The following is a 63,834-nucleotide window of genomic DNA, read 5'->3' on the forward strand; positions in this document are numbered from 1 at the left end:
CGACATTTGAGATTCAGAAACAAGTAGTGTGTTGTGAGGACTAATAATAAACAGAAGCTCCCCTATGACTCTGTAATATCCTCATTGGTCAAACTATTATGTATTAGCGATAAGACCTACCATTAATGTATGATGACTTACTGTAAATATATATAGCTCTTGAAGTAGCACTTTCTCTGTAACTAGCTGACATTGTAAGGTGTGAAGGATAGATGAAATTGTTTATGTAATAATCTAAGATGAGGTCTGATAAAGACCTCTTGTGCCCTCTGTAATGCTTTTGCGCTACCGCTCACAGGATGAGTATGGGGTGCACAATAAGCTAGCTGCCTTCGGCGGCAACAATCAAAAACCCCAGCTAGTGCTAAATATAAAAATGCTTCACAGTCTCCCGTGCGCTCCACATCTTTAAAGCTTTAAGCTGTAATTCCACTCCGACCCTTAAATACTTTCTGGAGCGCTGCACTGTCACCCGGCCTCTCAACTCATACGTCTAACTTTGTACGTTACGGTCCTCAAAGAAAGAAGTATTATGAAAAGTAGCTGCTTACAAATATCCACATTTACTATTCAGCGGTAAGTTAGGTTAGGTGGGTTGCCTGGGTTAGTACGTTGGGCACCATAACTCGCGGGCACCATAACTCCCGGGCACCATAACTCGCGGGCATCATAACTCGCGGGCACCATAACTCGCGGGCACCATAACTCCCGGGCACCATAACTCGCGGGCATCATAACTCGCGGGCACCACAACTCGCGGGCATCATAACTCCCGGGCATCATAACTCGCGGGCACCATAACTCGCGGGCACCATAACTCCCGGGCATCATAACTCGCGGGCATCATAACTCGCGGGCACCATAACTGGCGGGCACCATAACTCGCGGGCACCACAACTCGCGGGCACCATAACTCCCGGGCATCATAACTCGCGGGCACCATAACTCGCGGGCACCACAACTCGTGGGCACCACAACTCGCGGGCCCTTGGGAAATTAGATTTTAAAAAAGCCTACACTGCCCTTTTCCTGCGATAATGGGAAGCAGACCACATCCCTCTCACTCTACCCAGCACATCTCACACTAGAGCTTCATGCTTTAGTAAGTATCAGCCAAAGATTTATTTTGTAAATCCACAGTAGAGCTGCAATCACTTTCCTGTCAAATAAACATTTGTTGTTTATATACATATTTCTTTTTAACATCAAGAATTGTGTAATCCATGTCTTTGTATATTTGCAATGAACAATCAAATTTATGTGTACCACTCTATAATATGAGCCAGTGTATACTTGTAAATAAATATGCATGTGCTTAGGCTAATGTCAAATACTGAGCAGGTGTTTTATTCATTAAAGAGGACGTGCCACTTGTGCATGGTATGTTTGCATGGACTCTGCCGGACTCTGGCAACTGAAGATACTAGTTTCTATTGCCATGATGCTCATTTGTTAGTCAATCTAGGAAGTGTTCATAAAAGGTATTGTATCGACCCGTCTTGTCCTCTCAACTAATAGGAGGCGTTTTTTTCTCTTACGTTATTGTAACCAACGATACAAATGGACCCAATTAAGAAAAGTAACGGCTCACACTCACACTCACAATCACATTTTCTGTGTATCAGGCTCGATGGGTTGCTTGAGTTCGTTCGTTTCTAGTTATGCTAAAAGGTTGAATTTTTTGCCACGGTGTGGATAAGAAACGGGCAGGTTGAATACTAGAGAGCATACGAGGTTGTATAGAAAGTGTATATGTTTATCAATATAGATTTTAACATTGGTAGTGTATGCTGTCTGATGGCAACCATTATGGGTCTGATGGCATTTTTCTCTCTGATGACGATGACTTTGAGATGATTAGTTGTGGCTGAACTTAGCAGTGTTACCAAAAATGAGATAGAGAGTGACAAATTAAGATTATCAATTTACATAAGAATTAAGGTAACTGCAGAAGGCCTATTGGGCGATACGACGCAGCAGCTATTTATAACCACCCAATCTCTTTCATATATGTCTAACCTACGCTTGAAACAATCAAGGACTCATACTTCTATTATGTTACGCGATAATTGGTTCCACAAATCGTCAACCCTGTTACCGAACCAGTATTTACCCAAGCCTATCCTAAATTTCCATACAAATTGAATAAATCGAATAATAATGACACAAAATGGATAAAAAAGGATCTGAAGAACCTTATAGGTAGAAAGAGAGCTTGGTACAAAAGATTAAGAATGGGGAAGTCAGTTTAGAACAAGAATTCGTACAACTGGTTAGAAATGTTAAAAAAATAGATAAGGAGGGCCAAAAAGAAACTATGAAGTTCACATAGCAGGGCAAGCAAAGACAAATCCTTAAGTATTTTTTCAGTTATATTGAAGAAAGATTAGGGAAAGGATAGGACCATTAAAAACTGGGACAGGTCAGATAACTGATAATGACGAAAAGATAAGTAGTGTTTTTAATAAATATTTTATCTCTGTATTTGCTAAAGAGGAACTAACATTATTTAGTAAATAATGTTATTCACTTCATTTCGTCATTTATGGAAGAAATGACATGTATGTTCTGGATGGGTTGCATCTTTACAGGGCTGGGGTTGTTGCTTACTCGTGGAACCTGTGGTGGGAGGGTGTTTGGGGGTTTAAACTCTTAGTAGATAGTGGTATGGTAGTTGATATGGAGAAACGAGGTAATAAAAGTATGTGTTTGTGGGATTAACAAAGTGGTAAAATGATCAGGGCCTCAGATGAGAAGTGCCTCAAAATAACAATACACTTAGAGTATATTACACGAACAGTAGGAGTCTAAGAAACAAAATTAACGATTTAAATGCTCTTGTCTGCACAGAAAAAAATAGATATTATTGAACTTATCGAAACTTGGACGAATGTAGAAAATAGGGAACTATTAGCTGAATATTAATTAAATGGATTTAAACTATTTCACACAGCTAAACTAATATAAATATATTAGACGAGGAGGGGAAGTAGCCATATATATATGTTAGGGAAAATCTGAAATGTAGTCTCAAAGAGGGCATCAAAACTGAGTCGCACAAAGAAACTATTTGGCTAGAATTAAACGAAAAAGCAAATAATCTTATAATAGGAGTTATGTACAGGCCACCAAAATTAGACAGAATGGGATGAAATATCTAGAGCATCTAGGTCTAACAGTACTTGTGTCATGGGTGACTTTAATTTTAGTGGAATAAACTGGTTTAACAGAACAGGGAATAATGAAGCAGATGATTTTCTAGAATTAATTGACGATTGCTTTCTTACGCAACACATTAAGGAACCAACGCAGGAAAATAATATTTTAGACTTAGTTTTAACTAACAGGGGAAACACGAATTAATGACATCGAAATAGGGAGTGAGCTAGGGAACAGTGATCACAAAGAAATCAGATTTAGTATAGAATGGAATAGATTTGTAGGGGAAAATTCTGTTAAAGTGCCAGATTTTCGAAAACTGATTTTAATAGCCTAAGAAATTTTTTGGCTGAAACAGATTAGAAAGTCTTGGGCATGGGGGGGGGGCCGGTGTTGGAGCGAGATGTGAACCCAGCGATGGGTGATGTAAAAAGGGATTTCGATGTGGATTCAAAATATAACTTTTTTAAAATATTCTAAGCAAAGCACAGGAACGTAGTATACCATACAAATTGAAAAGCTCGAATACTAATGACCCGAAATGGATAACAAAGGATCTGAAGAACCTTATATATCTGTTATTCATAATATATATAAATGACTTAGATTCAGGTTTGAGTAGCAACATTTGCAAATTTGCTGATGATACAAAAATTGGGAGGGAACAAGGAAAAACAAGGAAAAAGACTCTCTATCACTTCAAGACAATCTAAATAGGGGGTTTAAAATGGTAAAAAAAAATGACAGATGCAGTTTAATGCTGACAAATGTAAGGTTTTGAGGCTAGGTAATGATGATGGAGTTACAAGATACGAGCTAGATGGTGTTGAGATTGCCAAGTCGGATTTCGAAAGGGATCTGAGAGTCATGATTAGTAAGAATTTAAAACCAAAAAATCATTGCATAAGTGTTCGTAATAAGGCAAATAGGACACTGGGATTTATTAATCGAAGCGTTACTAATAAGACACCTGGTGTTGTTCTTCAGCTATATCTTGCTCTGGTTAGCCCCCATTTTGATTATGCAATTCAGTTTTGGTCACCGTACTTTAAAATGGATATTAATTCACTAGAATGCGTCCAGCATAGGATGACAAAGTTAATCCCTCAAATTACAAACCTGTCATATGAAGAAAGATTCACAAAGCTTAAATTACATGATCTAGAAAGAATTATGGGTGACATGTTACAGGTTTACAAGTGGATGAATGGGCAAGAATTAGTTGATACTTTTAATACCCCTATTATTAATATATCCCCTTTGTTATGACCATTCTTCCACTTATACACCTCTATCATGTCACCCACAATTCTTTGCCTTTCTAGAGAATGTAATTTAAACTTTGTCAATCTTTCTTCATATGACAGGTCCCTAATTTGCGGGATTGACTTTGTCATCCTACGCTGGACACGTTCTAGTGAATTTACATCTATTCTATATCGGTATGGCGACCAAAACTGAACTGCATAATCTAAAGCATTTATAAATAATCTAAATTTACAAATCATAGTCTTTAATATATATTGTCTCCAGTGAAGTTTCACATGAATCGATGTCACCACTTCAATGGTTCGTAGCACTGTGAAGTGGTATTCCACCATGAGTCAAGGGTGGCGTGGGCGTGGCTGCTGTGTGGGCGTGGCTGGTGCAGGCGGGCACAGAGACTGCACCAGGGAACTGGCCATCTCACTCGCCAATATCTACGCCACTGCAGGTGTCGCAAATACACTGTGGGGTGGTTGGCCAGGTAGACCAGGTGAGCGGCCAGTGCTACGGCGCTCGGGAAAGCCATCACGTCTATGTAGGAACCAAATGGGAGAATATCGGGGTAGGAGGGTTTCCCATACACCACCGGAACCATTCCGTGTTCCAGTGGGAGCCAGAGCTTCTCGGTGTGGTAGTCATCACACAGAGCGTTCTCAAATGAAAAGTAGAAGAGATGTGAGCCGGCCAGCCAGCGGTAGCAGTGAGTGTCCAAGTGGGTCCTGCCACACTTGAGCTGCCCACATTTGCCCACTGTGGTAACATTGATGTGCTTCTGGAGCTGTGCCACCAGTGTCTCTCGACGGGACTCCGTGAAACAGTGACTGGCCATCCACACCGCCAGCTGACGCCTTGAAACCCACGCTATCTCTTCTTGGGTTAATCCCCAGTGTTTGTGGCTGCCATCATCATAGTCGCTGTTTTGTCTCGTATTCTCTCTTATTGCGTCGCCGTTAAAATCCAATTTGTTTCCTCCATCGCTCGTATCATTCTTACTGGGTGCTGCCGTAGTTCCTGTAATGTTCGGAGCTTCTTCCTCGCCTCTGCCTGGAAATGTTCGTCCAGGGCTGTGATGGCGCAGAATTGCCTCAGCTCTGAGCCATTTGTCCAGTCGACGGCCCTTTTCCTTCACCAGGGAGTCGTATTTTCTCATGTGTTCACTGTAGCTTATGAAAGTTTCTGATGATTTGTCTAGCGTGACAGCTGGCTGTAGGGGACAGTGGTGAGGGATACCCAGGGGCAGCAGGTATCCACTAGGGACGACGATGTTGCTGAGGTGATGGTAAGACATTGTTAAGTTGAAGAAGATGCCATCACTCTCCACTTTATCCCAAATCACTGTAGAGAACTGGCTCAATGGCGGTGCCTGCGAGTGTGGAGGAGAGACTGTTAAGGCGTTGTCACATAAACACAGGCATACACACGTCCATCTGGCCAAGTGTGTGGAGCCATGAAGAAAACAACAGCTACTTTAATCACACACGTCATAAGTTCATAATTATTACAATGTTAAAAAATACCAATAGCAAGAAGACTCAGTGAAATCATAAGAAACTGCTGCATCTGTGAGGAAACAGACCATACGGGTGCCTGGGGGAGTCCAGGGACCCGGGTTTGATCCCATTATTTGGCCTTTTTCTCATAAGAGCTTGCCTGGACAACACTAATACTTAGAACCAGCTGTAAATTTTTCACAAGTGTCGGTGCTTATCTGTGGTTAGTTATCTTAGTTCTGCAGGTAAACTTGAGAGAAAAGCTGCGTGTTAAGCTTGTGTGGGGGAGGCCAGAGTGAGGGGCTGAGCGTTAGGTGGAGTGGAACCGTGGGTAAATGAAGGGGGGTAGTTATTGAAGATGACTATTAGCCAGGTAATGGATTAGCGGTGGATTATTAATAATCGGTAGAGTGGACTACGCAGTGTAACACAATTTTTATCTCTGGGTAACGTTATTTTCTATTTGTGTGTGCCGTCAGAGTTTAGAAAATGGATGTTATTCCCCCTCGAGCTTTGCTTTGACCTTTGCCTTAGGTAGTTTAGGGAAGACGTCTTAAAGGCTGTCGACTTTCTTATCTAGAGCTGTGAGACACATTGTCACAGCTCTAGATAAAGAGTTAGCACCCCTTCAAGTAGCCTTCAAGACATCTTAACTAAGCTGTCAAAGGCAAAGGTCAGAGCAGAGCTTGACTGGTGTACAGATTCCTGAGCCTACTGGGCTCTATCATATCAACATTTGAAACTGTGTATGGAGTCAGCCTCCACCACATCACTACTTAATGCATTCCATTTGTTAATTACTCTGACACTGAAAAAATTATTTCTAATGACTCTGTGGCTCATCTGGGTACTAAGTTTCCAAACTGTGTGTGTGTGTGTGTGTGTGTGTGTGTGTGTGTGTGTGTGTGTGTGTGTGTGTGTGTGTGTGTGTGTGTGTGTGTGTGTGTATGTATTCACCTAGTTGTGCTTGCGGGGGTTGAGCTCTGCTCTTTCGGCCCGCCTCTCAACTGTTTTTACTACTACTACTACTACTCCTTTTTTTCCACACCACACCCCCACACACACACCCCAAGAAGCAGCCCGTGACAGCTGACTAACTCCCAGGTACCTATTTACTGCTAGGTAACAGGGGCATAGGGTGAAAAAAAAACTCTGCCCATCGTTTCTCTCCGGCGCTCGGGATCGAACCCTGGACCACAGGATCACGTGTACAGCGTGCTGTCCGCTAGGCCGCCGGCTCCCTTAAGTATGTGTGTATGTGTGTGTGTGTGTGTGTGTGTGTGTGTGTGTGTGTGTGTGTGTGTGTGTGTGTGTGTGTGTGTGTGTAACTAATGTCAGAGCAGCCAACCCTTCTTCCTGAGTATCTAGGTTTAGAAATGATTTAAATTCTATATCATATGTTTCCATAAACAGAACACCTGTATATGTTCCAGTATATTTATTATTATATAAATTTATGTTTGCATTTATTATTATAAAAATTTATTGAGAGTAACATGAAAGAGGGATTAATTTCCTCCGGTACCACAAGGGCGGAAGTAGTTAACCTCTTGGTGTCAAGACAGTCAATCGTCAGTCAAGACAGTCAATCGTCAGTCAAGACAGTCAATCGTCAGTCAAGACAGTCAATCGTCAGTCAAGACAGTCAATCGTCAGTCAAGACAGTCAATCGTCAGTCAAGACAGTCAATCATCAGTCAAGATAGAGGAAGGGTCTTCCCAGCTCTGCTCAGCCACGAGTTTTTTGTATATAATTTGTGTGTACGATGTAGTAGTATGGTAAGAATATTATCATTTGTGGAGAGTAAGGTGTATCTTATTTGTTATATACTTCGTGTTAAGCGACGCTGAAGTTGGCAGTCCAGAGAAACTTAGATTTTGTCAAGTCATTTTGTGACTGATTTTACCAGTCCATTCGGACTTAGTTTTTCTTTTTACTGAATCATAGAGACTTTAAGTCGGTCAAGTTCTAGCTGCTCTAAGTTTGCCCAGTTGTAGAGACCTGAAGTTTGTAGAGTTCAGAGCGATTTTGACATTGTTAGTCCATAGTGACTTGAAAGTTTTTGGTCAAGTACACAGTGATTAAAGTTTATTACTAGTTTAACTTAGAAGCATCTAACTGAAGTTTAGTGTACCAATGTTGACTAAGTTTCATGTACCTTGCAAATAATGTAAATATTCTTCTTGTGAAGTCACCCAGTAAACTGGTAGAATTTTGCTCAATATTTTCCCTATCCCGAGACTCATTGACTTAAGGCCAAGCGTGTTTACTGCCGGGCGTGGGGCAGCTAGAGCACTACGAGCATCGTTGAGGTCACAACACTAATACTTGTATTGTTAGTGATACTGGTGTGTGGTGGTCGGCGCTATTGTTAGTGATACTGGTGTGTGGTGGTCGACGGTATTGTTAGTGATACTGGTGTGTGGTGGTCGACGCTATTGTTAGTGATACTGGTGTGTGGTGGTCGACGCTATTGTTAGCGATACTGGTGTGTGGTGGTCGACGCTATTGTTAGTGATACTGGTGTGTGGTGGTCGACGGTATTGTTAGTGATACTGGTGTGTGGTGGTCGACGGTATTGTTAGCGATACTGGTGTGTGGTGGTCGACGGTATTGTTAGTGATACTGGTGTGTGGTGGTCGACGCTATTGTTAGCGATACTGGTGTGTGGTGGTCGACGCTATTGTTAGTGATACTGGTGTGTGGTGGTCGACGCTATTGTTAGCGATACTGGTGTGTGGTGGTCGACGGTATTGTTAGTGATACTGGTGTGTGGTGGTCGACGCTATTGTTAGTGATACTGGTGTGTGGTGGTCGACGCTATTGTTAGTGATACTGGTGTGTGGTGGTCGACGCTATTGTTAGTGATACTGGTGTGTGGTGGTCGGCGCTATTGTTAGCGATACTGGTGTGTGGTGGTCGACGGTATTGTTAGTGATACTGGTGTGTGGTGGTCGACGGTATTGTTAGTGATACTGGTGTGTGGTGGTCGACGGTATTGTTAGTGATACTGGTGTGTGGTGGTCGACGCTATTGTTAGCGATACTGGTGTGTGGTGGTCGACGCTATTGTTAGCGATACTGGTGTGTGGTGGTTGACGCTATTGTTAGTGATACTGGTGTGTGGTGGTTGACGCTATTGTTAGTGATACTGGTGTGTGGTGGTCGACGCTATTGTTAGTGATACTGGTGTGTGGTGGTCGACGCTATTGTTAGTGATACTGGTGTGTGGTGGTTGACGCTATTGTTAGCGATACTGGTGTGTGGTGGTTGACGCTATTGTTAGTGATACTGGTGTGTGGTGGTTGACGCTATTGTTAGTGATACTGGTGTGTGGTGGTCGACGCTATTGTTAGTGATACTGGTGTGTGGTGGTCGACGCTATTGCTAGTGATACTGGTGTGTGGTGGTCGACGCTATTGTTAGTGATACTGGTGTGTGGTGGTCGACGCTATTGTTAGTGATACTGGTGTGTGGTGGTCGACGCTATTGTTAGTGATACTGGTGTGTGGTGGTCGACGGTATTGTTAGCGATACTGGTGTGTGGTGGTCGACGCTATTGTTAGTGATACTGGTGTGTGGTGGTCGACGCTATTGTTAGTGATACTGGTGTGTGGTGGTCGACGCTATTGTTAGCGATACTGGTGTGTGGTGGTCGACGCTATTGTTAGTGATACTGGTGTGTGGTGGTCGACGGTATTGTTAGCGATACTGGTGTGTGGTGGTCGACGCTATTGTTAGTGATACTGGTGTGTGGTGGTCGACGCTATTGTTAGCGATACTGGTGTGTGGTGGTCGACGCTATTGTTAGTGATACTGGTGTGTGGTGGTCGACGCTATTGTTAGTGATACTGGTGTGTGGTGGTCGACGGTATTGTTAGTGATACTGGTGTGTGGTGGTCGGCGCTATTGTTAGCGATACTGGTGTGTGGTGGTTGACGCTATTGTTAGCGATACTGGTGTGTGGTGGTCGACGCTATTGTTAGTGATACTGGTGTGTGGTGGTCGGCGCTATTGTTAGCGATACTGGTGTGTGGTGGTCGGCGCTATTGTTAGCGATACTGGTGTGTGGTGGTCGGCGCTATTGTTAGCGATACTGGTGTGTGGTGGTTGACGCTATTGTTAGCGTTACTGGTGTGTGGTGGTCGACGCTGTTGTTAGCGATACTGGTGTGTGGTGGTCGACGCCTAGTGTAATACCTCCAGTTCCAGCCATATCCACAGCTGGCGGGGGGAGCGGGGGGGCAGGGGCCGTTTTAGGACATCGTAGCTGAAGAAGACAACGGCGTCGGCCTCCGTCACCCTCGCTGACGACGCCGCCTCCGTCCACACGAACTCGCACCTAGAACACCACCACAAGTTCACATATTCCTACACAGGATTACCTCTAATATTGCAAATAATTAGATGTTGCAATGCAAAATGTTTATAATAATTATAAGGTGCGCAGATTAAATGTAATTGTTAATCAGACCTCGCATGACTTTTTACCTGTGCTCCTGTGGTTTTTCCTGTGCTACTGTGGTTTGTATTGTGGTGTATATAGTGTGGAATTGGGGCATATAACTCGCTCTGTGAGAAGTCTCGTCAGTAAATACTTAAATGTAAACACGGTTCAATCCACAGTTTGGTGGACTCATTCGCTTGAATCATTGGGAGAGTCGAATTCTACGTTGAAAATACGAGGCTCTCGTTCATGATCCTGGCCTGGTGAATGTTAAGTCATTTATAGCCCGACATGCATAACAAACCAATTATCAGATTATGTTTATTATCGGATTACGAGTGAAGTTTTACGTTTCCGTTCTGCGTCGGAATAGCAACAGCCTCGCTTCTTGCAAGTCGGTGTTTGATCCCCAATAGTGCAAGTGTTTGGTCACCCTCCCTTCACTCCGTCACTCTGTCCCAGCTCCTTTCCTCGTATGCCTGTTGTTGTTGTTTTAGATTCAGCTACTCCGAACAGAAAGTTCCAAGCAGCACGGGCTATGGTGAGCCCGTAGTGGCTCACCATACCTGGCATAGAAGCGGGGCTCTTAACTGCTCGTATGCCTTCAGTGTGCGATAATATAGTCATACTGGCTTACCGCTTACTCATAATTCCCACTTTCACAGGAGAATAAAATAATACATGCGTGAGAGGTTACGTTATGCCCAGTAACTGAGGAGATCCCACACACCTCCAGGTTGGACAGCGTCCCTGTCGCAGACGGGCGTGGAGGTCGACCATGACGTCCCAGTACGCCCAGTTATTCCAGAAGGGAGTATATAGTACCACCAGGCGCGAGGCTTCTGTCTCCTGCTGGTATTGGTCTTGGCAGGACTCCATGGGCAGCGGCTCCTGCAGGTGCTGGCAGGCTTCCATAGGTTGCTCCTCGTCCTGGTGCTGGCAGGTCTCGACGGCTGGCGGCTGCTGTTCGTCCCTGGATGATTCTCTCTCTGCCAACAATAAAGTTCTACACAACACTAGACAATGGACACCGCGAGGCATGCAGCTTTGAAATAGTAATCTGATGGGTTTAAGGTACTTTTTCCGTGTGTGTGTGTGCGTGTATATATAAATTTTATAGAATTTGAGAATCCATTGTGTGTTATTCAGGTTAGTTATTAATTCAAATAATAATTTAATAATTATTTTTGTCGGGGACACGCAACCTGTATGCGTGTCCCCGAATACAGGTTGCGCATATATATATATATATATATATATATATATATATATATATATATATATATATATATATATATATATATATATATATATATATATATATATTTAAGATGAATAGGAAAACCAGGGATATACTGAACATCTTATTTCAGATTCTTTACTTTAAAATGCATAACATTTCGAATACTTCTCGTATTCATCATCAGATCTAAAAGAAAAAAAAACAGAAATCACAATCAAATAACTGGTAAACAAAGAACTCATACTGAATACAATTGCCTATCAAAGAAAGGAAAATGATTAAAATACAAAACACTTAAGCTTACTTAAAGTGATCAATACAAATAAAACTTATTAACTGTCACATACATTAAAGCTAATTCAAAAACCCATTAAATTACACGAAGAGTTTTATAACTACTAAAACAAACCATACTATTGAACTTACGCAAAGTGATTAACAGGAGTGAAACTTGTTAGCTAACACATAGATACTAAACACTATTACAAATATTCATATAATAACTACAAATCTACAAAAAATGTATATAAAATGCAAGCAGAATAAGCGACAATTATAGAGTACTAACCAAAATCTTATAAAAACTCAAATATTAAACAAATCTAAATACCAAAAAATGTATTATATAATTGTTCCAGCTGTAATGCTGGATATATCGGGATTTCCATTCGGAACTTTAAGATTAGGATACTTGAGCACCGGGGAGTATCTTTTAGGACTGGATTACCTTTGTCTAAACCAGCATTTTCGGAGATTAGAAACCATTGTTATGAGTTTAATCATTCTCTGCTGGAATCTGATTTTAAAATTCTGGACACTTGTATGAATGGCCAGTCAGATTTGAGAATAATGGAATCCATATATATAAAGGAGCTGCGGCGTCTGTTTAATAGTAACCTTTCGGCTGTTCAATTGTACACTGTATAGTGCACAGTAGGCCCTGTAATTTGATTTATAGTTCATTCTGGCAGTTTAATTTTATTATAATTTTGTTTAGTTTACCATGTCTTTGACTTTTCTTACTTATTTTAATTCTTGACATTGTACATTAGTATAATCTTTTTATTTAGGATATATAATACATTTTTTGGTATTTAGATTTGTTTAATATTTGAGTTTTTATAAGATTTTGATTAGTACTCTATAATTGTCGCTTATTCTGCTTGCATTTTATATACATTTTTTGTAGATTTGTAGTCATTATATGAATATTTGTAATAGTGTTTAGTATCTATGTGTTAGCTAACAAGTTTCACTCCTGTTAATCACTTTGCGTAAGTTCAATAGTATGGTTTGTTTTAGTAGTTATAAAACTTCGTGTAATTTAATGGGTTTTTGAATTAGATTTAATGTATGTGACAGTTAATAAGTTTTATTTGTATTGATCACTTTAAGTAAGCTTAAGTGTTTTGTTTTTTAATCATTTTCCTTTCTTTGATAGGCAATTGTATTCAGTATGAGTTCTTTGTTTACCAGTTATTTGATTGTGATTTCTGTTTTTTTTCTTTTAGATCTGATGATGAATACGAGAAGTATTCGAAACGTTATGCATTTTAAAGTAAAGAATCTGAAACAAGATGTTCAGTATATACCTGGTTTTCCTATTCATCTTAAAATTAAGATTCCCGAAGGGAACATCGATCATATGTATATATATATATATATATATATATATATATATATATATATATATATATATATATATATATATATATATATATATATATATGTCGTACCTAGTAGCCAGAACTCACTTCTCAGCCTACTATGCAAGGCCCGATTTGCCTAATAAGCCTAGTTTTCATGAATTAATGTTTTTTCGACTACCTAACCTACCTAATCTAACCTAACCTAACGTTTTCGGCTACCTAACCTATAAAGATAGGTTAGGTAGGGTTGGTTAGGTTCGGTCATAAATCTACATTAATTTTAACTGCAATAAAAAAAAATTGACCTCATGCATAATGAAATGGGTAGCTTTATCATTTCATAAGAAAAAATTTAGAGAAAATATATTAATTCAGGAAAACTTGGCTTATTAGGCAAATCGGGCCTTGCATAGTAGTCCAAAAAGTGCGTTCTGGCTACTAGGTACGACATATATATATATATATATATATATATATATATATATATATATATATATATATATATATCCCTCTGACTAGTGCTCTTGCATCTTGGTTTAATTGGAAATCTCCAAATGTGATCTTTGTTTCATATTCAATGAAACATGTATAAATGAAAACCCTGCTGCCAGTATCCTGATGTCCCGACCTTCGGTTCGACCCCCCGAAGGTCGTACCTTGGGTTTAAACCCTTCTCAGGATGCAACCACCATTTCTGTCCCGACGAGGATTGGAACCCGGGATTCCCGAGCGTGAGTCGAGAACGAACCCAACTATGCAACCGAGACGACATTAAAGACTATAAAGTTTTTGTAAATTGATAAAGCAAGTTTGGTGGTGCCAATAACCCCCCTAGACTCTAGACGATGATTGGCTTTAGACTCAGAACCAAAATACTGTTGTGTCCTCTTGTCGTGGTGGAAGCACTTAATTTCCAGGTCACTGGCTGTTGCCAAGCCGTAAATCTCTCTTCCGAACCTGCTCAAAAACAGTGTCGCTGTTACGAATCTTTGTGGGAGAACTTCCCTCGTTCAGCCCAGGCACACCTTAAGCTGCAATTTACCAGCAAGTTAATATGCAAAACAGCAACAAAAAATGCCCCCTCCCATTCCAAAGTGGAAATGTCCTTTAATATGACCTTCCACACTTCCCCCTCATCCCACTCATCCCCCCCTCGTCCTTCCTTCTTGTGATGGTCCCCACTTCTCCTCAGCCCCTTTGTCTACGTCACCTCCAGGTGGACCCAAGTCTCCTGCTTCACCGCCCTCAGCCTCCACCAGTAAGAGTGCCATTTCGTCCAGCCAAAATTTTACTTTCATATCCAGATTATGCTGTTGGGCTCTCTTAAGGCGTTCTGCCTGGCGGCTGGAGAGTTCTTCATAACTTAAGTTGGCGGTCGACTTGACGCACAAATGATACTCACGTGTTCCCAGCGTGAAGGGTCATGAAGTTCCTGGCTGTCTGGATTCGAATCCTTCACGGGGAAATAGTTTTCTGATGCTAAAATAAATAAATAAATAAATAAATAAATAAATATATATATATATATATATATATATATATATATATATATATATATATATATATATATATATATATATATATATATATATATATATAATATATATAGTGTAAATGTTCGTTTGTTCAAAATCGTTAATCTCCGAAAGTTCTTTTCCGTTTGCTTTGAAATTTTGACACAACGTTCCATTCGAATACGCGCGTGTTTAGGTAAACACTAGGATAGGTAAATAGGTAAATTTAGGATAGGTAAAAGCATACTTTTTTAAGAAACAGCGCCATCTGTTGCACGTAAGAGCAACACACGCAATACTATGTTACAATTTCAGTTCAATGCTTCTGATTGCATTGACAAATTGAATTTTCATAGAATTCGATTTATTTGCAGTTTGATTTAACTATTTTGTGTGACATTGTGTTGGAATTGAGCTGAGCTGTTTACCATTTCGTTCATTTCGTGAGTATAGTTTATTTTGTTATTTTTTTATTGTCTTTCATTTCATTTTTTAACTGTTTTACTTATATTTCAGTGATAGGAACATCAGATCATTTGATGTTCCAATTTTCTGATGGGAACATCAGATCATTTGGGAATGCATCGGACGAGGGAGTGGGGAATGGTGGGGAGGACGAGGGGACGGGGGAGGGGGGAATGGTCCGGAGAACAGGGGGGGGGGGGGGGGACAGGGGAGGGTTGCTGTGTCTCAGCAACGGCTTTTTTATACTATTCTTTTTTAATGTTCTGTCCTAATTTCTACTTTCATTAACCTATTTTAATTAAAGATAGTTTGTGGGGTGATCTCCTTATTCAGGTAATAATAGTCTAGATCCCTTTACCTGATCCTCTTCCTTTCTCTGGTCCTCTTGAGTTCTCCTCACAGGTCATGGACCACCTCACCTTGAGTCCCACTTAAGGACTTGCATACGTCCATATGCTTCAGTAGTTTAATATTTCCCTTCATGTAGTGGTACTGTACCGGCTCACTATACTATGATGACTCCACGACGCCCTTCAGCAGTCACCATTTTTCTTTCACTGTTTCATTGTCATACATACTATATCAAGTATTTCCGCAACCACTTACGAAACCCGTACATCTTTCCTCAATCATGGGGGGGCTTTGTTTGTGAGGGCTTTGTTTGTGAGGGCTTTGTTTGTGGGGGCTTTGTTTGTGGGGGCTTTGTTTGTGGGGGCTTTGTTTTTGAGGGCTTTGTTTGTGGGGACTTTGTTTGTGAGGGCTTTGTTTGTGGGGGCTTTGTTTGTGAGGGCTTTGTTTGTGGGGGCTTTGTTTGTGAGGGCTTTGTTTGTGGGGACTTTGTTTGTGGGAACTTTGTTTGTGGGGACTTTGTTTGTGAGGGACTTTGTTTGTGAGGGCTTTGTTTGTGGGGGCTTTGTTTGTGGGGACTTTGTTTGTGGGGACTTTGTTTGTGGGGGCTTTGTGGGGGCTTTGTTTGTGGGGGCTTTGTTTGTGAGGGCTTTGTTTGTGAGGGCTTTGTTTGTGGGGACTTTGTTTGTGAGGGCTTTGTTTGTGAGGGCTTTGTTTGTGAGGGCTTTGTTTGTGAGGGCTTTGTTTGTGAGGGCTTTGTTTGTGGGGGCTTTGTTTGTGAGGGCTTTGTTTGTGAGGGCTTTGTTTGTGGAGGCTTTGTTTGTGGGGGCTTTGTTTGTGAGGGCTTTGTTTGTGAGGGCTTTGTTTGTGAGGGCTTTGTTTGTGGGGGCTTTGTTTGTGGGGGCTTTGTATTTGAGGGCTTTGTTTGTGGGGACTTTGTTTGTGAGGGCTTTGTTTGTGGGGGCTTTGTTTGTGAGGGCTTTGTTTGTGAGGGCTTTGTTTGTGGGGACTTTGTTTGTGGGGACTTTGTTTGTGGGAACTTTGTTTGTGAGGGCTTTGTTTGTGAGGGCTTTGTTTGTGAGGGCTTTGTTTGTGAGGGCTTTGTTTGTGGGGGCTTTGTTTGTGAGGGCTTTGTTTGTGAGGGCTTTGTTTGTGGGGGCTTTGTTTGTGGGGGCTTTGTTTGTGAGGGCTTTGTTTGTGAGGGCTTTGTTTGTGAGGGCTTTGTTTGTGAGGGCTTTGTTTGTGGGGGCTTTGTTTGTGAGGGTGTAACACTGTAAAAGTGTTTGGTTTAGTTTAATACATACATAGAGTACATGAGTCACAGACAAAGATCTGAGAGGCGCCAGTTTGTCGGCCTGAAACTCACACCTCAAAGCGTTAATGACCCCAAGTGACCTGAGGTCAGATCATGCGAATTTCACCTTGCTTCTGATAATCTCTTAGTTGGAGCCTGGTAGCCTTCAAACTTGCCGACGTTTAAGGAGTGGCTTGGTAGTGCCGGAGGCTATCTACTTGTGGGCGGAGTTAGTACTAGGGTCCCCAATATATACTGAGGGAGCATAGAGCATTGAGGCATTAAGACAACAGAGCAGACGAGCCAGCAGAGCAGAGAAGACGTCCCTAGCAGGGAGGCTGTCGGCCGGCAGGGGCGAGACAGTCTCTGTCAAGCTACAGACCCCCCCCCCCCCTCTCTATTCAACTTAGACTCAGTCCTCGGTGAGTGAACATTAAGGTGACTTGGTCGTGTTTACATATGTTGTGTGATGATCAGGGGCAGTCAAGTTGTAGGGTTCTCGAATTCTTGGATGATGACTCTCTTTAACATTTTAATTGGATTGCTTATATTATGGTACTTAGTATGTGAAATACATGAACTTATTATTTAAATCGTCTTTGTTCCCTAGAGCTTTGAGTTGAGGTGAGAAAGCCTCGGTGGTTACTAGATTCAAGATATTAATGAGTACTTGTTTGGAGTTGATACATGGTACAGAGGGAACATACTAATAATGAACTCATGATAACATCCTTTGAGAATTTTGTGATACAGGCAAGTTCCATTCCTTGTCTTGTATGTAATGATCATGAATGGATGGTGGCAGCATTTCGTCTTCTACTATCTACTTTCGACTTCTACTATCTACTCTTCTACTTCTACCTATCTACACCTCTCCCTCCACCCCTCTCTGAACTCTCACTTTCAACTAATGACCCTCCTCGCTCCTCCCACCTCTCTCCCTCTCACCCCAAACCCTCACTAATTACTTCACTATTCATTTCTTTCCTTTCGTTTTCTCTTATACGTTTGTGGCAATGATTCAGTATTCTAGAGTTCTCTCTAGAGTTTCGGGTAGCTGATCCAGTTACGGCGCCTTGTAGTCTTAGCACCTAGGTAGTCAAATACCTAGGTTACAAGGTGTTGAACGAGAGAGGTTGCCTTAGGAACTCTGGAGGTGCTCTAGAATAGTTAGCTAACTGGGGACGGGATAACGGACTAGAGAGAGCTGTTTCCCCCGGCCTCGTTAGTTAACTGGGGGGTGGAATAATGGACAAGATAGAGCTATTTCCCCCACCCCCCCGTTACAAGGGCTTTGTTTGTGGGGGCTTTGGTTGTGAGGGCTTTGTTTGTGAGGGCTTTGTTTGTGGGGACTTTGTTTGTGGGGGCTTTGTTTGTGGGGGCTTTCATTCCTTAAACCGTTTATTAGCTAAGCACTACAAGGTCGTTTAAAGGAATAATAATTCTGGGTTGTGAAGTTCCGAATCTCATAGACCTGTTTAATAAATGTAAACAAAGCTACCACGATTGAGGGGGAAAGATGTACAGGTTTCGCAAGGTGTTACGTATATACCCGATGTCTCGTGACCGAGAGTTGAAGGTCCAATGGCAGGGCCGCAATATTTTCTCATAAAGTAGATGTGAACAGTTTACATGCCTTGCTTCGAGTCCCCATTATAACTAACACATAATTAAGAGGTCAGTCATTAGTCTTCCTCACAGGTGCTTTATGACAGGTGAACCTTGGTGAGGTAACAGTTGCAGGTGTAACAGGTGTGACAACACAGGTCACCGCCCTCCCCTCCCACAGGAGGTGGGAGGGTGTTGTACACCCAGGAGCCTCTCTGTCACTTGCATATTATAATCTGCTGTTGCAGAACTCTCTTCCTGTTATTACCTCATAAATCACTAGTTCTCTCTCTCTCTCTCTCTCTCTCTCTCTCTCTCTCTCTCTCTCTCTCTCTCTCTCTCTCTCTCTCTCTCTCTCTCTCTCTCTCTCTCTCTCTCTCTCTCTCTCTCTCTCTCTTCGTTACAGTGACAGATTAATTAATAGTTAATCTCTTGAGTATAGGTAGAATAACTTACCGTTAACATGTACATCACTCTCCGTGTGGTCGATGACGGCGAGGTTCCTGGTGGTATGGTTGGCAGCGTTGTTGCTGGAGGTGGTGTGGTTGGAAGTGTGGTTGTTGACAGTGAGGTGGATGGAATTATAGTTGTAGGTAGTAGTGTTGTGGTGGTGCTGCTGCTCTTGTTTTGGGGTCGCTTGGCCTTGAGCGCCAGAGTGGGCGGTGTCGTGGCTGTGGGCGGTGTCGTGGCTGTGGGCGGTGTCGTGGCTGTGGGCGGTGTCGTGGCTGTGGGCGGTGTCGTGGCTGTGGGCGGTGTGGTTGTCGTGGGCGGGGAGCAGGGAGGAGAAGGGCGTGAGGGACAGGTACTGGGTGGACGACCAATACATCAATGATGGCAGTAACAGCAGCACCACCACTACCAGTACCGCCCTGCTGCCCCGCACTCTCCCTGGCGCCCTCACCCTCTCTCCCTCCACCTTGTTGATATACAGTTTACCCATCACCGTAGTCAGCTTACCCATCACCGTAGCCAGCTTACCCATCACCGTAGCCAGCTTACCCATCACCAGGTATTGCCAGCATCCTCCGCTCCTGCAACATGAAAATATTGTCATTGAGACAGTTGACTGACAGGTGGGCAGAGTGTCTTATTATGAACACGCGAGGCGCGCCACGAAGCACTTTCCTCGTAGTGTTTACATGCACAACCACTTGGGCAGGACGGTAGAGCGACGGCCTGGCTTCATGCAGGTCGGCGTTCAATCCTCGACCGTCCAAGTGGTTTGGCACCATTCCTTTCCCCCCCGTCCTATCCCAAATCCTTTTCCTGACCCCTTCCCACTGCTATATAGTCGTAATGGTTTAGCGCTTTCTCCTGGTAGCTCCCTTCCCTTGCCCCCGTATTCACTGTTAGGTAAGTGGAGTGACCCGCTCCTCCACAACCGCCCCCCCCCTCCCCACCAATACAACAACCATTACAATGTATCTCAGACCAATTTGAGATTTGACGGCGTCATTGATAAGTCATTATCTTGCCAAAGACAAAACAAAGCTAGAGAAACTTAGATCAATGCCACCAGACTAGTCACAGAACTGAGAGATACGAGTTACAACCATTGCTAGTGGATACATGATTACCACATGTAAAATCCTCAGAAGTTGACAGGGCGAAACAAGTATAGATTACGCGGGGTGATTGGTACACGGACAATGAAACACAAGTGGAGATGAAGAACTGAAATGAACCACAGAGACATTGTGAATAGTTAGTTCATGGTACAAATAGTGAGTAAGTGAAGTGTAGGAGAGAGCGGGGTGCTGGAGGCAGACTCCGTACACAACAACATATGTTAATATAACACAAGCCAATAGTTCTGGGACCTGTACAGTGTACACCAGTTGGGTGAGGACTAACAGGCAGGACCAAGCTGAAACTGACTCCCATCCCCCCAGGACAGTATGGTGAGCACAATCATTGTCACCACCACACAACTCCCCACCACCCACCACAGTTCCCCCACCACAGTTCCACCCACCACAGATCCCCCCCCACCCACCACTGCCCCCCCCCCCCCCCACGGAAGGCAGTGCATCATGCACAAAATAACATCTTAATTCCACCGTCACTTGTTGCTGTTCTTCCCTGGATGACGCCTTCCGTTACCGCCTTCACCCTCTGCTTGTTGCTCCAGTGGTCATGTTTGTTGTTTGTTGTTTGTTGGTGTGTCGGTCTAGTCCTGTGGTCGCCAGGTGGCGTCTGGTCGCTTCTAGTCCAGTGGTCGCCAGGTGGCGTCTGGTCGCTTCTAGTCCAGTGGTCGCCAGGTGGCGTCTGGTCGCTTCTAGTCCAGTGGTCGCCAGGTGGCGTCTGGTCGCTTCTAGTCCAGTGGTCGCCAGGTGGTGTTTGGTCGCTTCTAGTCCAGTGGTCGCCAGGTGGCGTCTGGTCGCTTCTAGTCCAGTGGTCGCCAGGTGGCGTCTGGTCGCTTCTAGTCCAGTGGTCGCCAGGTGGCGTCTGGTCGCTTCTAGTCCTGTGGTCGCCAGGTGGCGTCTGGTCGCTTCTAGTCCAGTGGTCGCCAGGTGGCGTCTGGTCGCTTCTAGTCCAGTGGTCGCCAGGTGGCGTCTGATCGCTTCTAGTCCAGTGGTCGCCAGGTGGCGTCTGGTCGCTTCTAGTCCAGTGGTCGCCAGGTGGCGTCTGATCGCTTCTAGTCCTGTGGTCGCCAGGTGGCGTCTGGTCGCTTCTAGTCCAGTGGTCGCCAGGTGGCGTCTGGTCGCTTCTAGTCCAGTGGTCGCCAGGTGGCGTCTGGTCGCTTCTAGTCCTGTGGTCGCCAGGTGGCGTCTGGTCGCTTCTAGTCCAGTGGTCGCCAGGTGGCGTCTGGTCGCTTCTAGTCCAGTGGTCGCCAGGTGGTGTTTGGTCGCTTCTAGTCCAGTGGTCGCCAGGTGGCGTCTGGTCGCTTCTAGTCCAGTGGTCGCCAGGTGGCGTCTGGTCGCTTCTAGTCCTGTGGTCGCCAGGTGGCGTCTGGTCGCTTCTAGTCCAGTGGTCGCCAGGTGGCGTCTGGTCGCTTCTAGTCCTGTGGTCGCCAGGTGGCGTCTGGTCGCTTCTAGTCCTGTGGTCGCCAGGTGGCGTTTGGTCGCTGGTCTCCGTGACTCCTTACTGCCATGGGTTTATGATATTAGTGTTATTAGGGGGGAGTTATGGAAGGGGAGGAAGTAGAGAAAAAAGAAGGAAAGGAGAAAAGGGAACGGGAGGAGATATAAAAGTGGAAGTGGAATAGAATTGCAGCGAAGAGAGAAAGGAAAGGCAGTATAGAGTGCTGGGGGGGGGGGTGGAAGGATAGGCATGACGAAGAAATTTAGAAAATATAAGGAAGAAAGTGGGAAATAAAGATTGAAGTAAAAGGAGGGTAGAGGAGGATAGGAAGGAAGGAGGGGATGGATAGGCACTAATAGCCCCAGATTGCGTCATCCTCCAGGGGGCGCGAGAGAGCTCGGCGTGTGTACTTGTTGCCTGTGTTCCTGCCCACACTGTGCTGTGAACACCAGGTGTGTAGCCCCTGCTGTGAACACCAGGTGTGTAGCCCCTGCTGTGAACACCAGGTGTGTAGCCCCTGCTGTGAACACCAGGTGTGTAGCCCCTGCTGTGAACACCAGGTGTGTAGCCCCTGCTGTGAACACCAGGTGTGTAGCCCCTGCTGTGAACACCAGGTGTGTAGCCCCTGCTGTGAACACCAGGTGTGTAGCCCCTGCTGTGAACACCAGGTGTGTAGCCCCTGGTGTGAACACCAGGTGTGTAGCCCCTGGTGTCCCGCGTGTGTATAAATGAGTGTTCTAATTCTTCTGAGCTTTTTTATACTTATAATGTTAAACTTCAGCAGTCGAGTAATGATCTGAGTGTAAGATTGACCTGATTGGGCTTAGGTCCTGAGTGTAAGATTATCACCATAGTCCCTAATCCCTGAGTGTGAGATTATCATTATAGTCCCTAATCCCTGAGTGTGAGATTATCATTATATTCCTTCATTCTTGTTAAGTTTCCATGTGACATCGTCGTTGTTCCCTCCCTCTTTCCTTCCCTTCCTTCCTTCCCTTCCTCCCTCCCTTACACACCCTTCCTCAATTCCACCCTCACTCTTTCCTTCCCATTCTCTCTCCCCTTTCTATCCCTCCCTCCCACCCATCCAAGAACAACCAGTATTTACTAGTTGGTTCCCCATGAACACTGTCTCATTCTTCCTCATGAACACTGCCTCATACTTCCTCATGAACACTGTCTCATACTTCATCTTGAATTATGATTTATAGTTTAGTTAATTTATATTGTACCCCATACCCATCCTGTGAGTCACTTATACCCATCCTGTGAGGGACCCCATACCCATCCTGTGAGGGACCCTATACCCATCCTGTGAGGGACCCCATACCCATCCTGTGAGGGACCCCATACCCATCCTGTGAGGGACCCCATATCCATCCTGTGAGGGACCCTATACCCATCCTGTGAGGGATCCCATACCCATCCTGTGAGGGACCCCATACCCATCCTGTGAGGGACCCCATATCCATCCTGTGAGGCACCCCATACCCATCCTGTGAGGTACCCCATACCCATCCTGTGAGGCACCCCATACCCATCCTGTGAGGCACCCCATACCCATCCTGTGAGGTACCCCATACCCATCCTGTGAGGAACCCCATACCCATCCTGTGAGGGACCCCATACCCATCCTGTGAGGTACCCCATACGCATCCTGTGAGGCACCCCATACCCATCCTGTCAGGTAGCCCTTACCCATCCTGTCAGGTACCCCATACCCATCCTGTGAGGCACCCCATACCCATCCTATGAGGCACCCCATACCCATCCTGTGAGGGACCCCATACCCATCCTGTGAGGGACCCCATACCCATCCTGTGAGGGACCCCATACCCATCCTGTGAGGGACCCCATACCCATCCTGTGAGGGACCCCATACCCATGCTGTGAGACACCCCATACCCATCCTGTGAGGGACCCCATACCCATCCTGTGAGGGACCCCATACCCATCCTGTGAGGCACCCCATACCCATCCTGTGAGGGACCCCATACCCATCCTGTGAGGCACCCCATACCCATCCTGTGAGGGACCCCATACCCATCCTGTGAGGCACCCCATACCCATCCTGTGAGACACCCCCATACCCATCCTGTGAGGGACCCCATACCCATCCTGTGAGGCACCCCATACCCATCCTGTGAGGGACCCCATACCCATCCTGTGAGGGACCCCATACCCATCCTGTGAGGGACCCCATACCCATCCTGTGAGGGACCCCATACCCATCCTGTGAGGCACCCCATACCCATCCTGTGAGGTACCCCATACCCATCCTGTGAGGAACCCCATACCCATCCTGTGAGGGACCCCATACCCATCCTGTGAGGTACCCCATACGCATCCTGTGAGGCACCCCATACCCATCCTGTCAGGTAGCCCTTACCCATCCTGTCAGGTACCCCATACCCATCCTGTGAGGCACCCCATACCCATCCTATGAGGCACCCCATACCCATCCTGTGAGGGACCCCATACCCATCCTGTGAGGGACCCCATACCCATCCTGTGAGGAACCCCATACCCATCCTGTGAGGGACCCCATACCCATCCTGTGAGGGACCCCATACCCATGCTGTGAGACACCCCATACCCATCCTGTGAGGGACCCCATACCCATCCTGTGAGGGACCCCATACCCATCCTGTGAGGCACCCCATACCCATCCTGTGAGGGACCCCATACCCATCCTGTGAGGCACCCCATACCCATCCTGTGAGGGACCCCATACCCATCCTGTGAGGCACCCCATACCCATCCTGTGAGACACCCCCATACCCATCCTGTGAGGGACCCCATACCCATCCTGTGAGGCACCCCATACCCATCCTGTGAGGGACCCCATACCCATCCTGTGAGGGACCCCATACCCATCCTGTGAGGGACCCCATACCCATCCTGTGAGGGACCCCATACCCATCCTGTGAGGCACCCCATACCCATCCTGTGAGAGACCCCATACCCACAGAGGTGACCTGTGCCGCAGGGCACCAGTGTAGCGAGGCGTCATGGTGGCAGCTGTCCGCTTGTGCTCTTCACTGCCAGTAATACACGTGTTGCGTGCAAGTGTGAACAGTGAAACAGTGCCACCAGAGTGTTTCTTTATAGCTTGGTTGATTGTTTATTGTTGCTTGTGGCACCAGGGTGCGTGACAACCGTTGTTTGGTCAGAGGTTCCACTGTTCCAACATCAACAATCAACCTGCCTATACGCAAACAATCCACGCCCACTCCTGCATAAACAGGAGTAGGCGTGTGTGTGTGTGGCTCCTCCACACACACACACACACACACACACACACACACACACACACACACACACACACACACACACACACACACTATACAAACTTGAGAGGCAGGCAGGAGTAAGCGGAAAGGCCCTAGTATGGGTGAAGAACTACCTTACAGGAAGGAGCCAGAGGGTAATGGTAAGGGGCGAAAAGTCGGACTGGCGAACAGTAACAAGTGGAGTACCTCAAAGATCGGTGCTGGGACCAATCCTCTTTCTAATTTACGTAAATGATATGTTTACAGGAGTGGAATCATACATGTCAATGTTTGCAGATGACGCAAAATTAATGAGAAGAGTTGTGACAGACGAGGATTGTAGGATCCTCCAAGAGGACTTAAACAGGCTGCAGAGATGGTCAGGGAAATGGCTACTGGAGTTTAACACCAGTAAATGTAAAGTTATGGAAATGGGATCAGGTGACAGGAGACCAAAGGGACAGTACACAATGAAGGGGAACAGCCTACCTGTAACGATTCGAGAAAGAGACCTGGGAGTGGATGTGACACCTAATCTAACTCCTGAGGCACATATAAATAGGATAACGACAGCAGCGTACTCTACACTGGCGAAAATTAGAACTTCATTCAGAAACCTAAATGAGGAAGCTTTTAGGGCGCTTTACACTGCCTACGTGAGACCCGTCTTAGAGTATGCCGCGCCATCATGGAGCCCCCACCTGAAGAAACACATAAAGAAACTGGAGAAGGTTCAGAGGTTTGCGACGAGGCTTGTCCCAGAGTTACGAGGGATGGGATATGAAGAGCGGCTGAAGGAACTGAACCTTACGACACTAGAGAAAAGAAGGGAGAGAGGAGATATGATAGGGACATATAAAATACTCAGGGGAATTGACAAAGTGGAAATAGATGAAATGTTCACACGTAATAATAACAGAACGAGGGGACATGGGTGGAAACTGGAAACTCAGATGAGTCACAGAGATGTTAGGAAGTTTTCTTTTAGCGTGAGAGTAGTAGAAAAATGGAATGCACTTGGGGAACAGGTTGTGGAAGCAAATACTATTCATACTTTTAAAACTAGGTATGATAGGGAAATGGGACAGGAGTCATTGCTGTAAACAACCGATAGCTGGAAAGGCGGGATCCAAGAGTCAATGCTCGATCCTGCAAGCACATATAGGTGAGTACATATAGGTGAGTACACACACACACACCACACACACACACACCACACACACCACACACACACACACACACACACACACACACACACACACACACACACACACACACACACACACACACACACACACACACACACACACACACACACCACACACACCACACACACACACACACCACACACACACACACACACACACACACACACACACACACACACACACACACACACACACACACACACACACACACACACACACACACACACACCACACACACCACACACACACACCACACACACCACACACACACACACCACACACACCACACACACACACACACACACACACACACCACACACACACACCACACACCACACACACACACACACACACACACACACACACACACACACACACACACACACACACACACACCACACACACACACACACACACACACACACACACACACACACACACACACACACACACACACACACACACACACACACACACACACACACACACACACACACCACACACACACACACCACACACACACACACCACACACACACACACACACACACACACAGGAACCTGTGTAAGGAATCATTCAGAATCTTGTACACCACATATGTAAGACCAATCCTGGAGTATGCGGCCCCAGCATGGAGCCCGTACCTTGTCAAGCACAAGACGAAGCTGGAAAAAGTCCAAAGGTATGCTACTAGACTAGTCCCAGAACTAAGAGGCATGAGTTATGAGGAAAGGCTGCGGGAAATGCACCTCACGACACTGGAAGACAGAAGAGTAAGGGGGGACATGATCACAACCTACAAAATCCTCAGGGGAATCGACCGGGTAAACAAGGACGAACTTTTCAACACTGGTGGGACGCGAACAAGGGGACACAGGTGGAAGCTGAGTACCCAAATGAGCCACAGAGACGTTAGAAAGAACTTTTTCAGTGTCAGAGTAGTTAGCAAATGGAATGCATTAGGAAGTGATGTGGTGGAGGCTGACTCCATTCACAGTTTCAAATGTAGATATGATAGAGCCCAATAGGCTCAGGAATCTGTACACCAGTTGATTGACGGTTGAGAGGCGGGACCAAAGAGCCAGAGCTCAACCCCCGCAAGCACAATTAGGTGAGTACAATTAGGTGAGTACACACACACACACACACACACACACACACACACACACACACACACACACACACACCCACACCACACCACACACACACACACCACACACACACACACACACACACACACACACACACACACACACACACACACACACACACACACACACACACACCCACACCACACCACACACACACACACACACACACACACACACACACACACCACACACACACACACCACACACACACACACCACACACACACACACACACACACACACACACACACACACACACACACACACACACACACACGCATACCCGGGACCAAAGAGCCAGAGCTCAACCCCCGCCAGAACTCAAACACAACTAGGTGAGTACACACACTCACGTCAAAATACTTCACTTCCAACGCCTGTACAACAGGACAAGTAGGCTGGGTATTTATTAAATTTGTTCATGTATTATGCACCACATACCCACACTATGGGTGCTAATGGGGAAAGGTTACAGACGCACATAATGATACACAAGTTACAAACGTTTTATATATATATATATATATATATATATATATATATATATATATATATATATATATATATATATATATATATATATCTGTTACACATTTACTCATAATACAGCCCACACCTATCCAATGGAGAGGGGGGGGGGGGGTTACGGAAATTTTACAATCACTACCTAAGTCACTATGTCAGGGTGGCCGAGCGGTCCAAGGCGCTGCGTTCAGGTCGCAGTCCGGTCTTCCGGGCGTGGGTTCGAATCCCACTCCTGACAAGTATCTTTTCTTTTCTTATGTATTTTGTTATTCCAGGGCGCCTGACAGCTGAGTGGACAGCGTTTCCGATTCGTAGTCCTGAGGTTCCGGGTTTGATCCCCGGTGGAGGCGGAGACAAATGGGCAGTTTCTTTCACCCTGATGGCCCTGTTACCTAGCAGTAAATAGGTACCTGGGAATTAGACAGCTGCTACGGGTTGCTTCCTGGGGGTGTGTAACAAAAAGGAGGCCTGATTGAGGACCGGGCCGCGGGGACGCTAAGCCCCGAAATCATCTCAAGATAACCTATAGTAAGCAAACTCTGGATATTGTGTTAAGAGTTCAGGTAGTACCTCATTTTGAATGAAATAGACATATATGAAACATAGAATTATCTCTATATTTTGAAAAAAATCCAAATTCAGTAACCTAGTGAATAGGTAATACTAGGTAATCTAGATAGGTTATCTACTATTATTATTAATTATATTGTTATAATAATTATTATAAAAATAATTGTTGTATTATAATAATTATCAGTCTTCCTTCTGCTGGGTCGTGAAGGAGGTCGGCCTCGGGTGAAAGACGGCTGTGACGATCTCTGTCTGGGACCCGTAGGTGCGGGACCGGGACGTCCACCTCCTGGGGCTCGTGCGGCCCCCCAGGCTCTGCTTCAGGAGGCTGGGGTCGTTCTTGCCCCTTGCTGGGGTGGTTCTTCTCCGGCCCCGACCACGGCGGTCTTCGGGTTTGGAGTCCCTTTCACCAACTTCGAAGTCAACTCCGGAGCTCACAGTTCCTGTGGCGGCGCTGGAACCAATCGTATTGGCGTTTCCGTTTCCAGTGAAGACTTTCGGCACCGTGAAGAGCGGGGACCTGCTGCTTGGGTAACAGCTTCTCCGTATCAACGTACCCTGGCTTTGCGCCCTAGAGAGGCCACTCTAGACCGACAACCAGAGCACAACTCCATAGTCTCCTGAGACTGATGGATGCCTACTACCTAGTGGAAGCGGCATGGTCGAAGACCGGGCCGCGGGGATGTTAAGCCCCAAAATCATCATAAGGTAGTATTGTAAGGTATGTAGGAATTGTTCTGGTGGCAGAGTTTACATTTGGTGAAGTCTATATGGTGTTGGTGTAAGTAGGTGTAGGTAGGTGGTGTCACCTCCGGCAGGAATATACTTGTACCCGAGCCTAAACCTTGCAGAAGTAAGTTCGAGATCTGCTGACCTTCCTGGATGACTCACAGTAGTATTAATCACAGATGGAGTAACTAGAGTGAATGTCACCTTGTCTCGGGCCTACTAAATGTTGTCGCAGTTGTGGCTATATTACTACTTTTTTTTCTTTTAATTTGTATAAACCAAAATAGATGACAAAGCATACAATACAAAGACACCGAAGCACCAACATCCATAAATGCAACAAACAGCAAAACAAGTACAAAAGCCACAGCAAAATGCAAAACTTAAATGAACATATTACGGCAAAACACAGCACAAATGGCATATAGCAAACAACGTTAACGGGAAAAACATGAAACAACACAGAGAAATACATGAGCACACACACGAGTACCCGCACGACCCAGACGGGGCGCACCTGGTAATATACAATAAACCACACAGGACGCAAAAGAAACATCAGAAACAAAAGGCACAAAATGAAAAATAAAATTGCTAAAAACACACACAACCCACGGAACACCCAACACACACAACCCACGGAACACCCAACACACACAACCCACGGAACACCCAACACACACAACCCACGGAACACCCAACACACACAACCCACGGAACACCCAACACACACAACCCACGGAACACCCAACACACACAACCCACGGAACACCCAACACACACAACCCACGGAACACCCAACACACACAACCCACGGAACACCCAACACACACAACCCACGGAACACCCAACACATACAGTACAAACATTCAAACACCGGACCGGACCACTCAGGAACCGGAACACTCGTCAGCCACACCCCAAACACACATGAAAGAACATACCGGAACACGCAGGACCCGGCAAAAAGAAAAAAAACACACACACATCAGAAAACACACACTAACGTTCAATTTCGCACAAGTCCTCCACACATCCAATGAGAAACTAAACAGAGAGGATCACACTCACACAACCCTACTATTACTACCCAGGGCAGCAGCGCACCCAACAGAAGGGTCCCTCAACCCCATCCCCAAAAATTACTGGAGAGGGAGCCACATCGGCAAGTGTACCCGCAGAACTCTTCTGGAGCCTTACAAACAAGTAGCCCCCTACTGACTCTTCCTGGACCCCCTTCACAAGATCCCACAAATCCACATTCTGTGTACCTCCAGGTGGTGAACCACTTCCACGAACGTTAGGGACTCCATCATCCGTCACAGACACGCCCCCACCAGAAGGCGGAATATGCGAGTCGGTCACACTGCACAGCCGTCAAGGAAGGGGGAGTGCTGAGTTTCAACCTCCTCCTTGCATCTAGGACATTCTGAAGCGAACCCTACGTCTATTCAATATTTTATTATATATCTGTGAGTCGCTTCACACACAAACACATCACAGTTATGTCTTCAGGAGTTGAATACAATCAAGGATGACAGTCACTTGCAATTAACGTGTCAACGTTGGATAAATAGACTCGTTTGAGTGCGAAGAGTTATGACAATTCTGTCTGAAGACTGAGTATGTCCAGTTAACTGTTCAACTCTCCCACAAGTACTTCATTCATAATGATGTGCTGCCCGAAATCTTAGCGAACAATCCAAAATTTGCTTACTGTAGGTAATGCATGCACATGACTGTAAAGCTGCCGCCCAGTTGGGTGGGTGTGGAGCAAGACTAGTAACTGTGTGACTCACCATAGATGTAAAGTGCCTTGTATAGTGACTGTTGTGAGCCTCTTGTTGATCACTTGTGACACAAAAGATATATATATATATATATATATATATATATATATATATATATATATATATATATATATATATATATATATATATGTATGTATATGTATATATATATATATATATATATATATATATATATATATATATATATATATATATATATATGAGTATGTGTACATGTATATATAACATTTTACTGAGTGGGGTAGTTAACTGCCCACTCAGTAAAGTAGACGTCTCTCGTTGTGACAACTGCCCTTCAGGTGCCAGTAGAGTGGTGTAGGAAGCACCAGTAGAGTGGTGCAGGAAGCACCAGTAGAGTGGTGCAGGAAGCACCAGTAGAGTGGTGCAGGAAGCACCAGTAGAGTGGTGCAGGAAGCACCAGTAGAGTGGTGCAGGAAGCACCAGTAGAGTGGTGCAGGAAGCACCAGTAGAGTGGTGTAGGAAGCACCAGTAGAGTGGTACAGGAAGCACCAGTAGAGTGGTACAGGAAGCACCAGTAGAGTGGTACAGGAAGCACCAGTAGAGTGGTGCAGGAAGCGCCATTAGAGTGGTACAGGAAGCACCAGTAGAGTGGTACAGGAAGCGCCAGTAGAGTGGTGCAGGAAGCACCAGTAGAGTGGTACAGGAAGCACCAGTAGAGTGGTACAGGAAGCGCCAGTAGAGTGGTACAGGAAGCACCAGTAGAGTGGTACAGGAAGCGCCAGTAGAGTGGTACAGGAAGCACCAGTAGAGTGGTACAGGAAGCACCAGTAGAGTGGTACAGGAAGCACCAGTAGAGTGGTGCAGGAAGCACCAGTAGAGTGGTACAGGAAGCGCCAGTAGAGTGGTGCAGGAAGCACCAGTAGAGTGGTGCAGGAAGCGCCAGTAGAGTGGTGCAGGAAGCACCAGTAGAGTGGTACAGGAAGCGCCAGTAGAGTGGTGCAGGAAGCACCAGTAGAGTGGTACAGGAAGCGCCAGTAGAGTGGTACAGGAAGCACCAGTAGAGTGGTACAGGAAGCACCAGTAGAGTGGTACAGGAAGCACCAGTAGAGTGGTACAGGAAGCGCCAGTAGAGTGGTACAGGAAGCACCAGTAGAGTGGTACAGGAAGCACCAGTAGAGTGGTACAGGAAGCGCCAGTAGAGTGGTACAGGAAGTGCCAGTAGAGTGGTACAGGAAGCACCAGTAGAGTGGTGCAGGAAGCACCAGTAGAGTGGTGCAGGAAGCACCAGTAGAGTGGTGCAGGAAGCACCAGTAGAGTGGTACAGGAAGCACCAGTAGAGTGGTACAGGAAGCGCCAGTAGAGTGGTACAGGAAGCACCAGTAGAGTGGTGCAGGAAGCACCAGTAGAGTGGTGCAGGAAGCACCAGTAGAGTGGTGCAGGAAGCACCAGTAGAGTGGTACAGGAAGCGCCAGTAGAGTGGTACAGGAAGCGCCAGTAGAGTGGTACAGGAAGCACCAGTAGAGTGGTGCAGGAAGCACCAGTAGAGTGGTGAAGGAAGCACCAGTAGAGTGGTGCAGGAAGCACCAATAGAGTGGTGAAGGAAGCACCAGTAGAGTGGTGCAGGAAGCACCATTGCACATAGTGTGAGAGAGGGAGCTCCTTATGACCAGAGCATCAGTGTGACTTGAGGCATTGTTCTGCGCCTCCTGTTGACGCTTGTGTTACTCTTGAGTCATCATCTTGAGTGGGAAGGAAGGGAGGGGTAGTAGTGGGAAGGGAGGGGTAGTAGTGGGAAGGGAGGGGTAGCAGTGGGAAGGGAGGGGTATTAGTGGGAAGGGAAGGGTAGTAGTGGGAAGGGAGGGGTAGAAATTTAGAAATTGTGTAATCTCTCATGGTGCAGGGAAGTGCTGTTGTTGTTGTTGATCTTGGCAGAGATCATGAACCTAATATATCCTGAATACAACTGCAGTTCTGTAATCCATTGTGAGGGCTGCTGACCGATACAGAAGGCTTGGAGTCAGTGCAGGGGGTTGGGGGTGGGTTAGCCCAAGCATCTTGGTACCAATTAAAGCGCTGATTTCAGTGATTTGACATTTTATACATGGGATGTTTAGTTCCTTTCTCATGTTTAGTAATTTAGTTATACGGAGGGCGTCCGGGATGATCCTCATGGCTTCATTTTGTATCTGTTCCAGACCTCCAAGCATCGTTTCAGCGACTTGAGCAAGCAGAGGTACAGTACAGTCTATTAATGATCTTATATATATGAAATATATATTGATCACTTGATAATGATCTTGTATGTGAAAGATACGTCATTTTTTGCAGTTCTCACATTAGCGCCACAGCTGGCGGTCTGTGAATAGCTATTTGCAAATAGCTGGAGGGTGTCAAGGTTGTGGAAGGCTATGGGGGTGAGAACCTTGAGAGCCTTGAGCCTCTCTCACTACGTTGACAACCTTGTCTGGCTATAACGTGGTGCTGGGACCTCAAGACGATGGTATTTGAATCTGGGCATAAAGTGCCTACCCTGTTCCACTTAGCTGAGAAGTAGACGATTGGAACAAGCTAATTGAGATGGTGGTGGATGCCAAACTCGTCGGTTGTTTCAAAACAATTAAGCAATTAAGATTGCCAGAGATCCCATTACAGTGATATTGCCAAGAAAAACTGAGTTCTGTGTTACTTACAGGAGGAAACAGGAGAAGCAAAAAATGGCATCACAGAACACTCTGCTACCTCGAAGAACTTCACCTGCCTGAACAAGCCCGTGAGGTCATGCCTGTAGAGAGGTTACCTCCCTGGGAGGATGACATGCAGAATTATCATCAATGAAATGGCAACAAAAAAATCCAACATGATACCACAAGAAATGAGGCACAAGTATCTCGAGGACATTTATAAGGAAACCGGAGATGAATTAGATCAAATCTACACTGATGGGTCATCTAATCCTGTCAATGGCAGGACTGGCACAGCATATACTGTAATTAGGAATAATGCCTTTCAACGCAGAAACGAAGTAAAAGTACGCATTAAGAACTATGCCTCTTCATCGCAAGCAGAGCTAACTGCCATTGTTATGGCGTTAAAATTCCTTAAACGAAAACAACAATGTTGCTGTGATCTGCACTGACTCAAAAGCAACGCTACAAAGACTAAAAAAAATCAGGCAGAAGATCTTGCTCTAGTCGCTGAAATCAAGAGAGCTGTGAGGGTACTAACCAACCAGGGAAGAGTCGTCAGGTTCCTGTGGATCCCCTCCCATATTGGAATATGTGGAAATGAACGAGCAGATGTGCTGGCTGCTGAAGGCGCTGAAAGAGACCATATTGAATACTTCATATCCAAGACTCTTCTACAAACTGGAGGTATTGTCAGGTAATATCGTGACAAGGTTACTGAGGATAGAAGCACAAACCAGTGAATCTGTACACTGGTACAACATGGTTGCAGCTGGCACCCCCAATCATCATGGACGAAGAGGAGGTGGCCGCGGGAGAGAATCATTAATAGCAAGAATCCGTCTTCGATGCAAATATCCATTGAGATTCGAAATGGAAACAACAGTTGAGCAGAGGAGTTGCAGAATCAGTGGTAAGAGTGACGGACACCGCCTTGACCACTATCTATGAGACTGAGAACATTTGAGACATTAGAAATATGTGTTGAATATAATTAATATAAACCCCATATTGATTGAGTTAGGAAAATACCATTTGTCAAACATAGTTACTGTTATTAAAAGATTCCTCCATTTTCCACCCGCATGATAACGTAAGATTTTAAGGGTTGACGAATGTTAATGTTCTTATTTGAGAAGCTATTCACTTGAGCCAGTTAAGCAAGTCCCAGCTGTGTCTGGGTACAAGTGACAGGATGAACAACCCAGCTGGTTTTCTTCCTATTGCGGAGTGTTGTACAGGCTGCTACGGCCGAATATTCCCCCTCAGGACGAGTGGCGCGGCCCAGTAAACTCGCTGGTAACTGCGGGAAAACTGCCTAAAGCAAGTTTGCAAGATACTTTTGTTTTGTTTTGCCTCGGGGCAAAACAAAACAAAAATGACAAAGAGTACTGGGAAGACGGGACACCACGAGCGTAGCTCTCGTCCTGTAACTACACTTAAAAATAAAAATAAATAAAATGTTTATTTAGGTAAGGTACATACATACAATAAATTTTTACAAAGATTGGTTGACTTATAGGTAGAGCTAGTACATACAATGCCTAAAGCCACTATTACGCAAAGCGTTTCGGGCATAACTTAGGTATTCACACACACCCATGCACACACACTCAACGCCAAGCGCGCGCACACACATGTGCACATACACCAAATGTCAAGCGCGCGCATGCACACACACACACGCGTGCACATATACACACACACGCGCAGACACACGCACGCACACATACACACACGCACGAACGCACACACACGCACGAACACACACACACGCACGCACACATGTGCGTGCTGGTCATGAGGGACCTAAATCATGGAGAGATTAATTGGGAAACAAGGAATCCCCATGGCGGGGAGGAAACGTGGGGAGCGAAGTTAGTAGACGTTATTGGCAGGAATTTCCAAACACAGCATGTGAAGGAAGACACAAGGGAAAGAGGAGGGGATACGCCGAGCCTATTAGACCTGATTTTCACCCAGAATGTGGAAGACATCGAAAATTTGGAATATGAAATTCCACTAGGAGCCAGTGACCATTGTGTCCTAGTCTTTGACTACATGATGGAACTCAAAGTTGTGACCAAAGGACAAGAGGTCCAGGAAAGGAGAGTTAATTACAGGAAAGGGGGACTACAGGAGGATAAGGGACTACCTGGAAGAAGTGCAGTAGGAGGAAGAAATTAGAGATAAAACAGTGCAAGATGTGATGAACCAAGTCATATGGAAATGCAAGGAGGCTGAAGAGAGATTTATTCCAACAGTAAAGGAAAAAAACAGGAGGGAATATAATAATCCATGATTTAATAGACAGTGTCAGAAAGCACAAATGGCCAGCAGGCGGGAGTGGAGGAAGTACAGAAGACAAAGGACAGAGGACAACAGGATTAGATGTAACAGAGCTAGGAATGATTACATTAACATAAGACGAGTATCGGAAAGAAATTACGAGAATGATATTGCAATCAAGGTGAAAAACAACCTAAACTACTACATAGCCATATAAGAAGGAAGATGTCGGTAAATGACCAAGTGACAAGACTGAGGAAAACACAAGGGGCATATACAGAAAGTGACAAGGAAATCTGCGAGGTACTGAATGCCAGTTTCCATGGAGTATTCACAACCGAGCCTGAGCAGCTACCATTGTTAGAAGAGATTACCCTAGACGGAAGACTGCCAGATATGGAGGTGACAGCAGAGGAGGTAATGAAACAGATGACAACACTGGATGCAACTAAAGCGGTTAGACCAGACAAAGTATCACCGTGGATACTAAAAGAGGCAGCGCAGGCTCTCAGCGTACGTGCCTCTGGTAATGATCTTTAATGAGTCACTTTTATCAGGAGTTGCTGGAAGAAGGCAAATGTCGTACCGATTTTCAAGAAAGAAGATAGGGAGGAGGCACTTAACTACAGACCCGTATCACTGACAAGCATCCCCTGCAAAACACTTGAAAGAATAATTAGGCTAAGACTTGTTGAGCACCTGGAGAGCATTGGGTTTGTAAACAAACGCCAACATGGGTTCTGGACAGGGAAATCTTGCCTAACAAATCTTTTGGAATTCTATGATAAAATAACAAGGATAAGGCAGGACAGAGAAGGCTGGGTAGACTGCATATTTCTAGACTGCCAGAAGGCCTTTGATTCAGTACCGCACATGAGACTGCTATACAAACTTGAGAGGCAGGCAGGAGTAAGCGGAAAGGCCCAAATATGGGTAAGGAACTACCTAACAAGAAGGAGCCAGAGAGTTATGGTAAGGGGCGAAAAGTCGGACTGGAGAACAGAAACGAGGGGAGTACCTAAAGGATCGGTGCTGGGACCAATCCTCTTTCTAATTTACGTAAATGATATGTATACAAGAGTGGAATCCTACATGTCAATGTTCGCGGATGACGCAAAATTAATGAGAAGAGTTGTGACAGATGAGGATTGTAGGATCCTCCAAGAGGACCTGGACAGGTTCCAGAGATGGTCAGAGAAATGGCTACTGGAGTTCAACACGAGTAAATGTAAAATTATGGAAATGAGATCAGGTGATAGGCGACCAAAGGGACAGTACACAATGAAGGGAACTGCCTACCAGTAACGATTCGAGAAAGAGACCTGGGAGTGGACGTAACACCTAATCTAACTCCTGAGGCACATATAAATAGGATAACGACAGCAGCGTACTCTGCACTGGCTAAAGTTAGAACTTCATTCAGAAACCTAAGTGAGGAGGCTTTTAGGGCGCTTTACACTGCCTACGTGAGACCAGTCTTAGAGCATGCTGCACCATCATGGATTCTCCACTTGAAGAAACACATAAGGAAACTGGAAAAGGTTCAGAAGTTTGCGACGAGGCTTGTCCCAGAGTTACGAGGGATGGGATATGAAAAGCGCCTGAAAGAACTGAACCTTACGACACTAGAAAAAAGAAGGGAGAGAGGAGATATGATAGGGACATATAAAATACTCAGGGGAATTGACAAAGTGGAAATAGATGAAATGTTCACACGTAATAATAACAGAACGAGGGGACATGGGTGGAAACTGGAAACTCAGATGAGTCACAGAGATGTTAGGAAGTTTTCTTTTAGCGTGAGAGTAGTGGAAAAATGGAATGCACTTAAGGAACAGGTTGTGGAAGCAAACTCTATTCAGAATTTTAAAACTTGATATGATAGGGAAATGGGACAGGAATCATTGCTGTAAACAACCGATGGCTAGAAAGGCAGGATCCAAGAGTCAGTGCTCGATCCTGCAAGCACAAATAAGTGAGTACAAATAGGTGGGTGCACACCCGCACGCACAAATGCACATACACGCACACACGCATGCACACACACACTAGGTGAGTACACAAGACCAAGAGGTCAACGTTCACGATTCACAGTCGACAGATACTGGTTCAATTCTCTACCGAAACAGAAATTGGCAGAGTTTCTTTCACGTGATGCGTCTGTTTACCTAGAAGTACATATACGGAAGTTTTGCCAATGTGTGTGTTACATCCTGGGTTAGGTCATTAGTAGACGACCTAAGGTGATGGAGGGGGGGGGGATGACCCCCGATAAGCCTAATAGCCTTCCCGTGCCTGATAAGGAGAAACAGTAAGATGAACCATATAGGCTTTAGGCAGAGTACTGGACCCGGATACGTTATTCAAGACAATATTTTCCCCAGGATGATCTATATAGATAAACCTATGGCAGGGGTACTATACCCGGGTAGGCTAGTGAACGCCTTGTTTTTCCCAGGGCGAGATATATATAGCAGGTTGCCGCCGGCTCCGCCACACAATCGCTCTCATTTTGGCTGCGTTTTCCTCTTGATGAGAGATGTATACTCATCATGTTGACTTAGTTATGTATACTCATCATGTTGACTTAGTTATGTATGCTCATCATGTTGACTTAGTTATGTATACTCATCATGATGGCTTGGTCATGTATACTCATCATGTATACTTGGTCATGTATACTCATCATGTATACTTGGTCATGTACCGACATAGGCGTGGTGAGGTGTCATAATACATGGGGACAAGGACTAAAACACATTAACATGCAAGACAATTAAGACAATAACTAGGTATTGTGTGTCTTGTCAGAGTCACTTGACTGTGAACACTGGTCAACTTGACAGTGAACACTGGTCAACTTGACAGTGAACACTGGTCAACTTGACAGTGATCACTGGTCAACTTGACAGTGATCACTGGTCAACTTGACGGAGCAACACCTCCACACTTCCTGAGTGGTCGCTTGGGTGTCTAATGTAATTATTTTAACATTTAACTAATTTAATTAAAAATTTGTTTAACATTTAGTGTCTAATTTAACATTTATGAAGCCTCGTGCGTCACTTTTTTGAGGCATGTGTTACTGAATATGTCCAATAGGGATTTATAAATGATTCTAGTATGGGTCTTATGCGTGCGGGTAAAGAACATGTTTCACTAAAGCACGCCTTGGCATCCTCAGAGGCAGAGGGAAAGGGAATAATAAAAGAGCAGACATCAGTCTATTCACCTGGGTTCTAGGAGACTCGAACCGTGGACCCCAAGTCTGCGAGGCCAAAGCTCTATGGACCGAGCTATTGAGTAGTCTTTTTAGGTATGAAGAGAGGTGTGGTGCTCGTCTTGAGGGGAACTGGGTTATAGTCTTGTCCGGCTTTCTCATTAGTGGGCTCCGGCCAGCAGGTATTGTGTAAACTGGCACTTATGTCTTGGTCTTGTAGCTGGTAGCATGTACCTAAGCTGGCTGTTGATACATCAGGAGAGTGCTTAATGTGAAGTGCTTCAGCTATGTTTTAGTCATGTATTGTGCACCCAATACCCATATCCCATCCCGTGGACGGTGGTGGCAAGGGTTAATATGTTTAAGCTCCTATTGGTGTTGTATCTGTTGATTATTTCCTTATCTTTGGGCAGCAAATATCTGGCAATAGTCTGGTTATAAAGACAATTTAGATTTATTTTGTTAGGAGAATTCACGGCAAGATTATGGGGTGTTGTCCCCTCGACATGGGGTAAACAGGTGCCTACTCATTAGCAGTGGTGTCAGCGGAGCCCGCATACAACAACCACAGGGCTTAACCACGGTGGTGCTCTCACCTGGCCTCCACCTCACCTGGCCTCCACCTCACCTGGCCTCCACCTCACCTGGCCTCCACCTCACCTGGCCTCCACCTCACCTGGCCTCCACCTCACCTGGCCTCCACCTCACCTGGCCTCCACCTCACCTTCGACCTAATTTGCTTGGCATAATTGGTGACAGGGCGGCGAAGGGCACCTCCATATGACATGAAGGTTAATAAATCATCACTTGCACAAGATGGGCGGGCCTTTACTGCTTAACCAATAAATCTATTACTGAAAAATATAATATATGCACCCAGAGGTGCATTTCGTTTCTTGGTGTATACTCACTTGGTATATTCTCTAGCATATACTTGCAAGGTGGTTTGTAAGGTGTTGGTGCAGTTTAAGTAACTACACCCACACACATGTTGATGGTCTTTAAGCTCAACAGTAAATCTATCGTCCGTAGATGTGATCCAAAAGTCTATCACAACACTTCAGTCACCTTTGGTAGAGTGGTCACTAACTCGCAATATGTATTCTAACTGATCTCTCGCCCTGGTCATGCAAGACCCAAGATAATGCATGATAGCATCTTAGAAGTGCAGTAGAATGGCCACATCAGTGAAAGAAAATCAACTAAATTCAAATAAAAGACCATCAATCAAAAACTGAAGGTTGTCATTCATGGTGTCATTCACACGGACACTCATGTACTCATAGCCAGGGGGGGGGGGCAGAGTGGTTGTACTCACCGCGGAGATGGGAGAGTTGCTGTCGTGAGTGTTGCATGTAGGAGGGTTACCACTGACGCTTTGGCGTCCAAAGGAGCAAAGAAATTATCTTCACTTTTCCTGGTAAGACGAAAAAATATCCCCCCCAACCTCTCCCCTCAAAAAAAAAAAACTCCACAGGTGCCAATTTAGTCTTCAGAAGGCGGACCAGATCTCAAGGACATTAAGAACTCTCGGTGAAGGGTGCGGACAAGCAGTAGCACAGATGGTTATGAGAGAGCAGGTACTAGTTCAAACACTGTAAGCAAAGGGTTACATTCATTACACAAGTAGAATGTTACCAGGAGTACAGCAGGTAGTGATGGTGGCGACATGTGGAGCCGTGTGTTCATGTTGTTATGCAGTCTCAGCCCGCATTGGATTGGGGGTGGGGAGGGTGAGAAGTTACGAGGGAGATTATATATATATATATATATATATATATATATATATATATATATATATATATATATATATATATATATATATATATATATATATATATATATATATATTTATATATATATATTTATATATATATATATATATATATATATATATATATATATATATTTATATATATATATTTATATATATATATATATTTATATATATATTTATATATATATATATATATATATATATATATATATATATATATATATATATATATATATATATATATATATATATATAGGGGTACCACTTCTGATTGGGTTTGTAGTGACCCCTGACCTCGAAGAAGACAATATGCAGCATCCGGGGGAGCCTTGTGGGGCACCCGCGTACACCCGCATATTGTCTTCTCCTACCACCCCTCTATGTTTTTTTGTATTTCGTATTTTTATTTTATTGTATTTAAAACATCATAACACAAAAAAGGGTTACAACATTGGTTACGTGTAAGGTACAAGGCTGCTTGTGACAGGTTGTCGAATTCCTCCAGCTCCTCAGATGGCGGGCAGGAACCATGGATGCATTGTGCATTTCCACTCTGGATTGCCACACTAAGGCGCTGAAAGAGGAAACTGGCGGCTCTAGGTTCACAATTTGTTTCAATTAGCTTAGAACCCAACTCCTTCAATAAACTTGCAGCACTTTTACCCCAGGCACCAAGTGTCTCTGAGGCAATGGGGACAAAATTGTAGTGGTGATCAAGATATCTGTATTTACGAGACTTGGCTGATTCCCGGTGATTGGCAGCACCTCGTGCCTGTGCAGCACTGAAGTCAACATAGGTGTTGGCTAAAGTTGAAACGCAGGTGTAGTCCCACACCAACTGTCTACCATTCTTCCAAGGGTTCACCGTGATCCCGTCTGGGCGACAGACAGGCTCATCAGAGTTGCGGGGCATTAGGTAACGGGGCTCTCCCTCTGCTGAACAACCGGCTGTAGTAAGGATTCTCTTAATAATGTAATTTACCTCGCTGTGTCTTGCATGCCAATCCTCCTGTGCTTGGCCGAGATGGCCATGCCGTCCGTACCTGTCGCCCACTGCCTCGCCGCCAATACACCTGTATTCGGTGTGGATTGGGGCAGCGAGCCGGGGAGCCACAGCAATTCGGAGGGCCTGCAGTGTGAGACGTGGGCCAATTGCTGACATTGGGGTTGCTAATAGGAAGTCCCCTGCATGGGGAGCTGCTACAGCTCTTATTCGGGCAGTGTCGTGTGATGTTGTCGCAGCTTCTAGGCATGTCCCAGCTGCTTGGTCAACAATGGGGCGACCCCAGCTCGATTGCTTGTGAGCTTCAGAAGATTGTGATTAGGATGCTGGTCCTGCAAGAGAGACCCATTTGATGGTGCACTCTGTAAAGCTGGGATCTTGTATCCCTGCCTGTTGACCTAGGTACTCAGGTAGGATTTCCTTCACCAGGTTGTCAGATGCCACTTAAGAGGACAGGAACGCTGGTACAGCAATTTGTGTTGCTGTGCGAACGCCGAGGCCCCCGAGTCTGACAGGGAAGGGAGGCTTGTTTCCACTGTGAGTCGCTGAGGGAAAGGTTGAGGGCTTTTTCCAACATTGATTTCAGCAGGTTGTCGTACTCTTCTAATATTAAACAATGGAGAACATCTAAGAAAGTAGGTCAGCCTGGGGAGGGACAAGCATCTGGTGATGAGGTAAAGTGCATCATGAGCATCAATGTCTTCATTCCTCTCGTTCATCCTCTTCAGGTCAGTGATCTTCTTATCAAGGACCTCGTCGATAGCGTTCCTTCCAAGAGGAGCACCTAGGAGTGTGCTGTCCTCAGGGTTGGTTATATGGATATCAGGCAAAACAAATTTTTTCGGTCTATTATGTGTTGGTTGGTGGAGGTTATTTCGCACTTGGAAGAGTTCAGGGTGAGGCCATAGACTTGCTCCTTGCTCCTGAATTATTCTTATGTCGTCCAAGAGTGAGGCTGGGGAGCCGGCTACAGTACCATCGTCCAAAAACCAAATGTTGAGCTCACTGGACAGGTTATCGGTGACTTCCTTGATAACTAGGCAGAAACGAAAAGGAGCAAGGGGGTCACCCTGCTGGACTACCTTCTTGTGATTCTATTTCATGTTCCCCGAAAAGCAGAGTTAGATTCTTGCTGTAGCATGAGTTTACAAACGGGTAGAGGGAAGGAAAAGGCGATGAACTGCACTGAGTACTGCATCCCTTCTAACCAGATTGAAAGCATTTTTAAAAATCAGTTTTATCAGGGTAATGTTGGCAAAGTAAGTTCTAGCTGCATGAGCTGCTGCCTCACACCCTTGAGGAATGCCAAATCCGAGCTGTTTCTGCTTCAGCATCAGTAAGATCCAAACCTATTGACTTGTAAATCCATCCATCTAACGATGTATCATTAAATACGAAAGCACTTAAGGAAATTCATATATATATATATATATATATATATATATATATATATATATATATATATATATATATATATATATTATTACAGGGTCCGAACTACTGACCTTCCCCAGGATGCAACAGTTGCCTTCACTCTTGGATGCCACCTATTTGCTGCTAGATGAACAGAAGTATCAGGTTAACGGGAAGGAAATGTGCCTAACCATGTCCGTCTTGCCCAGGAATCGAACCCAGGATCCCCAACTTGTGAGTCGAGAACGAATCCATCTTTACTAAGGAAACGCTTCATATTTTCTTTCTTTCCGCGCGTATATGGGTTGTGATATCAGTGTTCAGCCCGGCTATTGTGACTTACACTCTGCACGTGGAGAATACATAATGAGGGCCAGCAAACAAGAGACGGGGCGAGAAACAAACACAGGGAGGGGGGAGGGGGGGAAACAAAAACACGGGACTGTAGACAGTGTCACCAGAGAGTGAAACTAAGGAAAGATACACACTCATCCTCAAACACAAACAGGGTAAAAATGGTCTAAAAAAGGGGGGTTATGGAAAATATAGACAGGGGCTAAAAAAGATAGTTCAACCATGAAACAGAAGGACTAGAAACGGGTGGGGGGGGGGTGAGTAGTAGAGGGAGAGAGAGGCAGAAGGTAGTGTTGAGTGTAACAGATCAACGGGACTGTTGCACAGCCATATCAGACCAGTTATCCACCTGCAGGAAGTGGACGTACGGAAAAGATAAGAAAGTGTGTGTGTGTGATGTTCTAAATGGAAGATGCAGACAATAAGTCATTCCTTATTCCCATACTTTAAACCTATTCCTATGTTCCACCTTATTCCCATACTTTAAACCTATTCCTATGTTCCACCTTATTCCTATACTTCAAACTTTTCCTATATCTAATCCTATTCCTCTTACCTTACACCTGTTCCTCAACTTTCCCGCCTACCATCTCGCTCTTCCATTCATCTCCCTCTCTTACCTTATAAATTTATTTTTATCAGTTACAGCCCCTTACGGGCTATTCATGGCCGTGCCACCTCTTGGGTGGCTTTATCTTTATCAATCAATCAATTACAGCCCCGCTCCTGTGCCACGTAAGTCCACGACGGGCTCTCCATAGCCTGGGCTACTTGCAACTTTGTTCCGAGTACCTGAATCTAAAACAACAACAACAACTCTTTTGTTTTCATCCACTTACGTGTTATTCATGCCCGTGCCACCTCTTGGGTGGCTTAATCTTCATCAATTAATCAATGTGTGTGTTTCCCTCACTCATCTTGATAATGGTTAAGAACGGACCGAAACGTCGCTAATTCTTATATTTTCGGATTTGTGGATTGTCTCTAAATTTTGTGTCCCTTGAGGCTTCCCTACATGGATACAGTCCCCTGTGGTGCTGCCCTACATGGATACAGTCCCCTGTGGTGCTGCCCTACATGGATACAGTCCCCTGTGGTGCTGCCCTACATGGATACAGTCCCCTGAGGTGCTGCCCTACATGGATACAGTCCCCTGTGGTGCTGCCCTACATGGATACAGTCCCCTGAGGTGCTGCCCTACATGGATACAGTCCCCTGAGGTGCTGCCCTACATGGATACAGTCCCCTGAGGTGATGCCCTACATGGATACAGTCCCCTGAGGTGATTCCCTACATGGATACAGTCCCCTGAGGTGCTGCCCTACATGGATACAGTCCCCTGTGGTGCTGCCCTACATGGATACAGTCCCCTGAGGTGATTCCCTACATGGATACAGTCCCCTGAGGTGCTGCCCTACATGGATACAGTCCCCTGAGGTGCTGCCCTACATGGATACAGTCCCCTGAGGTGCTGCCCTACATGGATACAGTCCCCTGAGGTGATTCCCTACATGGATACAGTCCCCTGAGGTGCTGCCCTACATGGATACAGTCCCCTGAGGTGCTGCCCTACATGGATACAGTCCCCTGAGGTGCTGCCCTACATGGATACAGTCCCCTGAGGTGCTGCACTACATGGATACAGTCCCCTGAGGTGCTGCCCTACATGGATACAGTCCCCTGAGGTGCTGCCCTACATGGATACAGTCCCCTGAGGTGCTGCCCTACATGGATACAGTCCCCTGAGGTGCTGCCCTACATGGATACAGTCCCCTGAGGTGCTGCCCTACATGGATACATAGCGCAGGTTGTCACGGAAGGTCAGCCAGTATTACACTTCACAATATCGCATGATGTGTCGTCTTTTCCAGAAACTTTTCTATTTTGTTATGTTTAGATGTGTTGTTATACTCAAGGAGAGTGCTATCATCTTCCTCAACTCCATCAATATTTGCCTTATAAATGTTGACGCAAGAATGTAAACACAGAAAATCAGCTGATCGCGTGACAAACATGGCGGCGGGATGATGATGGTGGTGTCGAGTTTAACTTTGAGAGCGTCGACGGCTGTGTTAAAAGGATTGGTGTTCAGTTTTCACCAGTAATGGTTGATATATTAGAACTGTTAATTGCATTTTATAACTATGTTAATGAACGATGAGCAGTTCATTGTCTGGAAAGACTACTCTAGACAACGTTTTTAATCTGACCATCTGATAACTCAGTGGCTCTCAGACCAACCTGTCCTTCCTACAGAGAACGTCGCTTTTCGCTCGTATGCGTTACATAACGTCGAAAATTGTCGTACTTTAAAATGGAGACGGCTGGCGAAAGTGACGTACTGTTCCGTTTTCCGTTTTGGGTTCTCTGGTAGGTCAGGGGAGGACACTTTAACCGTTTTTCCTGACCAGTTTTCTTGACGTTAGGAACTTTAGTAGGACGAGCTGCTAGACTGGGGGTATGTGCCCCCCCCCCCCACACCCTGCTTTCTCTCTACTGTATATATGTTCCAAGGTTGCTCTAGTGGCAGCCCGTTCGCCCGAGTGTTCCCATCGTCACTAAACTGATGAACTAAAATTGCCCGGACCTAACTTACCCGAGGAGCTACAAACAGAAAACGGGACATCCCGTCACTTTCGCAACCATTTTTCGTACATCGTCAGTTTTCAGCCTTAGGAGGCCTCCAAAATATGTATGAACATATAAAATATGTTATAAATATTAATATGAAAAAACAAATATAAAATATGCTATAAATATATAATATGAAAATATAAATAGGAACATATACATCTAAAATATGTATAAACATATACATATTTTGGCCTTATACGTCAACATGTACTCTTCGAGAGACCGGCTTGCTGTATATACCCACGGGAGACATCTTCCGTCACGCAGGGTGCAGTCGCACCTCCACAGATCTACCAGTATCATCTATTGATACTGGTGATGGCTCAAAAGGGCCACCACTTACGGGCTATTCATGCCCGTGCCACCTTTTGGGTGTCTTAATCTTCATCAATCTGTATATACCTGACTACTCTATTTTGTTTTTACATATGTGATTATATGATGATGTGTTAAGTGGATCAGTCGTGGTCTCGTTGAACTGTTCGTTCCGTTCTTGACTCACAAATCGCCGGGCGGAACGAACTGTCACCCCCCCCCCCCTAGTTTGATTACCGGACGGGACAGAAATGGTTGGGCATGTTTCCTTTCACCTATTACCGCTATTCACCTAGCCATAAATAGGTAGCCGGGAGTTAGGCAACGGGTGTGGGGTTGCATTCTGGAGAGGGTCAGTAATTCGACCTTAATGGCAGGGGCCCCGAGGCAAGCTTAAAGTGTGTGTGTGTGTACACATCTAGTTGTACTCACCTATTTGTACTTGTGGGAGTTGAGCTTTGGCTCTTTGGTCCCCGCCTCTCAACCGTCAGTCAACTGGTGTACAGATTCCTGAGCCTACTGGGCTCTATCATATCTACATTTAAAACAGTGTATGGAGTCAGCCTCCACCACATCACTGCCTAATGCATTCCATCCGTTAACTACTCTGACACTGAAAAAGTTCTTTCTAACGTCCTTGTGCTTCATGTGGGTACTCAGTTTCCACCTGTGTCCCCTTGTTCGCGTACCACCAGTGTTGAATAGTTTATCATTGTTTACCCGGTCGATTCCCCTGAGGATTTTGTAAGGTTGTGATCATGTCTCCCCCTACTCTTCTGTCTTCCAGTGTCGAAAGGTGCATTTTCCGCAGCCTTTCCTCGTAACTCATGCCTCTTAGTTCTGGGACTAGTCTAGTAGCATACCTTTGAACTTTTTCTAGTTTCGTCTTGTGCTTGACAAGGTATGGGCTCCATGCTGGGGCCGCATACTCCAGGATTGGTCTTACATATGTGGTATACAAGATTCTGAATGATTCCTTACACAAGGTTTCTGAACGCTGTTCTGATGTTAGCCAGCCTCGCATATGCCGCAGACGTTATTCTTTTTATGTGGGCTTCAGGAGACAGGTTTGGTGTGATATCAACTCCTAGATCTTTCTTTCTGTCCGTTTCATTAAGTATTTCATCTCCTATTCTGTATCTTATGTCTGGCCTCCTGTTTCCACTGCCTAGTTTCATTACTTTGCATTTACTCGGGTTGAACTTCAACAGCCATTTGTTGGACCATTCACTCAGTATGTCTAGGTAGCCTCCTACTATCATCCTCTGTTTCAATCCTCCTCATAATTTTTGCATCATCAGCAAACATTGAGAGAAACGAGTCTATACCTATGGGAGATCATTTACATATATCAGAAACAGTATAGGTCCAAGGACTGACCCCTGCGGGACTCCACTTGTAACGTCTCGCCAATCTGAGACCTCACCCCTCACATTGATTCGTTGTCTCCTGTTGCTTAGGTACTCCTTTATCCAATGGAGTACCTTCCCTTTCATCTCCAGCTTTTTCACTAGCCTCTTGTGTGGAGCCTGCATCTCCAGCTTTTTCACTAGCCTCTTGTGTTGTACTGTATCAAAGGCTTTCTAGCGATCCAAGAATATGCAGTCTGCCCACCCTTCTCTTTCTTGCCTGATTTTTGTTGCCTTGTCGTAGAATTCAACTAACCCTGTGAGGCAGGACCTGCCATCCCTGAACCCATGTTGATGCTGTGTTAGAGTTCTTTCGCTTCAGATGTTCGACTAGCTTTCTTCGCACAATCTTCTCCGTCAGCTTGCATGGTATGCAAGTTAAGGACACTGGCCTGTAGTTCAGTGCCTCCTGTCTATCCCCCTCTCTTGTATATCCGGACTTACGTTAGCTGCTTTCCAAATTTCTGGCAGTTCCCCTGTTGCCAGTGATTTTTTATACACTATGGAGAGTGGCAGGCACAGTTCATTCTGCTCCTTCCTTTAGTATCCAAGGGGAGATTCCATCTGTGCCTATAGCCTTTGTCACATCCAACTCTAGTAAACAATTCCTTACTTCCATGCTGGTAATCTCAAACTTTTCCAGTGGTTCCTGGTTAACTATTCCCTATCTTATCTCTGGAATTTCTCCTTGCTCTAAGGTGAAGACCTCCTGGAATTTCTTATTCAGTTCCTCACACACTTCCTTGTCGTTTGTAGTGAATCCTTCTGCCTCTATCCTTAATTTCATAACCTACTGTTGTTTTTCTCCTGATGTGGCTGTACAGCAATTTAAGGCTGAGTCTTTGCCTTGCTTGCGATGTCATTTTCGCATTGTCTTTCTGCCTCTCTTCTCATCCTGACATATTCATTCCTGGCATTCTGGTATCTTTCTCTGCTCTCCAGTGTCCTGTTATTCCTATAGTTTCTCCATGCTCTTTTACTTTGCTGCTTAGCTAGCCTACATCTCTGATTAAACCATGGGTTTCTCATCTTCATTTCTCTGTTTTCCTTTTGGACTGGGACAAACTTGTTTGCTGCTTCCTTGCATTTTTGCGTGATGTAGTCCATCATGTCTTGGGCCGTCTTTCCCCTAAGCTCTGTTTCCCATGCAATATCTGTTAGGAATTTTCTTATCTCCTCATAGTTTCCCTTCCGGTACGCCAACTTTTTGTTTTCCGTATACCTCCTCGAGTTCAATAACCCTTCTTCAATCAGGTACTCAAACACCAGTACACTGTGGTCGCTCATTCCTACTGAGGCCTCAAAACCGATTTCTCTTATGTTGGAGTTGTTCAGAGTGAAGACCAGGTCGAGTCTCGCTGGTTCGTAATTTCCTCTCATCCTTGTGGGTTCTCTGACATGCTGGGTTAAAAAGTTTCTAGCCACCATCTCCAATAGTTTGGTTCTCCACGTATCCTCGCCTCCATGCGGTTCCTTGTTTTCCCAGTCAATCCTGTGTGTGTCAATGTGTGTCAATCCCAGTCAATGTGTGTGTAATTACCTAAGTGTAATTACCTAAGTGTAGTTACAGGATGAGAGCTACGCTAGTGGTGTCCCGTCTTCCCAGCACTCTTTGTCATATAACGCTTTTGAAACGTTATACACACACACACAATGTGTGTGTGTGTGTGTGTGTACACCTAGTTGTACTTAACCTAGTTGTGCTTGCGGGGGTTGAGCTCTGGCTCTTTGGTCCAGCCTTTCAACTGTCAATCAACTTGTGTACAGTTTCCTGAGCCTACTGGGCTCTATCATATCTACATTTGAAACTGTGTATAGAGTCAGCCTCCACCACATCACTGCCTAATGCATTCCATCTGTTAACTACTCTGACACTGAAAACGTTCTTTCTAACGTCCCGTGTGGCTCATTTGGGTACTCAGTTTCCACCTGTGTCCCCTTGTTCGAGGACCACCCGTGTTAAACAGTTTATCTTTATCTACACTGTCAATTCCTCTGAAAATTTTGCAGGTAGTGATCATGTTTTCTATTACTCTTCTGTCTTCCAGTGTCGCGAGGTGCTTTTCCCGCAGCCTTTCCTCGTAACTCATGCCTCTTAGTTCTGGGACTAGCCTAGTGGCATACCTCTGAACTTTTTCAAGCTTCGTCTTGTGCTTGACAAGGTACGGGCTCCATGCTGGGGCCGCATACTCCATGATTGGTCTTACATATGTGGTATACAAGGTTCTGAATGATTCCTTACACAGGTTCCTTAAGGCAGATCTAATGTTAGCCAGCCTCGCATATGCCGCAGATGTAATTCTTTTGGTGTGGGCTTCAGGAGACAGGTTTGGTGTGTACTCACCTATATGTGCTTGCGGAGGTTGAGCTCTGGCTCTCTGGCTCTTGCTCTGTGTGTCTGTAGTGTATGCTTCCCTGTACCCGAGAAAGCGGACTATTATTACATGCATCACAGAATATATAAGTTATGACTGTAATAACAATAGCCGGCTATAGTCTCATTTCTTAATGATAGTTTTGTTCCTTTCCGGAAATGACCGATTATGATATTATTCCTTAAGTGTTTTGTGCTGATAAAACAAAACGCTTCAGTCCTCTAGCTTGATATTAACATGCCTGGCGGCTGAGTGGACAGCGCTCGGGATTCGCAGTCCTAAGGTTCCGGGTTCGATCCCCAGCGGAGGCGGAAACTTTCACCCTGATGTCCCTGATATCACTGTTCACCTAGCAGTAAATAGGTGCCTGGGAATTAGACAGCTGCTACAGGCTGCTTCCTGGGGATGTGTAACAAAAAAGGAGGCCTGGTCGAGGACCGGGCCGCAGGGATGCTAAGCCCCGAAATCATCTCAAGATAACCTCGGTGCTGTACGACAGTTTGGGCTCACAAGCCGCGCACTGGTGAACAGCTCTTGGCGTACGAGCCTTCAAGTAACGGGACGGTGGTTACCTTGAGGTTACCTTGAGATGATTTCAGGGCTTTTAGTGTCCCCGCGGCCCGGTCCTCGACCAGGCCTCCACCCCCAGGAAGCAGCCCGTGACAGCTGACTAACACCCAGGTACCTATTTACTGCTAGGTAACAGGGGCATAGGGTGAAAGAAACTCTGCCCAATGTTTCTCGCCGGCGCCTGGGATCGAACCCAGGACCACAGGATCACAAGTCCAGCGTGCTGTCCGCTCGGCCGACCGGCTCCTGCCAATGGTGGTGCCAGTAAGTGCTGAGTAAGAAGATGTTTGAAAATGTTGTGAGTCTCTGACTAAGGCGATATTGCTGCTCAGTGACTTATAATGTGGGGAGGCTGTGGACAAGGCGATGTCCATTATCAATAAATTATCAACCGCAGCAAAGTTAAAAGTCTGGGAACATAGCGGAAACAATTATTGCATCTACTCTGTATTCCTCCCATATTGGTGTTAATTGTTTCTCTGGCAATGAAATACATTCTTGAAGGACATCATGCTTTGTAACATTAGAACATAAGGATCTTATTATGCTTTCACGTGTATTATTAATTTATTTCTACATTTTGAAGTGAGAGGATTAATTCATTAGCTCCCTCGTCTCTCATTAGTCTAATCGTCGAAGCTTCATTATCTCTGAAATTCTAACCTCAATACTCTGTATGTTTAACCATATCATTATCTCAGTAATAATATTTCTTGAGCCATGAGAATAATCTTGGGATTATTCTCAAGGCTTCAGTTTTCACGATTTCGGGGCTTTAGTGTCCCCCGCGGCCCGGTCCTCGACCAGGCCTCCACCCCCAGGAAGCAGCCCGTGACAGCTGACTAACTCCCAGGTACCTATTTACTGCTAGGTAACAGGGGCATTCAGGGTGAAAGAAACTTTGCCCACTTGTTTCTGCCTCGTGCGGGAATCGAACCCGCGCCACAGAATTACGAGTCCTGCGCTCTATCCACCAGGCTACGAGGCCCCTACGAGGGTAGCCTAAGCTACTCTATCCTTTTGAGATGTACTTCCTTTCCTCAATAAACTTTCTTTAACTTGGGTTTATTACCTCCCAGCAGCACTTGTAGCCAAGTCTGAGTCTGTGTATGGCTACTGCAATGTCTCTGAACAGGTTTTTGTCAGGCTTGAAAAAAGAGTACCCTGTGGCTTGTTCGTACCATATCACAGTGGATCTTCCTTCCGCTACTTTGGCTCTGTGGCGACTTTTGATAGTTGAGAATATTTTCTTCTTGATTTGCTCCTTAGTCTGTGTGAAACTTGGAGGTATTTTAACCTGTACAACAGGTAGAGCAGTGGCAGTTTTTGCTAGTGAGTCTGCCTTTTCTTTACCATCTATGTCCAACCACTTTGGCTGGACGGTAGAACGACGGTCTCGCTTCATGCAGGTCGGCGTTTAATCCCCGACCGTCTAAGTGGTTGGGCTCCATTCCTTCCCCCCGTCCCATCTCAAATCCTTATCCTGACCCCTTCCAAATGCTATATAGTCGTAATGACTTGGCGCTTTCTCTTGATAGTTCCCTTACCTCATTACCATCTATGCCACTGTGACTTGGTGTCCAATTTAGGGTGACTGACAGTCCTAGATTGTGGGCTTCTTTTCCTATATGTAGGAATTCAGTGATGATTTTTATATTATCTCGGTGCTGGCTGGATAACAATGCCTGGAGCGAAGATTTAGAGCCGGTATGAATGATGACAACTTGTACATTATTCTCAGTTGCATAATTTATGGTCTCTTTCAGGGCATATTTGCACTGTTTGCAATGTTGAGCACCCACTGTTCAGGCTCCAGTAAGTGTCATGGTTGTTGGTGTAAACTGAAAGAGGTTCTGCCCCAGCAGAACCTCTTTCTTGATCAACTGATCCGTCTGTGAAGATGTGAGTCGTTGTAGGTCTTGAAATGGTTTCCATTTGTTGTCCATTCCAGACGCTTTGAGCATTACCTTCACTCGACAGACATCACTCATTAGACAGCATTCGACCGTCAGAATGGACTACCAAATGAATTGTGACAGAACCAATGTTGCTGCTCCCAGTAATAAAAGAAAATCTATTTTCAGTACAAGTTCCGAAAGTGACGGCGATTGGCATCCTGTGACTAAATCAAACAGGAAAAGCCACTCCATGACGACCCATCTATTGACAAACATTCCAGCTTCTCCAGCTCTACCAACAAGCACTCCAGCTCCTCTGACTAAATCTGCACTGCCAGTTTTCAAGGTCCAGCATACCGAAGGTAAGTCTTCCTACGCCACTGTAGTGGACCTTGAAAAAGAGTACCCCCAGCTCCAGATCAGAGCAAAGCCAAACCTCAGAGGAGAATATATTCTGAGGCCCAAAGACGAGTCAGCTGTAACAATTCTGAAAAATTACAGAAAATGTGAGGAACTGAAGCCAGAGGATAAATTTAGAAAAATCATTGTCCTCCATTATCCCTTGCATATGGCCCTTGACCATCTCGAAAAGCTGAACTATGTGGTGTCAGCAGAGAGATGCCTGGTAAAAACCACAAAGCAGGAAACCCGACAAGTCCTTATCACAGTAAGAGGACGGATCCCAGAGAAACTTGACCTTGGAATATGGGGCGTGTTCCAACACAGGCCTTACACCCCAGAACCCCTAAGATGCTTCAGATGTCAGAGATTTGGGCATCACAAAGATGGCTGCCAACGCCCAGTGAGGTGTGGAGTCTGCAGCCAGCCCCACGACACAAAAATATGCCTTAATAAACAAAAGGCAAACCACCCCGTCCAAGCAAAGTGCCCAAATTGCTCCAAGGCACATCACGCCTGGAACTTAAAATGCCCTGAAGGCTTAAAAGGCTTCAAACGAACCCCACCACGCCTACAGCAGAGCCGAAGCCCCCACCAAAACTTATACCAGCATCCCTGCCCACTAAAACCGCGTGAAGTCTACCAAAACCAATTCAGGTAGAGGGGACACACGGCCCTTCACCATCGGCCATGGTGAAGGGTGTGAAGACCTCCGTCTAGAACAAAGGGATAGCTGGGGGCCACAAGAAAGTTGTTCAAAGCAGTCGCCTGTCCATTGCATCCAGTAAGCACACTGGGGGCAATTCCAATGTCAAAGTGTCCACTGAGAAGGGTCAAAAAGTAAACAGGCCCCAAACCTGCACAGCAGTAAATAGTGCTCCTGTACAACTGAACGCTCTCTGGCCAATGCTCAAAACTTTGGTCACGGAATTGGTCGAAAGTCTGCTGTCGATACACGGTATCAAGCAAACCACAGAGACTCTGAAGACAATTGAGCAAAGCTCAAGAAATTTGAAAAAAACAAAATCCCCACCTTCAAGAACGCAGGGCAGGAGACACTCTCCTAAAAATCAGATAGAGTCCAGTTCGTCTGAAAGCGATCTTGATGAGTCAATTTCAGGTCCAACAAGATCCTCAACCACCAATTGCAACTTCCATGGCGTGTTCATCAGACTCCATTGATAACACGATAATATCAGCAAATGCCAAGAACCTAGAGATCTGAAGATCCTACAATGGAATGCGCAAGAGCTGTGCACAAAATTGCAACAATTGCAATGCATAGCAGCAACCAAAGGCATAGACATCCTGCTGATACTACAGGAGAGCCTGCTTCGAGCCGGATTAGAACCTAAAATCTCAGGCTATCGAGGCTTCTTCCTTCCATGGATCAACGGGCAATCCAGGGGATGTGCAGTCTGTGTAAAATGTGACCTGATCTCCAGGTCCATAACCAGCCCACCCGATTGTGGAGCAGGGACAGAGGTAATGGGAGTATCCATTTGGCTAAGACAAGACAAACTTGAAGTGTTTAATGTGTACAGGTCTCCACCTCCTGAAATGGATCTCTCAGTGTTATTTGGACATGCGACTACATCAAACATTATAATTTGTGGAGATTTTAATGCCCATCATCGATTGGCACTGGACTCGAACACAACAAATGAGGCCGGCACACACATTACACATCTACTAGACCAGCTTCCAGAAATCCAAATTCTAAACAAGAATGAACCTACTCACATCCAAGGAGGCAGATTAGACCTTACCTTCGTTTCAGCCTCCCTAAGAGATGCAACAACATGGTCAGTTGAGCCCACACTCACAAGCGACCACTATGGGGGTCCAAATTGATCTTAAGTTAGATCTACCCACCCCACCTCCGCCTCCATCTGAAGCCTGGAACTTCGCTTTAGCAAACTGGGACCGATTTCGAAACCTCATTTCAGAATGGCATATAAACTATGATGTTCCCGAAGACATTAATCAGGCAGAACAAGATTCTGTCAAAGCGATTCAAAGAGCAGCCAACAACCCAATCCCACTGAAAAATCAGTCCACTGGACACAATAAAGATCATTGGTACTATTGCGAACGTGACAAAGAACTCAACCATAGACTCAACAGCACAAGGAAGCTATACAAAAAGCAGCCAAGTGACCACAACAGGACCTTATATTGTGAGGTCAAGGAACATGTGCATCGAGAGACCAGACTAATAAAAGAACAAAAGTGGCTGGAATGGTGTTCACACCTGAATGAACACACCTCTCTTGGAGAGAGAAGTGGCAGCAAATCTACCGAGCCAAACGAAATAAAACACCTAAAGCTCCACACCCTAAGGATCCTCAACAGGAAGCCGAAGTAGTGGCAACCAGGTTTGCAGAAAGAGCAGCCAGCAATCAGCTTCCACCAGATGTATTAGCAGTGCAGATAGGGTTAGAGGAAGAAAGGTGGCACAGAATCTTTACAGCATGTGAAGAAGTCTCTGACACTAATGCCCCTTTCACGCTGGATGAGCTCAATCGGGCTAAGAAAAACTCCTAGGATACATCCCCGGAGACGACAAAATAACCCATAAAATGATTAGAAACCTCGGCCCAGAGGGAGACGCTGCATACCTAAGGTTAATTAATTTAGCCTGGACTTCTCAAACTAGACCTACAGCTTGGAATAGAACAGACATAGTGCCGATCCCAAAACCCAAAGTTCCAGCTAATCCCAGGCCCATCTCTCTCCAAAGCTGTGCAGCCAAGACGGCTGACAGAATGGCACTCAACAGACTTGAGTGGAAAATGCCTAAACTGCACCATGATATGTATGCCTATAGAAGAGGGGTTGGCACAGTGGAATGTATTATAACTCTGTTAGCCTACTTGAATTACAGACCATGGAATGCTGATATTCCTGGACCTCAAGAAAGCCTTTGAACAGGCTAGCGCCCCAGCCATTCTCTGCTGCCTCATCGACAAAGAGGTCAAAGGCAACCTGCTCTCCTGGACCAAAAACTGTCTCACAAACAGAGAAAGCAAGAGTAAAACTTCATGGCACAGTCTCTGAATACAAAAGACATGAAAATGATACACCGCAAGGAGGTATTCTCAGCCCCCTTCTCTTCAACTGTTTAATGGAAAGAATAATGAGGTTGAAACTCCCACATCACTGCAGGCTGCTAAACTATGCGGACGACTTTGTCATCATCATAAAAGGAAGGGATGCGGCACGCCTTGCACCCAAATGTATGGGTGCTGACTGCATCCGTAAAGAGGCAAAACAGATTGGTATCAAACTCAACCCCACGAAGACAAAAGCCATGCCCATAAAAATAGCGAAGCCCAACATTCAACTCACAGTACAGAGTCAACCAATTGAATTGGTGGACACTTATGAGTATCTAGGAATAATCCTGGACACACACATGAATTTTAATGGTGAGGTCACTTACTTAAGAGAGCGAACTGCGGCCCGGACGGCAATCCTCAGGTCACTAACCTCCCTCTCTGGAGGAGCCACTCTGCAAGTCCTTCGCACATACTATGTACAGGCAGTCAGATCAGTGATCGACTCTGCCGCTCCTGCACTCACAAGTCTATCACACCAACAGTGGAAAAAGCTTGAAGTTGGCCAAAACAATGCTATGAGAGCCGCACTGGGAGCCCCCATGTGGACCAGGCTTGAAACTCTAAGACTGGAGACGGGTTTGCCCTCTCTACAAGAAAGAATATCACAAAGAAAAGCTACAATTATCAGTAAGATAATTATTTCTCCTGATCCAATCCCAGTACGGCAGGCCTTGGTGGTTGGACTTGGCCAAAACAATGGAAACTCTTGAGCTGCCAGAGCAGGAATTGTCCTAAACAGACTACATTTAAAAAGCATGATTCTGATAGAGAGGGTGATCAACCACACCCAAACTACACTTCTTCTCCACCGTTTCATATTTATTTAGTAGTCCTGGATACAACAGTGTCGTAGACGTTGAGACGAAGTCTGGAGCAGAGCAGAGAGCTGAGTGAGGCCGGAGTCGTGGAGCTCTATGTGGGAGAGCGTGACGGCTCAATTGGGAATTGTGAGTGTCTGAACTCGGGGAGCGAGAGCGTGGCGGCTCGATGTGGTCGTAGTCTGCTGTCTGCTCTATGTCTAAGCTGTAGCGTCTTGGGTCGATTAGAACTGTACACGCCGAGTGCTACATTGTTGACTGTGGAAATTGTACTTCCCGCTATTGATTGATGATTGATGAAGATTAAGCCACCCAAGAGGTGGCACGGGCATGAATAGCCCGTACGTGGTGGCCCTTTTGAGCCATTACCAGTATCAAGAGCTGATACTGGAGATCTGTGGAGGCGCGACTGCACCCTGCGTGACGGGAGATGTCTCCCGGACCAAGTGGTGACCAGATGGTCTTCCCGCTATTCATCAAATCGCTTGCTTATATGGTGATTACACCTCAGCTCTCTCCAACCAGATGAGAAGAGTATTACCTGTAATTGGGGAAAGGATTGTAGCTTCTGTAATTAGTGCTAATTAGTTATGCTATTATGATAATGAGATAATGGAGCGAGTATAAGATTTACTCGCTACAGGTGTTAACTCCCGCCGTTTTCCTCTCAGCCCGTCCCTCCCTCCTCTAGCCCCACCCTCGCGATCCCTCCCTCCCTCCCTCCCGCCAGGGGGGCAGGGCGGCGCGAGTGGTGAGTGGGTGTCCCGGATATCGCCAGCACAGTCACTTGATTCTAATGTCAAACCACTTTGTGTGTTATTCCCCCAATTTAACCTACACTCTAAATGAAGGAATGTAGTCGCGTGTTTTGTCGTGTTTTAATACCTGCTTCTGACGCATTTCCTGAGTAACGAACAGCGAATATATTCAGAAAGCGCGATCAGGTTTCTGTAAACATTGCAGGGCCGGATTCCTTGGCCAGGATCCGAGCCTCAGCGCCTGGTATCCAGATCTTGATAAGAGTGCTTTCACCAGTACAGTGATAAGTGCACAGTACAGTGAATTACGTCATTGCTTATATAGTGATGCCTCTCCAGTGACACTTCTTCACTCACCGCTCAACAATCATATCTGTAACAAGTTGTGGTGATTGTTGAGTAACTGATATGGTGGGATGCGCAGTGACATGAATTGCGGTATTAATTAATCATTTTAATTCATATTGGTGTTTAATAATTTGTTTTTGCCCTTGACGGGGTGGCTAGTTTATTGGGCAGCGTCACTCATCTGTGAGTGAACACACCGCCATAGTGACGGTACTGGGTAACGTCACTCATCTGTGAGTGAACACACCGCCATAGTGACGGTACTGGGTAACGTCACACATCTGTGAGTGAACACACCGCCACAGAAACATAACAACTCCCCCACAATAGAAAGAACACCCGCTGGGTTGTTCATCCTCTCAGTCATATATCGCTATAATTATACCAACTAAGGCATAATGCCATAGTAACAAGTTAATAATGCAGATTAACCGGATGCTGAAAAGACACTCATCAAACAGTGAGAAAAACCATAGGGTTTTTCACTCATGCAGAGTAGTGTCCAAAACCAGAGAACAGTACACATGCACCCTTTACGTCATCGCTACTTTATAAACAAACCTCACAATATCGAAGATGAGAGAGAAAATAGTGTGTTTTATATATGGTGTGGACGAGGAGTTGTGACGTCACTATGACGTCAGAATGTTCGTGTGCCGGTACAGGTTTTAGGCCCCTACTGGATTCCGTGTGGGCGTAGAACTGGTTCGAATACTGTATAGACCCGTCGACCCTGTATTTTCTACGTCACGCCACCTGGCGCGTTTGTTTCCACTGCAATTTGGGAGTCGAAGGTAGAGGGTGAGTGTGGAGTGATATTAGGAGCTCTGGGGGGGACTATAATTGTTTATCAGACAGCTGTCGGTCTGTGTACATCATCTTGGGTAAAGCTGTCGTGGAATAGTGCATTAATCAGTGTCAAGATACTGGTACTTGCGAACTATTTTTGGTTCCGGCATCCCGGTGTTTGAGTCTGGTGTTCCATTCTTGGTTTCGGTGTTCCATAATTCATGATTCAGGTGTTCCATAATTCTTTGTTAAGGCGTCCCATTCTTAGCTCCAACCTGACATTCATGGACCTAATTGTGATGGGTCCATGAATGGCTCCCCCAACACGGAGGACCATTCCTGGTCTTCCGTGTTGGGCTCAAGGCGTATGAGCCTTGGGCCCAATACCTTACGTAACCCATCCCAACACAACATATGGCACACCAGTTATAGTGTCGAATGCTGGTACTCTGAAACGATAATTCATTCGCTCTCCGTTGGAAAGAAAAACAAGACATGTAAATCCTGGAATACTACAGGCCGGTGGGGGACTGCTGATATTCCAGGATATACGTCTTACTGTACCTTATCAATACCCGAAGTCCCTGAAGCAAGAAGTGTGGACAACAACCTGGACAAGACGCTGTAATGTTTCTCTTGAGGAGAAACACTGCAAATATAATCGGTTCTCAACACGATGCTTTTAACTTAGCTTCGGCAACCATTTACAAATTGTTCATCGAAATATTTAAAAGGCAGCACGTTTAGACCTGACCTCATTCCTTGTTCATTTATTGTGTGAAAAGCAGCAGCGGCGGAGAGGTACAGATAAGCTGACAACCACTGATATCCGCTTATCAGCATCCGTATGTTTAAGCAGAGATAAGCGAGCAGACGCACGTACGGTAAACATTGCAGGATAACAAAGCTACATCATTTAGCTTCATCATACAGATATCTTACGTCGACGTCACACTGATGGATGTTTTATGTAAACATTGAGGCTGTGGGAGTCGACCGCCGCTGCCTCCACACCCAGTCGACAACTCCAGCTGTGAATGGCGTGCAATATGAGCCCATGATGACCCTTGCACATCACAGCAACCGTTGAACTTTGCACAGACTCTCATAATAGCCGATAAGGAATACTTCCGCTAAAATGGGTTAAGATACATCTAGATACGCTGAATGATGACCGACGAAATAACGACATACATAGATAAAATACAAACTTTTGTGTGAAACGTGCCTTCGTAATGTGTATATGTAATTATGCGTATATGTAACAATGTGTATGTCAATACCGTTCTTATCATGGTTGCCAGCCACATCCTCTTCCTGGGCCTCTCACAACTACGCCTCGCGGAGTGACCAATTTCTTAAATGTGCTTTTTGTTCAGGGATATTCCTGCGCGGGCCCTAAGCCTCTGGCTGGCCCACTAAGTGTTGCTTGTTTCTGTTTTACTTGGGCAGAGTATGAGTATTTATGACTCGTATGGTCGCTTCAGTAAGATTTTGCCCCATGTGTTTAACAACTTCTTCTGCTCTGTTGAATCTAAGTTGAAATCTTATTGGGTTTGTAACTGTGCACTGTGTTAGATAATGTTCCAGTGGTCTCCACAGTGCTGACATTTCCTCTCATCTTCCGGAACCTGTAAGTCTATTTCCCATACACATGGGTATCCAAGCCTGATGCGATGTAAGTGTACTTCTATTGCTCTATTGCTCACTTTCAACAACATAAGTGGTCCGTAGTTGGTTGAATTCTTGTACCAGCCCGCAGATCCTGATGTTGCAACTGCTGTGTTGTGGTCACTGTACCTCTTTTGCATTGCGCTGTTTCTAATTACTTTCTTAATCTGTGATAGACTCTGTGGTATGTAACTGTCTACATTTCTTCTTAGTTACAAGTTTTGCAGCTTCGTATGCAGTGTCATTTCCTATTATTCCCACATGACTTGGCACCCAGTTGATAAGTACCCGTCGGCCTTGTCGTTTGAGTGTTTGCATTAATGATATGACATTTGTGATCAGATGGATGTTATCACATAAGTGTTCTTGTTGCAAGGTTTCAATGGATGTTCTCGAATCTGTATGTATGATAACATGTTGTCGGTGTTCAGCAAGAGCATGTTCCAAAGCCTTTTGAATGGCTAGCATCTCTGTAAAGTCGAACATCCATTTGAGAGTCCTCCAACTATTTACAGAGTTTCCTGCTTTAACTGCAGCTCCGGTTTCTTGTCCCTGCTGGTCTACTGATCCATCTGTGAAGTAAGTGAAGCTGTCGGATGCCAAGTTTGCTTCTATATGCATCTGTGCAATGTTACGTAGCAGATGAGGATTTGTCTGGTACTTTTTTCCTTCAATAACCATAATCTTAAAGTCTGCTGGCGGAGATTCCCAAGAGGCTTGCATAACAAAGTCTGCATGTATTTCGTCGACACCCCTCTCAGTGATTGTGTTTGTTACACCGAATGTATTGATGGTGTTTATCGCACAATGGGTCCACCTGTTGCTATTGGAGGCTCTTCTGTCCAGAGTTAGTGCTCCAGTGATTATATCTTTACGTGAACTGATTCTAGGTCTAGTCAATATTTTGGTCAGCATACACACAGTAATCCCGTTTACCCTTATTTCAATCGATGTTAGCTTGGTTTCTAGTCTTAGGTTTAGAATTTTAGTCCATTTGGGGGGCTCCTGTTATGACTCACATTGCATCGTTCTGAATAACCTCAACGTTTACCCACTGACCAGGAGAAAGAGTGAGTAAGGCAGGCGCTGCATAATCAACTAGGGAACGAACTGGCGTGTATGTAAAACATTCTTAACACTTTGTGTCCCGCTCCTAGATTCAGTTCGTGATTTTGCTTTCTCCTTCAGATATTGAATTTGTTTGTTGAATGTCATTTTAGAATCTATTCACACTCCGAGATATTGATATTGTGTAACCCACTGAAGATCAATGTCTTGAATGCGTAGGTGCCTGTCTGGAGTGTTGCCGCCTAGTCTCATTGCCTTAGACTTCTGTGCAGATAATTTTAGCCCTACAACGCGGCATTCTGATGTTACTTTACCTTGTGCACCTTGTGCTTTACTTAGAAGTGAAGGACCTGTAATGACTAATGCTATATCATCAGCATAGCTTAGTAATTTAACCCCTTCTGTAAATGTCATGGTAACGAGGCTTTCCATAAGGATGAATGTGCTGAATATTTTGTTAACATATTTACTTTAATTTATCTCTAGTGGCCTCGGCTAGGACAGGAAGTCGGCGGCTTGTCAGAGGTCGCCACCATTATTCCTGAGGATTTTTTCTAGTTGGATTCTAAGCCGAAATAATAATGGCATTTACGGCCTCGGCGGGTAGGCAGTTCCACGGGTATATTAATCCTATTGGTAAAAAATGCGTGTCATACATTGTGGCTTGTTGAGCTTGAAGCTGTTGCCCCCTTGTGTGCATTACATTGTGGCTTGTTGAGCTAATTCATTTTATATCTACCTTCAGCATATTACATCTTACAATATCTTACGTCATCACGTTTCCTGTCACCCAATGCCTCTGTTTACCTAGTAGTAAGTAAATAGGTACCTGGGAGATAATTGTTGTGGGGGTTGCATCCGTGGAGAGTGTCAAGAGTTTCACCTTGGTTGGGGGGGGGGGACCTCGATATTAAGCCTTATTAATCCCCGAACATCGGCAATTGTATATTTTTCGGTACTTATCAGATGAATACATTATGTGTAATTATTGTAATGTTTATCCACGATCAATATTTTACACCTTACACCAGCTTACGTCATCAACAGCTTGGATTATACATTAAAATTTATAACAAAAATAAATAAAATGTATTTCGTATAATTGAGAGGCTTCGCCCCCCCCCCCTCCATCTGAAATTGAAATTGAAATAAGTTTATTGAGGTAAAATACACACAAAGGGATGAGGTAGCTCAAGCTATTCTCACCCCGTTCAGTACAACGTGTTAGTACATACATAGACACACATCACAAACAATAAACCTGTTACCAAACATTCTGAGAGATAAACATGTACATTTCCCTCCATCTGAGAGTAGTGCTGCTACATGTGGTACACTGACTGTAACAGAGTCGCATAAAGTGCGTCACTTTTACAGGGAAATAGGCTTGAAACCCACGTTGTGTGGCCGGGCCGTTACCCTCAAGGTATTAACTGTGAGTTTTATCTTAGTTACCGGTAAATAATTTCAGTTTGTTTTAGGTACAAAGTATGCAAGTTGTTGTTGTTGTTGTTATAGATTCAGCTACTCGGAACAAGTTCCAAGTAGCACGGGCTATGGTGAGCCCGTAACTTACTTGGCACCGTATGCAAGTATGAACGATAGTTAAATGCGAGTAAACTAATTAGAACCCAAAAGTTGCAACAAATTGTGTTTTATGAGGTTATGTGCTCTCACAGCCTAATGTACTATCTTGTATATAAATAAATAAATAAATAAATAAATAAATAAATAAAAATAAATAAAAATAAATAAAAATAAATAAAAATAAATAAATAAATAAATAAATAAATAAATAAATAAATAAAAATAAATAAATAAAATAAATGTCTCCCATATATGGACGACCATCCAGCGGGCGGCCGGGGGCTGACAGTCATTGCCACTGGCAACCTCGTAGCTCTTCAGAGCTCGTAAGCAGTAAACAAAGCCGCCAATGATTGAGGAAGGATGTACAGGTTTCGTACGTTGACACGTAAATCTTTGAGGAATCCTGGCCGTTGTTTCCATCAGGGGAAGTCATATTAGTGTGGTTGGTCTTGCTTGAAGTGACCTGGCACTCTATTCTCTATATATTATTATGTTCGGCTGCACATTTCTAGCATTTGTCAATAGGCCTATGTATGACGTCACAGGTATAGCTTGAATCGCTAACACAATTTTTGCTTAGCCATAAATTTCGCTAGTTA

General features: G+C 45.0%; 2 protein-coding genes and 1 non-coding gene across 3 annotated transcripts; 1 reads left to right on the forward strand and 2 right to left on the reverse strand.

Annotated features, from left to right (window-relative positions):
- Window positions 1–4,085: 4,085 nt before the first annotated feature.
- On the reverse strand, window positions 4,086–59,659 carry LOC123745838 (alpha-(1,3)-fucosyltransferase C). The gene is made up of 5 exons (XM_045726918.2): window positions 59,471–59,659; window positions 18,938–19,512; window positions 11,091–11,349; window positions 10,114–10,255; window positions 4,086–5,788 (listed from the first exon to the last, which is right to left on the reverse strand). Exons 2-5 carry the CDS (start codon window positions 19,482–19,484, stop codon window positions 4,715–4,717), a joined length of 2,022 nt encoding a protein of 673 aa, XP_045582874.2. The 5' UTR covers window positions 19,485–19,512; window positions 59,471–59,659; the 3' UTR covers window positions 4,086–4,714.
- Window positions 20,513–22,697, reverse strand: LOC138363257 (basic salivary proline-rich protein 2-like). Its single transcript, XM_069322266.1, has 2 exons — window positions 22,669–22,697; window positions 20,513–21,548 (listed from the first exon to the last, which is right to left on the reverse strand). The coding sequence occupies exons 1-2, from the start codon at window positions 22,695–22,697 to the stop codon at window positions 20,513–20,515; spliced, it is 1,065 nt and encodes a 354-aa protein (XP_069178367.1).
- Window positions 27,815–27,898, forward strand: TRNAL-CAG (transfer RNA leucine (anticodon CAG)). Its single transcript has one exon. It is a non-coding gene; the product is annotated as a tRNA-Leu (tRNA).
- Window positions 59,660–63,834: the final 4,175 nt, after the last annotated feature.

This window comes from Procambarus clarkii, chromosome 10, assembly GCF_040958095.1.
Source record: "Procambarus clarkii isolate CNS0578487 chromosome 10, FALCON_Pclarkii_2.0, whole genome shotgun sequence".
In the NCBI taxonomy this organism is placed as follows: domain Eukaryota; kingdom Metazoa; phylum Arthropoda; class Malacostraca; order Decapoda; family Cambaridae; genus Procambarus; species Procambarus clarkii.

Coding starts and splice junctions, on each gene's coding strand:
- LOC123745838 (XM_045726918.2), bottom strand. CDS start 19,484: ATGGGTAAGCTGGCTACGGTGATGGGTAAGCTGGCTACGGTGATGGGT. Junction 11,350..18,937: donor GAGTGATGTACATGTTAACG/GTAAGTTATTCT, acceptor TATTGTTGGCAG/AGAGAGAATCATCCAGGGAC. Junction 5,789..10,113: donor GGATATGGCTGGAACTGGAG/GTATTACACTAG, acceptor CCACACTCGCAG/GCACCGCCATTGAGCCAGTT.
- LOC138363257 (XM_069322266.1), bottom strand. CDS start 22,697: ATGAAGTATGAGACAGTGTTCATGAGGAA. Junction 21,549..22,668: donor GAGACAGTGTTCATGAGGAA/GTATGAGGCAGT, acceptor CACGGAGACCAG/CGACCAAACGCCACCTGGCG.